This window comes from Oculina patagonica, chromosome 9 (genome assembly GCF_052425735.1).
Source record: "Oculina patagonica isolate OP01 chromosome 9, crgOcupat, whole genome shotgun sequence".
Classification (NCBI taxonomy): Eukaryota; Metazoa; Cnidaria; class Anthozoa; order Scleractinia; family Oculinidae; genus Oculina; species Oculina patagonica.
In genome coordinates, this window is record NC_135766.1 from 17,403,358 (window position 1) to 17,475,352 (window position 71,995).

General features: G+C 38.9%; 4 protein-coding genes across 5 annotated transcripts in view; 1 reads left to right on the forward strand and 3 right to left on the reverse strand.

Annotated features, from left to right (window-relative positions):
* Positions 1-9,178: 9,178 nt before the first annotated feature.
* LOC144666949 (protein eyes shut homolog) lies at positions 9,179-25,851 on the reverse strand. Its single transcript, XM_078528394.1, is given in 9 exon segments — positions 9,179-10,562; positions 10,948-11,245; positions 11,981-12,167; positions 13,499-14,350; positions 16,881-17,153; positions 18,348-18,586; positions 20,835-21,114; positions 22,393-22,733; positions 22,735-25,851. Coding segments are annotated over 9 exon segments (4,212 nt in total). The 5' UTR covers positions 24,381-25,851; the 3' UTR covers positions 9,179-10,466.
* Positions 25,852-27,037: 1,186 nt separating this feature from the next.
* Positions 27,038-32,270, forward strand: LOC144666977 (uncharacterized). 2 transcript variants are annotated; one of them, XM_078528433.1, is made up of 3 exons: positions 27,038-27,188; positions 30,724-30,956; positions 31,728-32,270. In XM_078528433.1, the coding sequence occupies exons 1-3, from the start codon at positions 27,184-27,186 to the stop codon at positions 31,913-31,915; spliced, it is 426 nt and encodes a 141-aa protein (XP_078384559.1). In that variant the 5' UTR covers positions 27,038-27,183; the 3' UTR covers positions 31,916-32,270. The 2 variants fall into 2 exon arrangements, with proteins under 2 accessions (XP_078384559.1, XP_078384560.1); XM_078528434.1 differs by having other exon boundaries at positions 27,060-27,188; positions 30,733-30,956.
* Positions 32,271-39,262: 6,992 nt separating this feature from the next.
* On the reverse strand, positions 39,263-60,432 carry LOC144666961 (adenylyl cyclase-associated protein 1-like). The gene is given in 15 exon segments (XM_078528411.1): positions 39,263-39,663; positions 41,178-41,324; positions 42,724-42,806; positions 43,751-43,874; positions 46,440-46,502; positions 46,504-46,622; positions 49,535-49,709; positions 52,532-52,637; positions 54,604-54,689; positions 56,689-56,778; positions 57,955-58,008; positions 58,794-58,871; positions 59,905-59,973; positions 60,093-60,124; positions 60,241-60,432. Coding segments are annotated over 15 exon segments (1,407 nt in total). The 5' UTR covers positions 60,338-60,432; the 3' UTR covers positions 39,263-39,579.
* A 9,933-nt stretch (positions 60,433-70,365) lies between these two features.
* The window catches only part of LOC144666972 (uncharacterized), a 3,426-nt gene continuing 1,796 nt past the window's right edge, over positions 70,366-71,995 (reverse strand). Inside the window, exon 4 of the mRNA XM_078528425.1 lies at positions 70,366-71,477. Coding sequence (XP_078384551.1) covers positions 71,096-71,477 — 382 coding nt within the window. The 3' untranslated portion in view covers positions 70,366-71,095. The remainder of the gene's footprint in view (positions 71,478-71,995) is intronic.

The window sequence follows — 71,995 nt, forward strand, 5'->3', positions numbered from 1 at the left end:
ACAAAATATCGTGATCTACTGTATCAAATGCCTTTTTGAGATCTAAAAAGACTACGGCATTAACAAGACCACGGTCTATATCCAAGGCCCAGCTATCTGTAGCTTCGATAAGTGCGGTGAGCGTGGAATGCAGAGACCAAAAAACCAGATTGATGGCACGAGAGAAAGTTGTTTTTTGTTAAATAATGAGAAAGTTGATCGTAAATTATCCGTTCAAAGACTTTGGTAACAACTGGAATTACTGATATTGGCCGATAATTCGTCGGATCAGAACGCTTTCCAGAATTTTTATACAATGGAGTAACTCTGGCAGATTTCCACTCATCGGGAAAGATACCCGTCATTAGGGATTGATTAAATATATGAGTGAGAGATTCCGCCAGTAAGTCAGGACATTCCCTTAGAAGTTTCGCTGAAATATTATCTAATCCTGTTTCCTTTGACCTAAAGCTTTGATAGTAGTGCAAAAACACGTGTAGGTGTTGTTTTTTCAAAAACAAAATTTTTATCAGTTGCGGTAAGAAATTCGTCGAAGGATTTATCAACTTCTGTTACGTCTCCACTAAGGCTTGGCCCAACTTCTGTGAAAAAGGAGTTTAGCATTTCTGCTATATCTATTTGATCTTCAGAATTTACCCCACTATACTCCATTTCATTAATAACAGTTTTATTGGATTTTCGTGAGGTCAGTTCATTGATTGTTTTCCATGTTTTCCTTTGATCCCCGGCCACAACAATTGTTGAAGGCATTTTCATAATACGCTTTTTTAGCGCTGTTAATTTCCCAATTCACTTGATTTTTAACCATTCGAAATTGGTTCCAAATAAATGGATCCTTTGTCTTAATTGCCTTTCTTTTGAGGCGGTTTCTGAAATTCATCCGCTTTTTAAAATAGTGGTTATCCATGGTGATTTAGAATCTCGTGTCCGTTTGGTCTTCATCGGTGCGTGCTTTTCACAAACATTCAGGATTAATTCTTTCCACCTCCTCCACATATCATTAGGATCATACAATTTCTTTATATCATCCCAGGGTTGGGCTAAAATATCCGCATAGAAATTTGCGCTATTAAAATGTTTAAACTGTCTATATGTTATCAAGTTAACTCCTTTAGAGAAAGTGGGAATTGAAATTTTTCGATATGCATAAACTAAACTGTGATCACTTATGGCGACATGAGACACCCCTGAACAATACACATTCTCTGCCCGATTTGTGAAAATCAGATCAATTAAAGTACTTGTAGTAGGTGTAATTCTGGTAGGTTCATTAATGAGTTGTTCCAATCCATAAATATCTGTTATGTTTAGAAGAGCTTTCACATTAGCATTGTCTTTGGATTGCATGTCACAATTTAAATCCCCCAGGAGAAAATGTTCTACGTTTTCAGAATCTAATTTGCCTAATAATGTGTTTACATGCGCGAAAAGTTCATAGGGTTAAATCACGAAAACCTTTGAAAAGAATATATATATTTTTTATATTTGTTTAAAAATAATACTTAGGTTAAAATTTTGATAGTGTAGTACCGTCCGTTGCATCCAAGCGTGAACACGTCATGAAAAAAAAAAAAAACATCTTTCATATGAAGTCCGGTAACCGGGCCGCGTGGTTAAGGGGTTATACGTGACGCGTGATTTGGGCAAAAATAAGCCCGTGACGCGTAAAAACAGCTCAAATCTAGCCGTGATCCGTGAATTTCCGGACTAGTGTGACGCGTTATCAAGTAATTCAAGCTGAACACGTTCGTGAAAATCGAAGCTAGATTGAGTACTCACAAATCAATTTACGGTATCGAAGCAAAATTGACAAACGATACAATCTTGAAGCTTAATTAATTAAGAATGCTTTTGTATTTGTGCATTAGGTCTTGTCTTACATTGTGAACTCCTGCGAGATAAAGTTTTTCTACTTGGCTATTGAAAGGTAAATTCGACCACGAATTAACTAATCAGTTAAAGCTTATTTTCTTTAATAATGAATACCCAAATACGTGATTCGTCTAGTACACGAAAAATTATAACATCGTCTATAAAATTATAACAGCGCATATTCAAATGATTATGCGTCGCTATCGACATCGCCGTCGTAATTGCGGGAGGGGCCTTGGGTTGTGTCGCACCATTGACATCACTCCCTAAACTACTGAGCATTGGTCTTGCCTTTGCCTCCCTTTCCACGAAAAAAAATCTTGAACGACCATTGTTCAATTGTATCCAATCACAAAGTGGCTGGGGAATAGCGTTTTCCCTTCGGCACCACAAATTGGTGCTACGCATTCGGACAGCTTAAAAATTTTGGATACCCGTTTTCGTTTGAGGGCTTGTTCCGGACCGTTTGGATGAATTTTCAATCAAATGATACGAGAAGATTCGTCAAGCCTTCCTCTTTTCTGTTGCGTAGTTTGAAAGCTCTGCGATGGGATCATCAGGTCGAAAATCAGCTCGGCGCTGGAATTGTTCTACTTTGGAGCTGTTGGAGTTTCCACCCTTTCCATATAATTAGATGTATAGTAAACAGCGAAAGCAAAATATCCTTCAATCGACTCATATTCGCCATTTCGAGCCGAAAAAACAACACTACACAAAAGGTAGGAAAACTTTACATTTATTCAGCACAAATTTGTTCATGTTTTGCGCCATTACACGCAATTCTACAGACCGTTCGGTAAATTCCATACATTCTCTATAAAAATGTAAATGTGCACAGTCTGCACACAAACAGTTTGTCTGGGCTCCCTGTGATTTGTCTGTTTTTGTTTTGTGTTTTTTTTTTTGGCCAGCTTCGTCCCCAGGGTCTTCTCGTCGACGAGTTTTCAAAATGGCCGTCTCGTCGCCAAGCCTAGGCTTTGGTAGATTGTGCTAGCATAACTTATGGCATAATTGGAGCTTAAAAGCATAATTTATGAAACGAGCACTGCCACGGCATAATTAGCACTTTTTAGCACTTTTTGGAGCATAAATTCATAAAATTTAGTAAATATGGTGTACTTTCTACAGAAATAAATTAAATTTAGGTAGCTTGTTCTTGCAAAGCGTGTTTTAGCTATACAATTGTGATTGTTAAGTCGTTGGAGGCATTTTACAAACGGTTCAGAGATGCGAGCAGCTAATTTGGACAGCTGACGGCCGTGACAAACTGCCATAAAACGCAAATAAATTTAAAACAACAGTTTATTTGAAAAACATCATAATTTGGTGTCGTTATTGCGCACCTCTATGTACAGAATCTACGTCATTTTGTGAGCATAATTTCGGAAATCAGAAGCATAATTTGGGAATTCTGGCATAATTATTGCATAATTTGGCAAAATTTTGAGCACTGCTGGTAGCATAATATGCCACTTTTAGAAGCACAATCTACCAAAGCCTAGCCAAGCCGCCATCTTGAAAGCGGAGTAGACCCCGGGAACGAGGTTGTTTTTAAGCTTGAAGGTTATTTTATATACTTTCGGGAATATTAATTAACTTTTTCAGTAAGGTCTCTTTCTTTCTGATACTCTGGAGAAACGAACTAAAGTCACCATTTTAAGACGACCTCAAGGTACTGGCCAATAGCTTGACAGCTCGGCAAATCAGATTGCGGCATTTGCATTAAAACACTAGTAGCGAGAACCTGGGAACAAGATGGTAGAATTTTGTTAATAGTCCGGCGGCTTAGCTCGAAATTTTAGTTGAATTGTGTACTTTTTGATACAAGCATGCATGAAACTTGGCACAATGAAAGTGGTCACCAACAGAAGTTTTTAATCGGGCGTGGCCGATTTATAGTTTACCCTTTGGTCGTCCTAGACGATAGTCTTCTGTCGGCTAAAAATGACGGGGATAGCCTGGGCCAATCGGTTTCATTTCAGTTTTGACAAGTAAATCGTTGTAGGAACACTGGGTCGACTTTTGGGCTAATCTGCAATCTGGTTCTCTTCTTTGCTTCGGCGGGAGGACAGAGAAAAAAGCTTAACGGGTAAAGTACTAATAATCACCATTGTGAAACTGTAGTTGCTTTGACAAGTTGAAGCTACGGTATTTTTGTAAATAAAAGGAGTAACGTCATTCATGTCACGCAATGTTTTTGTGGGAAACTTTGAAACTAGACGCTTTGCTGGTTTCTACAAATAGCAGTGTGATCTGGCGGTACATTTTTTTTGAGGCGGACTCCACTTTAAAACTATTTTTTATATATTTAGCAAGAAGTACGGTATGTCGATTTTCATTTCCGCACAGTTGGGCGTCAAAGTCGCCTGTCACAAAGAGTAGAATGTTTGCACAACATGGTTTGGATATATTTTAGATTTGACTAGTGACGTTAGTAAGACACTTCTCAAGACGTCAGCAAAACATTGGCAATGTACAGTATCGGTGTGAACTTGAATGGAATTTTTTACGAGATCAGTAAAGCTATCGAATGAAAAGATGACTCGAAAATGAAAACTTCGAATAATTATAATTAAATACCAATTGAATTTTAGATGAGAAAGTCCGGAAGTGACATCTGTGTTCAAAATAGGAATTTTTGTACAACTTAAAGTTCCGAAAAAAAAGACCACATGTTTTGTAAAAATCACAGACAAACATGATCAGGAAAACAAAACAGGCCAATGGGTTTTATTCACGAAAATACAACTTTCTTAAGAAAGACTTTGTAAACATGATAATGGAATCGAATTACATTTCACACGAAATTTGCATACATTTGAACTTGCAAAAAGAAGTATCTCTGCCGAGACATAATAGCGAGACCTTACATTAATAATTATTGTATTCTGATCTGATTGTTATTTTTTATGCATTATAACTATTTGAAAGTGGTACTCATCGATTAAAACAAAACGGTTTTCCATTCACTGCTTGGAGTATTTATAGACGTGAAAACCTTCGCTTAATCAAATTACATTCTGCACGAAATATTTTGTATCCATTTGTCCCGAAACTTTGAGGAAATTGAAATCTTTGTGGACAGTACTGCATAAAAGCAGTTCATAGAATTGAATAAAAAGATAAGAACCATATTGATAAAGAAAATTTTAAAACTTTATTTTGGCTCATTTTGACGAAATTCAGGATTTTCAAAGACTGCCAGTAAACGGCTGTATCTTGTCTGTCTCTAACGATTTTGCTACGGTTTCGAACGAGCTAATTTTTCAACATGATATCATGGTAGCGGGCAGAAGTCGGTTCGTTCTTAATTTTTCAATACGGTATACAAGTTACAGGTCAATATACAGACCCTCTGTACAGTAAAAAACGTTTTGGGAACAAACCATTGTGAACTTATTTTCTATGTTGATCGGTAAAAATCCTTAGTACGACATGGGGTTTAAAATTAAAACTTAAGGTAAAAGCTGTTAAAATTGATGCTAAACGTTTTCGATCTGTTCGATCATCATCAGAGTGAAAAAATCTGCATACGCTCATCGTTCTTATAGTTCAGATAACACCAGTTATGTAATACCTGTTCCCATTGGGAACAAGGTGAGGTCCAGTGATTGCACTTGTTTGTTTAGTTCAGGGTGGTAGCGTGCAATGTAGAATGCTTCTTTTGTTCTTCTTTTTAACCATGAGTGGGCAGTGGTTACAACATTCCACGTGAACTTGTGATTAGGGTGTTTTCTGATGTGCTTGGCTGGCTCTGACTGCTTATTGACATCTGAATGTTCGTTAACACGAACCTCGAGGTTGCGTGCTGTTTCGCCAATGTATGTTACTCCACAATTACACTTGCCTTTGTAGATGACGTGTGACGGGTGTGTGATTTTGTCTTTTAACTTGAAGATTGATTCCGTCTTGCGTGTTTGCCACATTATGAAGAAGTTAAATTAAACCTCCATTTGGTGTACATGTTAAGCTTCTTTAAGAATTTCCTACTTTCTACTTCATTTGTTCTGCAGAAAGGGATACGAATTCCAAGTTTAGGTCTTTCATCGAACCAGTGGACAGGAATTAGGGGTCATGAATGGTCCCTCAAAATGTCGCAGTGCTCGCAATGCTCGCAAAATTTTAGTGGGTGCTCGTTTGCTCGTGCTCGCACGTTTTTACAAGTGCTCGCATGCTCGGTTTTCAGTGGTGTAACTTTTTGAAAAGTGCTCGTTGCTCGCAAGGCTAACTTTTGTCAGTGCTCGAGCTCGCAAAGAAAAACGCTTTGCTCGCATGCTCGCAAATGCTCGCAAAGACCATTTGATACCCATGGAATTTGTGGGGTTTGTTATCAAGTTCGTTAGTACCTTCATACTGCAAGGTGTATAACCTCAGAGAATTATTATCAAGTGTGTTTTGTTTTATTAGCGGTTTATACTCTAAGGTCTTGGTATGGGAGATCAAAATTAAGGCAAATTTCTGTTATTATCTGATTGCTTGGCACAGGTTAGTACGATATTGAATTGGTTAGGAAATGTAAACAAACATTAAATTGAATAAGAGTAGAAAGGGAGGGACAGGTGGGGGTGAAAGGCTAAGGAGATGGAAAGGGAGGGAGAATTAAAATCCATGGTTGGTTATAAAATCCATGGTTGGCCACCTAAAGCGTTTGAAAAATTGGTCTTCAAGTAAAACCCCGCCTTTATTAAGTATTGCGAAAAGGCTGCACTTTGCTAAGTGTTACAAATTTATATTTTCTAGACGTCTAGTTCAATCGTTTATTTATATTGTGCGAAATATGTTTTTATAAATTGAGACCATTATGTCATTAAGTAATAATGCAATCTTGAAAACATTCCAGATTTTCATTATTAAATAGAAACACGAAAAATTCAAATTTGGGAAAACAAGCCTGTCAAAATGACGTTGCCATGGTGATTTCAAGTTACTGGCACAATAACTAATCCTACCAAATTATTGCGATATAAATTTTAGATAAACGCGCAAAGTTTGGCAGCGTTTGGTTGAATCTTGAAAAAGTTATAAGCGTCCAAAGTCAGCGCGGGCCTCAAAAGCTCCACCCCCCCCCCCCCCCCCGGCCTGAATAGGTTTAAGTGACTGTTTTTCCAGTGATTTTTACTGTACTGTACCCTGCTTTTCAAGTCAAAACAGATAGCTAATTATTAAGCGCCCGATTTTAAGCTTCTCAAGCTTCTTGTTTCAGATATAGTGCCAAGCCCGAAAAACGCCAGGGAGAAGAGGGCGGGGAACAAAAAATCTTTTTCATGCAATAACTTTCTAGTAAATTATTGGTATTGAAGGGATGGTTAAAAAATAACGATTGTAAGCCTAATTTAAAACATTCATATCTGTATTTTTGAAATAAAATCTACAATAAAAAGTGTATAAAAGACAAGAAGAAGTACTTCGTGGGGGAGGGGCCTCTTGGCTGAAAATTTCATTGCTATTTACTAGCCGAAAATAGGAAATTGGCGTTGGCACTATATCGAGAAACAATTAGTATGTGAATACTTGTAATCCTGCAAAGTTTGGTGCTTGTGTCAGAAATCGCACAATTCAGGAGCTAAGCCGCCGGACTATAATGCATGATGGGGGAATGGATGCATTAAATGAACTTAACGATTACCGCAGAGGACAGTCGAATTTCACTGTTATATTATTAGGCTTTAAGAATATACAAAAGACTATCGGTTCACTGAAACAACTCGCTCAAAAAATAGGGGGAAATAAGGAGGCTGGTTTACTTAATGTCAGAACCATGTAGACAGAAAACCACAATACTTAAAAACACTTTTATTTAATTACTTGCCTAAAGTTCTTGATGTTATTAATGCAAAATTAAGGTTAAATTGTTCGTTTTCACAATCAACTAGCGAGCTCTACACTGAGCTGGATATTGAACTATCCACCATTTTGAGAATTCGCTTTACGAAAAGGACTGGATAACACATTGTGACGCGATGTCACCTGATAGGTGTCACGTGAGAGGAAAGAGAAAAAAAAAAATGGTCGTTTGTTCCTGAAAATCATTTGAAGCCTTTTTATCGTAAGTGCGGCTGCCAGGTGGTTGAAGGACATCATTAAGTCTGAATACCCGTAAGTTTACAGCATCGCTCGAAGAACTGAGTGATGTTTCTGCCTTTGTTTTGTACAACAGCGCTGTTTAGCGCTTCGGAAAAAACGTTGCAAACAAGGTAGTTTTGAGCCTGGCCGCACAGAGAGTCTAAAACAAGAGGTTTCTTGCCGGGAACTTGGTCAACGCGAGTTTTACAGGGTCCGCTTGGGTTCTGCCGCGACAAAGTTGCCGAGAAGTGACCTGGTTTTAGACTTTAAAAAATTCTTTATATGTTCCCCAGGGCACCTTCCCTTCGCAAAATATTTTCTGTGTCTCATTAAATATTCATCAATCAATCTATCGATTCGTGCGAACGAAAACCTCGAGCTCATAAGTTTATCTTGTTTTCGCGGGATTTTGTAGATGTGTGATGATGTAAGGAGTGGAGATAGAAGTGAGAGCAAGCCGGCGGCACTCAACTGAAAGCAAAACTAGTATAATGTGACAACACGAGCAAACGTATTCAATCAACAATCAGTCTTTATTTCACTTTCACCTCGGCAAATTACAGCTAACGGTAACAGAGTAAAATAGTCTTGCCCGAAACAACAAAAACTAGATAACTGCAAACAGACTGCAGAAAAAGCTAGCTGCAAGCAAACTGGCGTGAAAGCTTACTGCATTAAAAGCGCGATCTATAAAAGGTTGAGGCTGACTCTGATCCTAAACTTAACTTGAAACGGCGTAACTCCCTAATCCCTTGGGGTTAGTGGTAAACTTTTTTTTTTTTTTTTTGCGTTAGGGCTAGGATTTTGCGTTAGGGCTAAGTCTGTAACCCTAATCTGAAACTCTAATCCCGACCCTACGGCCTTGGGGTTACCTTTTGCGTTAGGGCTGGGACTGTAACCCTAAAAATTTAGCTGACTTCATCGTCTTGAGAAACAAAAGGTTTGTAAAAGAAAAGTCAAAAGACGCCGCGCAAGCAAAAACCTTGTCTTTTTGCATGTGTTATTTTTCGAAAACGAAGGAAAGACCAGCAAAATTAAATACAGGGCAGTGTTGAGCACATGTAAACGAACTTGCGTGCGAAATTTGGAGTTGTTTGTGACAATTTTCAATTTGGCCAAAACACAAAGTGCGTTTCTTGCGCTTAAGCCTTCAAATAATATGCCAATTTCAACAAAATCGAAAAGCAATAAACTTCATGTAAGCATCACGAAATGTTAATAACGTATCTCCAACTTAATGGTTTTCAATTTGGTTTCTAGCTAAATACTATCTTCTATATATATAGCTCATAAAACCTATTTACAACGACAGTACAAATCAACAAAAAAATTAACTGTTTTTACAACATAATTATATATTAATATTTAACCTAAACGGGGCAATAATATAATGTAAAAATATGACATACACCTCTAAATCGCAATTGCAGTTGGAATTTACATTAAGATCTACATCAAGGCATACATGATATACACCTCTTACGTTACCGAAGTGGTATTGCTTATTTCGCTATTTGTTTCCCTTTTAAAGAATATTTACAGGAACCGATATGGGCTCCAGTTAAAACAACAGGGCATGTGTTAAATTCAGTGTAGTAAACCGGTCAAAATACTCAGCGCGTGCCGCCTAGAATTCCGGAATAGTTTTGATTAACGGCTAACGGATTGCATTATTCGTTTTAAACATTCAAATTTAACGTGTGTTCACGTGTTCACGGTTGGATGATCTACAATATTTAAATTAAATTTGAATGTTTGAAACGAATAACGCAATTCGTTCGCCGTTAATCAAAACTACTCCGGAATTCTAGGCGACACGCGCTAAGTTTTTTTACTGTAATTGTAATATCACACAAGCTCTTGCCACGGTTTTAAATTTTAGCAAACTAATTAATTTAATCATAATTTCGACGGCCTACGGTAAGGCTTGAACACTTTGCGGCCAATAGCATACCCGTCGCTTCCTTTCAACGATGTTGGACTATAACGTACCAGTTCTACCAACATTGTATTCAATGTCTCTCTCGCAGCTGTCACGCCACTCGTGACGCAGAGAGCGTTGCGTGACGCTCGTTGGACATCGTCGTGACGCTCGTTGCGTGACGCTCGTGACGCGGTTGGAAAGGAGCGTTTCCTTCCTTTCTTCCTTCCTCCCAGTTCCATTTGAAAGCAAGTAGCCACCTTCTCGTGGTTTCTCTTGTTTCTCGTGCATCGCGTTTCTCGTCTTGATACATGAAGTTGCACGTTGTTTCTCGCCGCGCGTCATGTCTCCTTTTTCGCGCGCCCTATTACGTTTCTCTCGCACCGCAGATCCTTTTTTCGAGAGTCGCGTCTCGTTTCTTGCGAAAGAAATTAAAAACCATTTCTAACAGCGTTTTCACAGTTTAAAATACACGTCTCTTAGAATCACGCCAGCACCAACCTAACGACAGTGACCGTTTGAACTGCGGAGAACAGGAACTTTATTGAACTTAGTTAAATATTTTTAGCCATGTTCTTCATCGAGATCTCTATGTGCTCAGAACCGGAGCCTACGCTGCATGCTGGCTGATTAGATCAGGGCAGTTAGCAATATTTCTTCCTTCTAAAGCCCCAGTGCTTGGCTGAAAGTAAAGGATGCCATTTACCTAGAAGAAATGAAAGAGACATTTATCAGTGTCATATCTAGCCTTTAGATTGCGCGTAGTTGCTTTTTAAACTCGTAACACAAACATTGCTAAGAAAAAAGGGATGGTTTCCTGTCTCTGTCTGTCTGTCTGTCCGTCAGTCAGTCAAGAAAGGGTCTGTTAGAGTGCCTTGCCCAAGAACACTATACAGTAAACCCGACCGCAAGAACTGGGTCAGAACGTAAAGCTGTTTTTTTTTAACCATAAAAAAGCTCCCGGTGTTGTGTTCTGGCCTTTGTGTGTAGTAAATTACAGTATGTGTACAGGGCATTTGAACATATACATATGGAAAATGCATTATCATTATCATTATCATTAATTACTATCATTAACCTGGAGCACATACCTCGAAATGATCAATGCAGCCCGTAAAATCTTGCACAAATGAAGCATCATTATCGAGAGCATTCGGATTTACATTCGACAACTGGCGGACTCCTCCCAGGTAGAAATTGGAATGAACATCTAAAGCCACAGCACTCCCAGGAGACGTCAAGTTCACAGGAACACCACTATTCACGATCAAATGTCCAGTTTTTGCGGTTCGACTCGCTCGTACTGTGTGCCACGTGTTAAGACTGACTGTAACGTTGCTCTTTGCCTCGCCGACACCTTTGCCAAGGTCATATCTCAACTTGACAAACCTACAGGGAAAACAACACAGATGAATACTGAGTGCAACAAAAGAGAATTAGACACAAATATTGTCGCTGACTAATATCAAACGTTTTAAACAACGTTTTTTGAAACTTTTAAAAAGATGTTTCGGCCGAGAATCTTCGGCCTTCCTCGGTTTTAAAAAAGCCAACGGCTTACAACGGTTACATTATGCGCGTGCGAGAGTGTCTCACAGAACACGCGTGACATGGCGAAAGCGCGCGATCGCTGCGCGAGACTTTAAATATCACACTCTCTGAATCCTTTATTTCTCCTCTGTGAGAATAGGGCCTTTGATCAGTTTCCTCCACTCTACCCTGTCTTCCGCAACATTGACCGCCTCTGCCCAGGTGGCAAAACCCATCTTCCGCCTAAATATCACACTAGCGATTTGTAAATGTCGGGAATGTATATAATTATGTTCATTTCCCGCCTTCTGGTCCCTTAGAGAATGCCATGCCTCAAGGAAGAGCCTCTTGTGGTAGTCCATCACCCTATCCACAATGGTTGCCTAGTCGAAATCCATGTTGTGGTTGAATTCGTTTACGTGTTGTGCCACTTTTAAGTTACTGTCACAAACATGAACTTAAAATGTGTAAAAGAGAATTTCTTTTATACATTTTCATGTGCTTATCGGTTGAAATTCTTTGGCTGCAAGTGAAATGAACGTGCAAGAGCGTCGACCATGGAAAAATTTGGACACTTTGTTAAATAAACCTTACCCATTGTGTAGAATAATGGACAAGAAGTCGCCTGTTGTGCTTTGATCATCATACGACACATAAAACAGAATCCCATTGAGTGCCAAGGGCTTGAACGTGATGGTGACCTGGGTACTAGATCTGATGTCCGTCTTTGCAAACAGCATGTATGAGAAATTCTGGAACAGTGGTGTTTGGATTGAAATATCTGCAAACAGGAGGATAAGAAATGTATGTATCGTCTCGATTAGGAAAAGACTCACTTGCATTTACTTTTTACACACATTTATAAAATACATGTATTATATATAGAGCGATTTTCAGCCGGGTTGTTCAAAGCATAATTAAGCTAAACCTGAGGATTAACGCGAATTTTGATTTCAGCTTTTCAACTTTTCAGTGAGATTTTCTGTTTGTATTTTCCGTCGTTCAGGTTTGCCGTGAGCAATAAAAATACTTTTATAAAAGAGAAATTGAATCCTCGATTAACTTTTAATCATAGGTGAGTGTTAATTGGCTTACGAAGAACAACCCGGCCCAGTGTCGTAAAACCAAAGCCAAAGTAACCACTCTTGTCATTGTCAATTACAAAGTACACAGACAAGCAATCAATCAAAACAACAAGTGAATACATGCAGTCTGCATTCTTGCTGATGCACGAAAATGTGTGTGAGCAAGGCATGATGGTTGACAAAGTGGTGCGAGGTTTTAAAGCCAATCATTTAGCGTAGTAATGCGCAAAAACAAAGCAAACGCGAATTACTTTCGAAACTCAAGTGGAAATCGCTCTATGTGTGCTATAATACATGAACGTTATAACTATTAAAAAGGCAAACGTCTGCTCAAAACTGTGTGATGTACATGTGCAGAATACTTAATGATTAGAATTTTGAAATTATTTTCACACTTCAGACAAAAAAGAATACAATGTACTGCATGTGCATAAAATGAAAGCATCTACCAAAAGCATAAGCACAAAAAAGGACAAACACAATCATTCTTCTTATGCTTCCCCCACTAGGAATCACCGCAGCATACACATTAGGCGTAAGCACAAGAAGAACAAACAATTAAATTTTTGTTTTCATGTGCTTACAATTATGCTTATTCCCCATGAAGACAGCATGAAGTGAGTGTGTTTGTTCTTCGTACGTGCTTGTGCTTTTGCTGGTGCATACATGTACATGTACATGTATGCCCAGTGAAAGCACAGTGAAGGACAGTGTTAGAAGCACTACGTCAATATACACATGTAGGCATGGCGGCTGTCTAATAAATAATGGATACGATTCATAAGTCAGAATAATTTTCAGAATAAGAGACACAGTCAGTGTATATTCCAATCATCCTATTGAGAACAAATATCAGAAAAGCTTCCATAAGAATGAACACTTATTTAATTTGCATTATTTTAACAACAGTTAGCTGTCTTCTAACATGTATTCAAGGTTGATTGAATTAATGAAAACTACCATGCCCTGATAATCATTACAAAGGGCTGTTGCCTGTTAAACTAAATACAATTCAATTTTTACCCACCTTGATTGCAAGTTTGCCCTGTTTTCCCCAATGGACAATCACACTTAATATCCTGCCCATCTGGACGACAAGTACCACTAACACAAGGGTTATCATACCCATAACATGGCACACGTCGACTGGTGCAGTACAGGCCAGCCCACTGTGGTGGACAGGAGCACAGGTATGTCGCTCCTTCTCGCTGGCAGGTTCCATTATTTGAACATGGTGGCGTGCGGGACGAACATTCATCGTAGCTCTCATTTCCGACATTTCTTCCCTTGACTACAGGCCACTCTTTGGACGAGTCTTGCACACTTGTTGAAGTCGAAAGCTGGATGAATGGCGTTCTAACATCAAATTTAATGGCTACATCATAAATAGAGCCATGAAATCCTCCACTTTTGAACTCCAGAACACTTGGGAGCTGGCGCGGATCAGGAATGCCACCGATATAAAGTGGTTCAAACAGGTTAAGTCCAACCAGGGGGGGAACTGACTTGCCTTCTTTACGCTGCTGACTATCAACATAAAGCCAGCCGTCACGCCCATTCCGTCCAGCGACCACCAAATGCCACTCTTTGCTTGGGTCCAGCGGCTCGCTGTAAATCCGAGCACTTCCACTACCAAGATTATATTGCAACAGCACCATGTTGTTCTTTAATCCAACTGCAAAAAAATCGTCTCCACTGCCTAGAAATTTATTCTGTGCACTGTAAACCAACAGGCTGTCATTCCAAGATGTGGAAGAGTTGTCGAGCTTAAACTGGAATGTTACATGGAAGCTGTTCACTGCATCTCTGGGTGCTGGGTACTCTAGGTATGATGGGAAATCTTGTACAATAGTGAACAATGGAACTGTAATGTTGATCACTGGGAATGAAGTAAAAATTGCAACAAGTCAACACTGAAACAACGATCATCTAGAAAAATTCTTCCCTTATTTTTTTCCCAAAACAAAGCCATGGCATTTGGTATTCTGACAAGGTTTAAAATGGCAACTAGTGTTTAAAGGTATAGAGAGTTAGCTAGAGCATATCACTGGATATGAAGTAAAAATTGCAAAAAGTCAACACTGGAACAATTACATAATTACATGTAAGGGGCCAGTATGTTGTCAAAGTCCAGAAAGTATTGCCAGTATAATATGTAAATAAAACACTCATTTAGCGGCCACCTTTATTAAGCCGCCGCGACAACCTTTTGGCCATCCCATTAAGTATTTGTCTATTGTTTTACCTCTATTAAGCAACCACTGAGAATTTAATACATAAAGTTTGGCCTTTTTCCAACAAACTAATGACAGATTACTCCAAATTTGAATTGATGATTGATAAAAACATTCAAACACATGCTTATTATCGTCTTGATGTGATTCCATTGTCACTAAGCTAAGTAATAAAGTAATGTTCCTATTGGGACTTATGCTAATTTTTGGCAAACCCCTTAAAAGCGACCAACTTCTATTAAGCAGCCACTTACCATTTCCCTATTAGGTAGTATGGATTGCTGCTTAATAGTGGCTCAACTGTATCATCTTGAACAACTCTTCCCATTATCAATCATCAATGAATGATTTGCCACTAATCGGATCCTGTGTTTTGCGTGGAGGATTCTGGGATCGCTAGGGGGCAAACATTGCGAGTCGCTAGAAGAAAATGTATGGCGAAAAGTTTTTTGACGCTCAAAAATACGATTTTGGAGGGAGATCAAGGCTTTTTCACCAGTATTTTATCAGAAATGGATTTGGGCAATGTTGGTACGTTGAAAGTGTTAGGTTTTGTTTGAATAACCGTAAGATATGCGATAAAATCTACTGCTTTTATGAAGGTTTACATGTATTGTAAAATAGACATCGCGTATTAAACTGGGGTCTCGAAATATTATAAAATTGGAAATAGCTCAATAAAGCCCTTTCAGTAGTTGAATAATATTTAACGTTTGCACAAGCTGTAAATTTATTAGTCACGTCTTTTCTAAACAAATAATTATTATATGGCTTCGTAATATTAAAGGTGACAGACATTCACAGACTCCTACAATCGTGACTTTTATAAATTTCCCAATCGCTTTTGGATTTGGTCGTTTATTAAATCTATTTTGTTTATTACTAGTTTATAACGGGAACTATATCCTGTCAGCTGTATTATTAAGAAGTGTTTTAAGTTGAGTAGAGCCCTATCTGCCCTATCAATGCCGCCAGCAAATGTGTAGAGGTCGAAGGTCTGCGTAGTTCCCCGGTAGTACATTTTTACACCTCTGCACTGTATTTATTTTTATATGAACTTTATGTATTGGCTATTGGAACTATTGTGATTTATCTTGGCTCATTTATATTTGCAAGATGTGCTTTAAATTCGTTCTGGAAGGACAAGATGTTGATACGTAAAGATGTTGATTAGTACAGTGTTGCGTGAATGTGTTGCTTCGTATCGCGGATGACATGTTTATTTTTGTTTAGCCAGAGGCTGCTTAGCTTTAATTTACTTCGAGAAAGATATAACCTTGTTTTAGAGCCGGCCATGCTCATAACAAATCATTTTTCTTATTCTTGGGCAGGTAGAGTCTTAATATTCCATCGCGAGGAAGAATCTTTTGCCTCTCTGGGTACCTTCGATAGTTATCACATACTGCACAATGATGACAGTGATCGCTACCGGCCGGGCATATTACTAAAATTATTTGTATAACTTAGCATAGAAATAATCCTGTACACACGTACATACAACCCAAAAGGCTTTATTAAGTAATTTCCTCCCGATATAAACCTAACTTGTAATATTTCGAGACCATTTTGAGATGTCAATTTCAAAATAAACCTTACGAAAGCAAGGAGGTTTATCGGTAAGGACTTGATCACATATTTCACGGTTATTCAAACAAAAACTTACACTTTCGAGTATGAACAATGCCCAAATCCATTCCTGATAAAATACTCGCGAAAAAGCGTTGATCTCTCTCCAAAATCGTATTTTTGAGCGTCAAAACAACTTTTCGCCATACATTTTCTTCTAGCGACTTGCAATGTTTGCCCCCTAGCGATCCCAGAATCCTCCACGCAAAACACAGGATCCGATTAGTGGCAAATCATTCATTGTATTTCACACATGCAGACACCTTATAATAATTATGATAAACTTTCAATATTCTTTCATGGGAAGAGCAATCTTATCTAGGGGAATCTGTAGAAGAGCTGTTACAACGTTTGGGAAGTGTGTGAGGCTTAATTGGAAATTCCAGAAGGGTGGGGGTCTCACGAAAAATCCCTTCTGTAGGGGAGGTATGTATAATTTATGGAACTTCACATTCTCATAACCTCTTCTACTGATTTAGTATTGGTATTGCAAGGAGAAATTTGATGTCGGTCACTGTTGGTTCTTAAAAGGTTCAGTTGAGTACCCACCTGTTTGGCATTGCACTCCTACCCTTCCCAAGGGACAAAGACAAACAAAGTCTTGAGGATTGGAATCTTTCGGTATACACTCTCCACCATTGCAATTCTCTGATTGACAAGCTGTGTGAGTTTCACAGTTCTTTCCCGAGAATCCGTCAGTGCAATTACAGCTGTAGTCATGCAAGTTGTCCTCATGCGGGATGCATACTCCGTTGTTCTTACACGGCATTCTTTGGCATGCTGGCATGTCACCTTCATTGATGTTAAACCAGTCTTTAGCATCTAAAAAAAAGAAAGTTACATGTAAGGGTAATAATAAGTCCGTAATTTTATCTTTGGTTTTATCTTTTTTTTTTTTTTCAAACCAGTTTGATTTTAATTTTTCATTGCCTCATATTCATTACTACAATCTGAAACAAAGGGAAATAAAAATCAAACTGGTTTGAAAAATTCTAAACCAAAGATAAATATCATAGACTAGTGCTTTTCTTGTAGGTCATTTTAATTATTGATTTTCAGACTTAATCTGTTTTCAGCCAAGGTGAATAGTAAAACAATTTCAATTCATTAAAAAAATCCCAATTAATAAATTCCAATTGATTAGCTGGTTAAAGTACGTACAATGTAACCACAACTTGTGTATTACACAAAAACAAAAATGACTTTGAGCCAATGTCATGCACATGATTGCACATTGTGCACATACACATACATACACATGTGCTTCATGTTTGTCCTAAGATCGCCTGATCGCAGGTTATGTTTGTCCACGTTGATTTGGCGAGACCACGCTAACTCCAACTCGGTTACTTCTGGTTTGATTTGCCCTCAATTCATTCACTATCGACGGTTTCAAGCTCCCGCTATTTCGGACTTTTTGTTCACCTGACGGTTTGAAATATTAAACGACCAACTGCGCGTTGTTACAGCAGAGACGAGTAGCTGGCACACTGGCTTTTATAACTATGCTTCGACTATGTACAACACTTGAGAGAGGTGTGGCCTTGTTGAGCAATTTATTTCTCGAGGAATCATTCAAGCGACAAGCTCTGTCATTATTTTTCTTGACTCGAGACTCGATACTCAAACCTCGAAATTTTCGACTCGAGACTCGAGACTCAAAGTTTTCGAGTTTCGAGGATCGAGTCTCGAGGATCGAGGGACTGTCAACTTACATTTGAGCAGTACTGTACACTGTAGCTATCTATAGTTTGCAAATTTGCATTAAATTTTTAAGTTTATAAAATACATGTAACTCAAGTACCAGGGGTTTCAAAATGTTTTGAGGTAGGCATCAGCAACTGGAAGAGTAGGTGGCTGTGACAAGCCACAAGCTGGTTGCTTTTACCAGGGTAAACGGCAACGTAATTATAATCAAGTAGCCATATGAAAACCATTAAGTACACACTGTACATACGTAGTTAACCAATAATTATTATTAATGAACCTTGCACATTTTTAGAATGCATACAGTACCTGCAAAGTTGAGAGTTTCTCCATTAACTTGCACATCTCTGATAGATCCAACAAAGGACGATGACGAAGCAGCATTGCCTTTAGTTTTGCTGGACATATCGAAGTTAGGAGGGACGCCTCCTACATACCAGTTGGTGTAGAGTTGTATCCCGCGGAGTCTTCCAGTGACTTCACCCTTACGTTGTGCACCATTGCCAACTTGTAGGGTGCCAAAAGCTGTTTGTGCATTGCTGACATAACTAAAATATAACAAACAGATTATGAGAATCTGCAACTGCATGTGTATTACTAGAAACATTAATTAATCTATCACACCACAAATAATTCAATGACCTGGTGTCTGTTATTATAATAAATATACCCGGTATACATGTACTTCCAAAGGTAGAGTGATGTAAAGAGAGTTTGACTAAAGTGTCTAGTGTCTCGATTACCCAGACCGCTTGATCTGGACTTCAGCACGCTTACCATTAGGCCAACACACCTCCCTACTGGTTTGAGTAGATATGTACAAATTCTGGATTACACTGTACATGCAATGTATTTTGTTGTTTTTCTTTCTTTTATAGAATGTGAAGGTGGTGGGTCTCAAAAACCAAATTGTTTAAAGATGCGTACATGTACATGCATGAAACTTAACTGGAATTTCTAGAGAGGTGGTGGGAGGAATCTCACCATAATACATGTATTATCTGGAACAACGCATAAAAATACTACAGTTTATTAAAAAAAACTAGCAATGCTATATTGCAATTCCTGAGTTTTGATTGGTTAACAGGAATGGTATATGAGCCCATATACGATAGACCAAAACATTAATATAGTAGGTGTACACATGAACGAGAACAGCCAGGGAGCTTCAATATTGCAATTCTTTGGGAGTTTTTAATAAAACAATTATTCCACTCGTGCTTGTTGGATATGAGATAGTTGTCATTAAAGATGTGAATATTGTTCATCATGATGTATAATGTAAGAACGTTTATTGGTTTGTCTCATGATAGAATCACTTTGAGTTGTTGATCGAGATGTTTCTACTGCAATACTGCTTAAGTCTTCATCAGGTGATGAGGTCGATTGTTTATGTGTTGCTATTTATGGCACGTTGGTTCGCAGAACGTGCCATAAATAGTGACGTGTAAACAATCGACCTCATCGCTTGAAAAAGACTAGTTAGCAGTATAATTACAGTTGAAACATCACGATCAACACCTCAAAACATTCTATCGTGAGATAAACAAATAACATTCATTCCTACAATGTATGAGATACCGGTAGTTACATGTATAGCCAACTTGGTGCTACATGTACACTGTTGGGTGTATGTTCCTCGTTGGCTATCCACCATCTCATATCCAACACGCGCCCGTGGAAAAATTGTTAAATATTCATTTTTTGGTCAATGTCAGATTGCAAACTACATGAAATGCACACTGACTTGTACAGTGCAGGGCTTCTGATAATTCGCGGGAAAAAAATTGAAATTTCACGGGATTTGAAGAGACAAATTCGCAGAGAAAACAGCCAATTTCGCGGGATTTTCGCGGAAATTTTCGGGGCAAATTTTTGTTGACAAGCAAACAAGAAAGAAAAAAGAAAGATTCCTGACAAAAATATTGGAAGGATGTCAAATTCAGGGCAAGAAAAAAAAACACAAAAGTTCATCCAACACAGTTCTGAAGGCAACTGTACTTGTTTCAAGCGGTAAGAAAAACGAATAAAGCTTTACCGAAATGCTTGGCCGGTTAACCTCCTTTTTCAGCTGCAATTCAGAGCCAAAAACAATAATGCAATAAACTTATTTTCTCCACATCGCTCTCTTGTGTTGCTTTGCAGTTTCCAAGGTAAGATTGTTCTAGATCAAAGGTTTAAATCCATCTGTGAAGTCAAAACATTCTTGTGTCTTCATTCGTGTACGATTAAACATGTGCCTGCATTACTACAGACAGCAGTTTTCTTTCACTTCGTGTAGTGTCAACGAAACGTCTTCTTTGCCACCAGTCCCCAGGTTTTCGCAACATCAATCTAAGAACGCCTGGTAGTTTGGTACGATGTTTACTCGTGGCATTGATGAAATTTCAAGATAAATTTGCACGTTTATGGCAAAGTAAACAGCTCCAACAGCCAAGATAAGTTTCAAATAGGTTGAACTGACATGTATTTGGTCGAATTTCTAGCGAATTTCGCGGTATTTCACATGTTTTTGTCAATTTCGCGGGATTTCGCGGATATACCTAAATTTCGCGGCTCCGCGACCGCTCGAAATTTCAGAAGCCCTGACAGTGTGTATATATTTTGTCATTTTTCCACTTTACTTTATGATACATCAATCAATCAATCAATCAACTTTATTAAAAGAGGGTAACGGCAAACAGTAAAAACTACTGACAAACAAGCGGCCCTCGGATTACAAATTACAACTACATAATATATACTCGGATTACAAATTACAGCTATCGTTATTGTAACAGGCATATAGAAACTTACGTGACTGTTGCTGTAACTATTTCACCAGTATTGACCTTTTCATTGCTTTGGATAAATACTACGCTGTCACCAGGATCAAATCTGAACTCTAGTTTGCCACCCACAACACGCAGCTGGATAAAATCTCCTCGTTCTTTATGGTCAGCAGCAAAGATAAGCAGTCCATCGCTAGCTTTTGTCTGGAAAGTTATGTCAATCCTGTTTTCTTCATTGTTAAATGAAATACTCCTGTATACTAGATAGGAATTCCTTCCAAAGGCTGGGAAGTGAAGGTTGAACTCTGCAGAAAAATCAAAATACAATGTATGAATTTAAAATAAAGCTTTTGGCAGCCAAGTGTCATTACATTATTGTAGTCACAGTTTAAAATTATTAAACTATATGTGAAAATTGGACAGCGATAGAAATACAGTCAACTACCACTATAATGAACAACTTCAGGACCATGATTCGGTGTCTGCAATAGAGAAAGTCCAAAGTAGCGGGAGTTATTTTCAGTAATATTATTCTTATTCGCCGGGGCTTAATCTCCTGTCCGTAATAACCGGGTTTGACCGTAATAGTGGGGTGTCCGCAAGGTGGGAGTTGACTGTAGCTAGAAATAAAGTATTATTAATATTTAAATGTGTTCTAAAAAAATTTAGTTTAACATTTCTTTTCCTTTTTCTAATAATTCAATATTATGATCAGAAACAACTATCAACTGAAGGAGCACAGATCTGCACTACTGTATGTTTTCATGCCTAAGTGGTGTTGCATAACTATCTATAAAACCAGGCATAACTAATTAATCGATGACATCAATGACGTCAATGAAATCAATGAGTAATCAATAGGTAATCGATAGGTAATCAGTTGATTAGTCATTGATTATTGTCGATGATCAATGAGTAATCGATGACTAATCGATAGGCCACAAAATTTTTGGTCATTGATCAGTCATCGATTGCATCGATTAGTCATTGATTGCATTGATTAATCATCGAAATAATAAAGAGCTGGGTAAAGTGAAATATTGAAATATCAGCTGTATTTGTGATTAGCCCTTCACGTCTTGATATGCCGGAAAGTTATTTGACCTTTTGTGAAGGCGTAATTTCGTCAACAAGAATGGCAGTTATAAAGAAAAATACGTCTAATACAGATGAAAAATCACAAACAAAAAAATGGTACAAGAAAGCAAGGAATGTGTCTTTTGTGTGCAGTATAATAGTTGATGAGTAATCGATGGGTCATCGATGAATAATCAATAACATTGATAGGTAATCAATTACATCAATGAGTGATCGATGTCATCGATGAGTAATCGATAGGCCACAAAATTTTTGGGCTTCGATTAGTCATCGATTACTCATTGATCATCGCCAATAATCAATGACTAATCAACTGATTACCCACTGATTACTTATTGATTACCAATTGATGCCACTGATCATAAATTAGTTATGCCTGAATAGAATTAATTATAAAGAGAAGAATAAATACTTGTATATAATTATTGTACATGTAAAGATGTATGAAAGAATTTAGAAGAGATCAGAGAATTTTCTAAACTCACCACTTGTACAAACAGGTCCAACAGTTGGATAAGGGCATTCACAGCGGAACTTGTTTCCTATGTACGACTCGTTAAAGCATGTCCCATTGTTACAAGGGTTGTGAATACACGTCTGGTTTATTAAAGGCGGAGTAGTTGGTGTAGGCGGCATCGTCGGCACTACAGATGAGGAAACGAGAACAGTACTCATTGACGGAGATATCTTGACAGTTGATGAGTAATAGACAGTAGACAATGATGGTAGAGTTGTTCTAAGGAATGAAGTTGATGCTATTAAAGAGTTCGACGTGGTGAATGAAGATAATACTGAGGCCGTGCCTGTGGAATGTACAGTGCTGTTATGTTATATTTAATAGGAGAGGAAGAAGTGATGGCATCTGGCTTGAAGGAGATGATGTGAAGTGCAATGATGAAGACAAGCTAATTAAGGCTGGTCTTGATGAAAAACTATCCGTGGATTCAGTTGTCATGGTAACCAAACTTGGACTTCCACTTGGCATCGTGGTTAAAGAGACAGCTTGTGAAAAAGTGCTGCTGACTGATGTTGGGGAAGGTAGCGCAGATGTAAGAGTCACTTGTGATGACAGAATGACAGGCAGTGTGGTGTTAAGAACTGATGAAAATGAAGACGAAATTCTTGTTGTTGAAAGTGACTGCTGTATTGAAGATGAAAGTGTGGGGGGGGTAGCCATCTTGCTAGTCAGTACAGATGAAAATAGTGACGCAGTTGAGGATGACATTGGTTGTGAAGTGCTCGTTCTTGTGCTTACTTGGTGCGATGTTTCAGGGACAGAAGATTCCAATCTTGTTGTATAAACAGAGGAGGAAGATGTCCTTTGTGTTGTAAAGCTAGAATTTCCAACCAAGGTAGTAGAAAATAACTTACTTGTTTGAAAAGGTGTTGTTGACATAACTGCAACAGACGATGAGGTGATGTTCACTGTACAGTTTCGACCGGTAAAATTAGGAGGACAACTGCAAGTATAATTGCGACGTTTGTCCCCTGTCCTTTGACATGTCCCGCCATTTTTGCATGGATTGTCTGCGCAAAGGTCACGAATAACAGTTTCACAGTTAACTCCTTCAGTTTCTGGTGGGCACAAACATGTGTAACTGTTTATGCCATCAAAACAAAATCCTCCATTTATACATGGACTAGACTTGCAATCATCAATGTTATTTTCACAAAAGGTTCCTTCGTACCCAGGTACGCAAGTGCAATTGAAGCTATCAGCTACACCTTCTGTGTAATCTACACATGTAGCTCCATTTTTGCATGGGTTTCTGCTGGCATGACAACTGTCTAGCTCTTCACAGTATCTTCCTTTGTATGCATCACAGCATAAACATGAGTAATTCCGTGTAAAAAAGGTTCTTGCATCACTTCCGCAAAGACCTACGCCACTACAGACACCCAAGTTAGGCAATGTTGGGTTTACGCAGCCTGACTGTTGACGGCTACGCACATACAGTTCAAGCCTTATACCAAATCGGCAACTAAACAAGTCAGTAGTAGTTATAAAATACTTGATTCCTGGTGGGTTTAAATACTTTGACGGCACTTGAAATTGGGTGCTTGTCCTGTTTTGAACAATTTGTCCATTTGAGCCACAGCTGTAGAAAACATCTCTTGTAACATTCAGAACGTCCATAGTGATTAAAAGTGGTTTGAATCTCACATCATCCCCCTGTATAACTGTTTGAGGAATTTGTTTAGGACCCCTTTCAAATCCCAAGGGATCACTTTCACCATAGCATTCTTCAGCAGACTGGCCATCACAAATATGACCGTTGTGCCCCCATTCTATAACCGCTATTTGAGGGGTGTTATTAAAGCATTGAAATCCAGACGGGCATTGTAAGCTACAAAGCGAATTTGATGAGAGAGTAGTCGCATTCTGAGCCGACACACTACTGAAAGCGAAAACCCAGACAACGCAAATTATGGCCAGCCGTTTAAAGTTAAACTGCAGTAATGCCGAATACATTGTCTTTCGAACGAGTTCGACGTTCTTAGGCTTTCACGAATACACGCAAACTCGCAGTGTCACAGTTCAGTAGAGATAGAGAGTACGGTTAGTTCCTTATCGTTTATGGAATTTAGCTTAAGCTTAATATCTTCTTCGAAAGCTCGCGTATCAAACTCGCGAGGGGTTTTGAACGTTGATTCAAGGTACAATTTACTCGCGTTTTAAATGAATCTCCATTCCTCCGCCAAACAACAATTGCTGAAGAGATGAATTTGCTGAGAAGACGACGAATTCAAACTTCACGAGGAAAGAGCAGCTGTCAAAATACTTCAAATGTTGTGTTCAAGCGAAGATACTTGCGTTCGGCACAAACAACACAGTTCTCCAACGTTCGGTGAATTCCATTCGAGTCCCAGCGCTTGGAAAGTGTTTTTAGCACCGTCTTGTTGTAAATTGCTGGTAAATTCCAAAGCTGTAAATAACCACAAACGGATCCAACGGTTTAAAACAAACAGCTGTGTCAAATCGAAGCTTGCTGCATGAAATCGACAGCAGATCTTAGAGATCAAATATGGCGTCCACACGTTCTCGGCAATTTACAAATCGCAGCAGTAATCTTGGTGTTTTAGGACATTAAAAACGACTCCTCAATAAGTCTTAAATATTTTATGGGCCTCTCTTTCTGCGGTGACTGGACGATGCTTTTTAAAACTCAAATATTTCACACCAAGGGAACGCTTAGCGACCGTTTGCTTCGATCTCATTTCAATAACAAAGGTTGTTAGGATCAGGTGCTCTATTGTTTTCTGTGTTATAGCGTCTTCTGATTGGTTCGTTTTCGTGATAACAATGGCTGCGCGGTCGTTGGAGCTAGAGTTGGAGCACGCATCATCGCTTTGTAAAACAAATATGTAGCTACTTTTAAATCCTCTGAAATCCCTTGGAACATTCTTTGCAAACTTTTAACAATGATTTCGAAGCAGAAGTGAGTATTTTAATAGCAGCATGCAGCCCTTACAACACTGCCCGTAGAGCTTTATTTGATTCTTGGCAAGAAACACACTAGAGTCTGGGGATGAAAACTGATAATCTCGTTTCCAGATCTTTCAGAAGAGCGTGTTGTCGCGGCCAAGCGCACGAGGTGACCCGATCGCGAAGTTCAGGTTCAGGCGATAGAATGTAATAAATGAATTCAATCGAATTGATTCAACTAATGAATTTACTTGCAACAATTGCCTATCATTTTCTAGCATCCCGTAGTCACATGCACGTGTTTTGACAGCTTTTTTGGCACAGTACAAGGCATGGCACAACCCAGTACAAGAAACTGAGCTAAAATATCCTGTACCAGCACAGGCAGACCAATCGTAGTAGTGAAATTTAGCTTATTTCAACTGAATAAAATGTACTTATTTTCACTCCATTTTTGTTTGGACTTTTCCACACATTGTTGTTTCTTCAGTTGTCCTGCTAAGGCCTGGTTAAGGCCTGGTTCACACTAGCGACATAACGACATGGACATAACGACATAAAGAAAAGTTCAGTTCTTTCCTTATGTCGTTATGCTTATGTCATTACGGTTCTAACTAGGTCGTTATGTTATGTTGTTCACACCGGTGACATAAGCCTCTTGGATGGGATGCTTGTCCATCGCAGGTTTATCGACCTCAGCATTGAATTCGCAAGTTCCCATTTTTACTTATCATAAACTGAAGCAAGAATTTTAGGCAATAAACCTTAAAAAGTGACACGTTCAAACAGTTTGCGTATAGCTCAGAGCGCAACAACTCAAATGATTTTCAACAAAGTTGAGCAAACAGAGAACGGCAAGTTTGCCCTCGACGGCACACTATATGTTTTGAAAACATGGCTAGACGCCGTAAAGCTCCATTAAAACAACTTTACCTTAAGGGATCTTAATGGAAAGACAAACCAACAGAAACTCGCGAAGCAAAAACTGAAGAATACAGTAATAAGATGATAAAAAGGCGGAACGTAGACAAGCGAAGTGTCGATAAGTGAAAGCGTAGTCAAGACTTTATTCGGAAATTTCAACGCATCCGCGGACTTTCTAAGAATATTTAAGCCCTCTTGAGAACACCATGGTAAAGTAAATTGCATTTTTGATGGTGTTCAACGTCGTAATTATTGTTATGTTTGTGTTTTCATTCTCGGCGGAAATTAAACTTATCTTAAACTTAGTCTACTAACTATGTTATCTTTGAATGCATGCTATGCACAAATATTACTCCCAGGTCCATTTAGGAGATGATATATTTTTTGTACGCATTACTGGGCGAGTCGCACATCGAAACTCATGCAATTCCAGAGTTCCAGCCATAAGGATTATCTGCCGAATTAACAAGCAAACGACTTCCCGATTTTCCAAACCATATTATTTAGCATTCTCGGAAACTCTTTATCATTTTGTATGCACTGCACAGTTATTAATCACAGATAACTTTTCAAAGGATTTCCCAGAAAGCACTGTTGATAGTGCTTATGATATTTTTGCATTTTTCTTGATTTGCTAAAGTAAACGCGTTTAATTGTTGATTCTCCGCTAGCATCAAAACTGAGACATCACAGCCGATAAAACAAGTGAAACAAAGAGTCCTGGTACGAGCTTGCAGAGATTGGCGTAGCTTGACGTGTAAGTTAGCGATTGGTTAAACAAACGCATGCGTCCAGGATCATATATAATTGGTGTCGTGTGGCTCGCACAACCAGGAGTCGTGCACGGAACGGAGGCAGTTGTTTTTTTGGTGTTTCTATTCAAGCGATTTCATCGGTCAGTCTGAGCTTTTCCAAATAAATCACAATGAGGTAAGAGTTAACATCATTAAGATATGTTCATGCCAATCTGGGCTACATGCACACATCTGAGCATACATTCATTTTCCAAATACAAAAGAATATACGTATCTTTCATTTGACTTCCTTGTGAAATCGATTCGATTTCTATTGGTCTAACAACTATCGGGATAGCATAGTTTTAAGTCTGTAATGAGTTAAGCCTGGTTTTAATGGTTTCTATGCAGCAAATGTGATACAAGCCGAGCAGTTTTGGTTCTGACTATAAACCGATAATGGAGAAAATAATTCTGTGCTCAGCTAAAGAAACGAAAGCGGAAGACAGACGGAAATGCATTTAATTAATTATTTAATATAAATTTTAAGGGTACATTTCCAGAGGAAATGCAATCATTGACTTTACCCTTATTTGCTTTATACGATCCGTGTATATGTAATTTTTTTCTTGAGCTGCTTCACGTACAAGCGATTTACTCTGAGTGCGTTTGTACATAGTAGTTTAAGCGTTTCCGGTCGGTGATCTTGGTTTGCGTCGAGGGCTTGCGTTTCAGTTCTTTCGCTACAAACTGAAAGTCTAGAGTCTTCAGTTAACTGAAATGTTGATTATTACGAAAACCTTACCCATAAAGTACTCAGTATATAGGTTGACTGAGTTCAGTATTTCTCGTTGTTGCTTTTTTGCCACATGTGACGCACTTCATTCTTGGAAAGTGAAAATCCCCCTCTTATGTCAGACATGCTTTGTTTGCACTTTCGTGTTTGATTTCACGATGATCTCTTGTTACATTAATGGAGTTGACAACTTTATCTTCAAAATTTATAATAACAAAGTACAAAGCTGCAGCTTGCCCGCTCGTTGTATTTCTTTTTTGGATGAATATTTTTTGTGTAGCGAATGATTGACCATGGAAAAAAGTTTAAGCTACGAACTCGAAACCCTAACCTTAGGGTAACCAGATTGAATATTGCTAATGCACCAGTCAATTGAATCCCGGCCCCCCGGCCCCCGGGACTTACCGGGAAATTTAACATTTACCAAGTGTTAAAACCCGGCTTATTTCCCCGCCATAGGGGCCTAGACGTCTGTTAAAAGCCCCGCATAGCGGAGGCATCCGAATCGACTTTCAGGAAAAAACCGTACAAAATCTCGATTTCGTTGCAGAGTGAAAAAGTAGCCTGCGAATACAGCCGCCTCTCACGCTCCGATCCGCTTGCTGCGTTCGAAGTCTCTCCTCTCCGAATGCAGCAAGCGGATCGGAGCGTGAGAGGCGGCTGTATTTGCAGGCTATTGAAAAATCTATTTCTCTCATTTATTGTCCATATATTGATATATAGTTATGAGGTCGGAGAGAAACCTGATGTGGTTTTTTCCACCAAAAACCTATTAAAAAATTGTTTTCGTGGTCAGAGACACAAATTTGTCAAATTTAAAACACGAAATTAGCCATTATGAACACGCCTGCCGGAAGACCCATAATATCGGGGTGTGATTGCCCTACAGAACGTATTTCAGCTTTTGTTGACCATCTACTTCAGCCGATAGCACAGCGACAAGCTTTGTGCGACAGACTTTAATAACTTCATTGTCGATTCATTGAGAAGATTACACTGCCATGCCGAAACAGCCTAAAAAAGCTTTCCTTGTCTCATTAACACTGCATGTGAAGCATACGAAGAATTTCATCAAGGAAACCCTCCCGTACCTAACAGATTTTTAAGAGAGATGCTCAGTGTGATCTTTCAAGAAAGCTCCGGTTCCAATTCAATGGAAAAGATTATCTTTAAGCACATCAAACTGCCATGGGCACGACAATCGCCGCAGTTTCTGCTGTCATCTTCACGGCCAAAATAGAAAACGAAATACTCAGACAAGTAGCAATAAGCCTATCCTTTGGAAACGATTTGTTGACGACGTCTTTTAAACTGATGTGGGACACAAGAAGAGACAAAATAGAAGAATCTCTTCTAAAGTTAAACAGCTTTCACCCTACGATATAATTCACGGCTGAAATCTCAGAAACAGAGACTACTTTCTTGGAGACGATCGTGTACAAAGGTGGCAGATTCCAAGTACAATGAGTCTATTTTTATCGTGCAAACACACTAAAAATACAAACCCAGTCGTCGCGAAATCGATAGCGAAAGGCTTTATCAAGGAAGAAGCGTGGAGACTTTTTAGAGCAGACTCCTCGGATTCCTCAGAACGACATTTTGAGAAAAGCATTTAGTCCTTTATGTTAAATCCCGGTTCCCTTCCCTGTTTCAGGTGATCGCGTGCTGTTAAATCACCGCTCCACGGCCCCGGTCTACTAACAATTTTGTTAAAACCACCGCCCACCGGGGCCAACGCGCCGTTAAAAGTGCGTTAAATCCCGGCTTTGGACGCGTTAAATCCCCGCTAAGTCCCGGGGGCCGGGGGGCCGGGGTTTCAATTGACTGATGCATAACGGTGACGGTGACGAATCATATGGAAATGATTTGGTATCTATTTCGAGCCATATTTGACACGTTCTTTAATTTCTCGGAAAACTGCCGTGATGAATTAATACATGCATTTATTATACATTGTGTACAAACATGCTTTGTATGCGTTTTCACTTTTCCTTTAGTAATGTTATTTCTTGTTGATTTATAGTTATACCTTACTGTTGATTTCTGCCATTACAAAACGCTAATGGTATTCTGATTTTAAAAATGTCCACAATTTTGCCCCAGTGAGTCGCAATTTCTTCATTAAAATTAGTTTATCGATCCCTTCAGTTTCAAGAACTGACCTGCTTTGCTCGTGACGCAGTATAACTTCTCGTTTTTCTTGGAAATTAAATGTGCCCTCATATGATGATCTTGCATTGAAGGTGGACAATTATTTAAATCGATTTCCTAGAAAAGTCTAAATCATCGAAATCAGTAAAAACAATATTTAAAATGAAATAAGTGAAAAAAGTGTAACCTGTGCGATGCAGGGTATGTCGGTTACACGTGCCGACATCTTCAGCAAGGAATTGAAGAACACAAGGGATCGGCCATTGGAAATCACCTCAAGGAGCAACACGATATGGCCCCAAATGACATTGTGCAGTTTTTTAAAATTTCAAAAAAACTGGCAGAGAAAGTTTGACAGTCTTATCTTTCATTTATTATTTAAAGAACTGAAACCAACTCAAAACAAACAATACGATTCCATCCGCACAAAATTAGTTGTATAGATCGGTTATTTATTACTTTTATTGTTTCAGTAGTTTTAAGTCTTTTTAACCTTTTTTAACTTCATTAATATTTTGTTACTATTTTTACATATTTTTTCACATTTTAGCATTCGTGACATTCTTGCCTGTTTTATTATGGTCGAAACGTCGTGGTTTTTAACGTTAAGTTTTGTTACAAAATCAATATCCAAAAAATTACTCAACGACATTTAAAAGAAGTTAAAGCAACTCGCGTGGGCTAGATTTAGATTTAGTTCTAAAAAAAGACTAAAGAAATTATAGTCCACAATAGAAAGTAAATGGAATTTATACAGCTAATAATTCAACGATATATTTTCTAGTTTTTTCAGTTCTTCGTCCGGTTCCTCGTCAGGTGGCAGACGTCCTCATGACATCACCTCCAAACAGGGACTCACCGGACTGTACAACTCTGGGGTGGCTTCTGTAGAACACGTGACCAGACCCCTAGGGGGGTCGGGAGGGTCATTAGGCATTGAGCACTCTGGTGTCGTGGTGACCACTAACAGTGGTGATCGCTGGCTCGTACACAAGGGCAAGGGATATGGAGATTCAGGTAATGTCCTCCTTAAAATTTAACGTATTTTTAAGTATCCTTTAAGGGACTATGTCACGGATTTTAACAGATTTTTGAACAGCCAAAATATATATTCGTGTCGTATGAAACTTAAAAATAATGGTCCATTTTTATTGACAATTGCTATTTTAGAGCACTAAAACAGTTTAAAAGCGCGTTTGACTGCGGATGGCTCGGATGTAAATGGATTGCAATTTTAAAACGTTAGCCAACGTTTTCAAGTTGTTTCCACGCGCCTTAAAAAAATCGATATTTATACAGCCGAAGTTTGATTTCTATCCCCAATAAAGTTATATTTAACAATTAGACTACGAGCCCAAGTTTTCTATGAGTAAATAGTCAACGAGGCGCAGCCGAGTTGACTATCGCTCATAGAAAACGAGGGCGAGTAGTCTAATTGTTTTAGTAGAAACTCTAAAGGATTGCAGTCCAAAACCTACAATATTGTGCACTTTGAAGACAAAAATCAAGAAAATGTACCGCTTAAAGAGCTACGCGAGCGCGCGACTGTTTTCTATCGGCGAATAGAAATCAGTGGGAGAACCAATCAGATTCGCGGATTTCCGTTAGAACACAGCTGAGTTTCTACTAACTTCAGTTAAATGTTCAAAGATAATGTTTTTCATGGGTAAAGCTGCCTACCACTTATTTCAAAAACCTGAGAAATCTCCGTGACATTGTCCCTTTAATTCAGTTAACTTGAAAAGACTGATGTTTTCTATATGTATTTTTCCCTGTTCATTACTTTAGGCCAGACAGTGGTGACCAATGCCAAGCACATGAGTGGAGCCTGGACATCAGGAGGCTCTCAATCCGTGCAGCCTGGGACCAAAGTGGCTGATTACGTCAAGGCTAGCGGGCAGAATTACAACCTGCTGTCTGACAACTGTCATGATGGCTCCAAGAGAATGATGGATGTCGGGAAGGGAAAGCGTTAAACTGAGATGCAAGGATGAGATTACTTCGGCCGCCAAATTGATATGCTCATATACTTGAGCCTGTCCTTTTGCTTGCTTGCTTTAAATCAATCAAACGACTAAATTAGACTAGGAATGTATATTTTTTATTCCTTGACATAAGAGAATGATTTGTAGTGCGGCGAAGAATAACATGATTGTAACTCGAACTCTATCAATAACTGAAAATTAAAATAAAATGTTGACAATAACTAAAAAAGTTGGCAATAAAATCTAAAGACTTGATTAACGAAAAACGCTTTAGATTTCCTTGCGATGCTGTATGTTAATTTAATTTGCAGTCTATTACACGATTAAAAAAAGTTGTTTGCATTGAGTAGCTTATGTTCCTTTTATGGCTTGTGTTCAGCGTGTTTGGTGTTGTCACAGGTTACCCATTCTCATCTCAGTACAGGACTCCAGTCTGTCGGCCTCAAGTCAGAAAGTGGAGAAGAGCTTGTGGAACTAGAGCCTGGAGCCTTTCCTTGTCAGATTTTATACAGTGGAACCCCGATATAACGATCCTCGATATAACGATATTCCAGATATAACGATGAAAATTTAGCGGACCGAACGTAAAATCCTCCCGATATAACGATATTATCAGTACACAGTCACATTTTATTTGCAAAACATCGAATTTACATTTCTAAAAACAGCTTTATATGATCATATACGAAAATGATACTGCGTTCTAAGCTTTCTTATCAGAATAATTCTCTTTATCCTCCTCTAATATGCAGTAAAAAGTGCTTGTTAGGTTTACCCCGATATAACGATATTTTCGATTATTTTACGGCCATATCGTTATACCGGGAGTTTAAATATAACGATTCTTCGATATAACGATATCATTTTATTGCTCCCTTGGCATATCGTTATATCAGGGTTCCACTGTACTGATTTAAGCCGCAGCTGTCTAAATGAATCTTTTCAGTTACATTCTGACACATTCGGTACCCTATATAGTTTTTAGCATCTAGTCACAACTGTTCCATAAACTTTGCCCTGTTTATTAGGGATAGTACCTAGCGAACTATACTCAACCAATAGACTCGACTGAGTTTAACTATTGCAATCCACTCATAATTGTGTATAAAGAGAAAATCCTTCTTACTACCAGTGTATATAGAAAGCCCACACACACTGATCAGTACTTAGCCTATGACTCACACCATCCTCAGTCAGTGAAGCGTGGTATTGTTAAGTGTCTATATGAGCGAGCCAAACACCTCATAACAAAACCATCAGTTATCTCTCAAGAAAAGAAACATTTATCGTCGGTACTTGTTTCTAACGGTTATCCGTCTTCGTTCATACGAAAACTTACTAAGACCACAAGACCAACAGCCAACAACGAACCCACGCAGGAATTTAAATCTACTGTATCAGAGGTTCTTCGCCGCTGCCTACAAGAACAAGGCGTTCGCACCGTCTTTAAATCTGACACAACTCTTCGGTCTTACTTAGTACGACCGAAAGACGCCCTAGAACCAGGCAAACAAGATGGTGTTGTATACAAAATTCCATGTGAATGCGGCAAAGTATATATAGGGGAAACAGGGAGAGCGATGCAAGACAGGATAAAAGAACACGACAGAGACATAAGGCTTGCTCATACACAAACCTCCGCAGTTTCGGAGCACGCAAACGAAACGGGGCATATTCCTTTATGGAATCAAGTCAAGTTTATCGATCGTGACCCTCAAGAGGCTATCCAAATAAGACTTCATTCTTATAACATCAATAGAGATAGCGGAATTGAAATTCCTGAAGCATGGATACCTACGATCAGAAAGCATAACAGCCGTTCAACTACAAAGCGGACCTATGAGGGAACACCATCTGTTAGTCGGAATAATAATGAGGATCGAAATGCACCAATCACAGCGAACCAACGTGCATAAATAGCGACGCGTAAACAATCGACCTCATCGCCTGATGAAGACTAGCAGTATTGCAGTCGAAACGTCGCGATCAACATCTCAAAGCGATTCTTTCGTGAGACAAACGAATAAACGTTCATTACCTAAAATCCTTAATTCTTACACTTCATTCTATACATTGTCATTGGTCGTTGCTAAGCACTGATATATACTGAAAGGTTATTCAAGGTTGCATCAATGATAAAACTAATCAAAATCTGAAATCGGAAAAGGCGGTTCTTAATTTAGATCTTGTTAACAATGACAGTCTCTTCAACTAAAATGTTCATTGTCTCTCTTATGAAGAAAAACAATAATTTTAGCGCCAGATCCAACACAATGGCGGCCTTCAATTCAATGAACGAGTAAAATTCGTGGCCTGCTATTCTCTTATTATTGCAGTTTTCCGGCAGTTACGGAAAGAGAAGCGACCGACCATCCCTCCTATAGCTGTTCAAATGTTCAACCTAATCAGTACTAAATTAATACAGTTCTTCGCAAAGTTGTTTAGAATTCTTCCATGAACAAGGCTTTGTTTTAACTCTACTATTTTGGCGGTAATTTTGGTTGTAAGGCCGTTTAGTTCTGGGTAATATTGAGGCACCATGGGACATTTTTGATCGCTTCGATCGTCTCCTTGCGTGAAAGTAGTTCTCGTATACGTAATCGTTCGTTCGCGATCGCCGCGGTCTGCGACCGATCGCCCGGATAGAACACGGACGGTCCGAGCGATCGTGATCGCCCCAATCCCCGCAGACGTTAGCGATCCGTCTGTGTATAAATGTAGTTCTCGTAAAATCGCTCTGATCGCAAGGACCACTTTTTGAAGTACTGACAGCGGCGATGGAAACGATCGTAGCGATTATCATATGAGAACCAGCCTTAATCGATTGATGCGATAGAAACGATCAGGGCGATCATACGAGAACCAACCTTTATCAATGTTGTTTACATTAATTGATCATGTATCACGCGCGAAACATAGCCTCCGACACTTGCACCGAGAAAACATCGAGGTCCAACCCCGGGGGTCCATGCTTACTTGAATTTGCAAGCAGCTAATCGTCCGAGTCACACTGAAGAAAATTCCCGAATTTCTCCAAATGATCGGAGTCTGAATTTTCACCATCCGCCGAGTTTCCGTCCACATCACATTTCAAAGCCGTGTGGACTTCTGAACCTTTTTTCCGTTTTCTTCGACGTTTCTTCGACTTCTTGGTACTTCCGTGATGGCATGAGGTATCATTCCCATCAGCAAACACTCCGCTTTTACTTTCCGTGTTGTGTAGCTGACATGGATGACCTCCTTCGCAAATGTTCACTTGTGGGTTATCGCCTATAACTGCTGTTCTATTATTGCTTAATAATATTTTTATAGCAGTCACATCCGTTGCGTTGATATTTACTTGCTGTCCTTTAAAACACTCAGAACAGTTTATGGAGGTCTTTATACCGCCTTCGGTCGCTTCGCTTTCAAACTGAACTTCTTGTGGTTCTGGTGGTTTCGATGAATTCATGGCCATAATTCTGAAATGTTCTCGAGTATTTTCGCAGTTATGATCGTAAATATCGAAATTTAACTTTTACGTTTTTCCGCCGTAATTTCGACGTTTTCCTCACTAGAAACCTACCAGCACAATGAGACTTTCTGTGATGTTTTGAACAGAGAACATGGCGCACTCGCTATCGGTCACGTTTCTCGAATGTAAATAAATATGTTCATTTATGGATATGACAGACTTCGCCAAAAATAGAAAGTTGACTCTTTGCCATATGCATAATTAAAACTTTTTTTTTTATTATGCGTATTATAAACAAAAGATGTCACAACATCTACTAGACAAGCTACCGAATACGCGATGATGAAATAAAAGATCCCCTACTATTATTTTAGCCTTAGTTTGTGGAAAAAATATTTCTTATATTTGATTCATTTATATTGGGGCAAATCTGTCCGCAATTAGGAAAGTGAGACTGCGTTACTTATTTATTCCAGTCAAGAAAAAAATATACAAGACTTTGTAGCCTGAATATTAATTGAAGACAAATTAAACTTTACTTGTTTCAAACCCTTGATAGGTCTGGTTTCTTGCAAACTTCACAGGAGTCTGGGAACTTCTTTTGAGCAAGTGTCGCATATTTACCAGAAACATTGGTTCAAAAATCAACATGAAAATTTTATTACCAATCTTGCTTACAATTCTTTCAGTTCTGTGAAACTGAAAACTTTTTACAATGCAAGCAAAACTCCATTCCTCTAATACAAGTTGTCTTCGACAGAATTCAAATCGAGAAACTCTTCTCCAGGTTTTGAAACACCCGTGCACGTATCTAACTCTGCTAACAGAAAATGCAGCCGTTTTGAACCTAAGCACTTTCTTTCCAAGAAATTTTCCTCGTCGGCTATTTTATAAGCCGTCTGTGTCTTATCTGCCGCCATTTTGTACCCTCCTTCATGATAAAGCAAAAACGCTTCGGTCAGGTAATATTGACATTTCATAGCAGGTGAAATTCTGTTGAAAAGTCCTTCTGTTGATAACAAATTCTCTCGTACTTCAGGCAAGTTTCTTTTAGTATGAGTCTGTCCTTTCCAGCATTTCATAAGAACATTAGCTTTCCCCAAATAACAACATCTTTGGAAAATCTCTCTCCTCTCTAATAACAGTTCTTTGTGGCTATAATTCAGGGCTTTTTCATAATAACACAAGACAATTTCATCGGGATTTCGCGCGTCCGAAACTGCCGTGTTCGAAGCACCTAAAAGTTCGTTTTCACATCCTGTGAAGTCTACGGAATATTCTAAGCAGAGTTCCATAACTTTAGCGATCTTGGCGTAAAGTCGGGATTTTTCAGTGTCTTCAGACAGGTTTCCCTCCAGTGATTTCAAACAGTGCAAAGCTGACAAATAATTCTCCTCTTTAGTGTAAAATTCTGCTAGTACAAACTGGGTCTCAGTTAGCAAAACATCGTATTTTTTACTGCCCTCATTACAAACCAGACTACCCATTTTTTGGATCGCCTCAGCGAGTTTTAGGATGCAGTCTGGTATGGAGATTCCACGAAGCCTCATTGCCTCTTCTAAGAGATTTATCACTGGTCCGAAATCATCGAGATCTTGAGCTTCAGAAAGCAAAGATGATAACATTTTTGTTAGCCACTGATCAATTTCATTGTGTATGCTTTCAGGGTCTGTGAAATCAGACAAAAACAATGGAAATCGCCATTTTGTCTTTATTTTTTCCTCCGAGTTCTTTTTGGGAGGAGATTTTTTGACGCTGCTTTTCGGTGAAACGTATTGTTTTCTCCTTCTCCTGGAAAATTCAACCTGATTTGCGTCTCCATCAGCTTGAACGAGCGAATTGTTGACAGTTGACCGAGATCTATTGAATCCATGGCTGCCATTTTCATTCAATGGTCCTTTCTGACCACAACAAATGTTCACTTTCGCATAATCACCTACTATCACGTTCTCGCATTTTTCCACTTTTACATTAAACTTCGGCGAGTCCCGCTTGTGTTGGAGCGAAATATTTAACAGTGGCTGAAGATTCTCGTCGTAGCACGTTAAATTTGTTGTTTCTGTTGATGCTTTTTGACTTTCTGATGGCAAGCTCACTTCCGGAAGTGTTGTAGAATCGACCGACTCAGCTACTTCATGTTTCGCTTTCGACGCCGTCGAGTTTATACTTGTCACAGTTGAGCTCTGTGAATTCTCACTTGTACACGAAGATGTTGCCATTAAAGCCTGTAAATCACTTGTATAAAGTTCCGCTGACTCCGAGATGACAGCCAGCATTTCTGTCAGGGATGGAAGAGAACTCTCAGCAGTGTTCATATTGGCGACTGGGCTTTGTAGCCGAAACTGTGGATCTGTGCACGATGAATCTTGAGTTTCTTCGTTCGTGTCATCCATAGATAAAATTGTCACTTCTAGGCAATGTCTTGTAGTTCTCAATTTGCCAGTAAAATATCCACCGTTGAAATCGGGAACACTGATCAACACAAGCAAAGAAACCAATTAAGTCACATCGTCATTCGTTCATCAAAGCAAAACAAAATTAGCTCGTGTAAGTGGAATGGTAAAGAGTTCGCGGATGCATGATTTAAGACAGCGGTATCCTTCGCTCGTTAAGGACTTCGTCACGTAAGCCAAGACGTAACACGAAGACTACAGACTACTCCTCTATCAAAAGTACAAAGGGTTGGTGGGAGGGGATATACAGTAAAATATTTGTCTAAGCTTTCAGTAATGTTCGTACCAATTCAAATAGAAACCTTGAAAATCTTCATTCGCTTTATTCTCTTTTCTATTCATTGGTTCATGTTCAAAATGCAATAAACCAGGGGAGGGACACCCAAATGAAAGGTCGGGAGACACTCGTCGAAACGTAACCACCTAAGGAGACATATCTGGGCGTGGCTCAAGCTTTTCTTGACCCATAACCTCGTTCCCAGATCTCTTGAGGACATCAAAAGATTCGTCCTCGAGAGATCGAGAACGACGTCTCCCCAAGATACCATTTTTCATGCCTGATCGATCTCTACCGCCAACACAGTACGAGCGACATCGTTTTTTTATTTCTTCTGGGGCAACCCAAAACGAGACCCGGACGGCAAAAAATATTTTGTGTCCTTTCCTGGGCATAAAACCCCTAAGTGAGACCAAAATCTGTAATGCCCCCCCCCCCCCCCACGGGAATACCCCTAAGCGAGAAGAAGAGCATCCCCGTCCCTTTCATAAGGGAGCCTCCTTGGCAGGGGCAACAAGTGATGGAAGTCAGTTCTACATAAGAAGTGAACAGGCAACAAAATGCGACAAAATAGGCACACCGCCGGGATCAGGTTACTGAATGGGGTAAGAGATTTTCGACAGCAACTATTTCTTTGCTTTAGCCAGCAGAACAGGCGGTAGGTTTAGGCTACTTTGCTTAGCCACTTGTAAATTTAGGTCAGGGGCCTGGGGGAGATTCAAGATAGTCATGGAGTTTATGGGAGAAAAGAAACAGTCCAGGTTTTGCCGTATGCCGTAACTCCAGTTGTCTCGATTTCTAGCCGTCTTGTGAGCCCACGTTCCTTGCAGAATGACAACCGACACACTACTCTTAAAACGGCTGAAAATCATCGAGAAACACGAAAAATGTTTCCGATTTAAATGAAGTTCAAACCTTCCGTGTCAGAGTCTTCTCCCTTCCTCTCTTTAATCCTCAAGTTTCCTGACATTTCATAATAATGAAATTAAACTTTGAAAGGACGAGCTTTTGTCCCAAAATCATTGACGTTTTTCTTTTGATAGTTCAACTTTATTATTTTTCTTTAGTGAACAATGACAAATGCCGTGCAATAGAAAAATTAGTCTTGCATCTGAAATTTTTAACCCTACAAAACATTTTTTAAAAACCCTCACTTTTCATTTGAAATGAGATTTTTATTTAAGTAGCAAAAATCACAAAACTATTGTGACAATGACAAACTTGGTATAAGAATCAATTTTAACTTTACAATTCCTATGATCAAAAATAAGTCCACGAGCAAAGATTTCAGCTCTTTACTCGAATGGGATACAGCCACCTTAAACTCATTAGTGATATGCTGGAATTTATTTTAGAATTTTGCAAAAGGAATTCCTGTGTAAATTGCAGGCTAATTTGTTACTAGATTGTGCATAATGAAAATTGTCGTTATCCTGGAAGTCTAGCAAATCCAAGTTCGATTTTAGATCATTTAACCAAGAGATTCACTGGATGTAGTGACAAATGTCTTGCCATTCCATATGCTCTTGAACTGCTCAGGAAGGCAGTACTCGGCCTAGTAAAACAGGAGGAAAAAAACAATCAGTTATTTTAAAAGTAAAGTCTGTGTCCGAGCCATGAGGCTCATACAGCCGGGGTTTTCCGGTTTCGTTATAGGAAGCTCCCCCCCTGGGCGGCCCCCCCAATATAGCGGGGGGGGGGAGAGAGAGAGAGGAAAAAAAAAAAACCCCCCCCCCCCCCCCCCCCCCCCCCCCCCCCCACAGATTATAAATTAAACATTCTGACATTTTGACACAAGTGGTGTTTACAGGCTCTCCCATCTTTTACTTTCTCCCAGTTTCCCTTCTTTTTTGCGCGCCTTCCCTCGCTTGTCGCCACTGACAGAGAGCCTTGTACAGGCTAAGCTCTATTAAGCCCCCTCCCCCCACCCCTAAGGAATGGCTTATTTCTCTTCCAGACTTTTGAGGGAGGGCGAGGGGTGTTAAACAGAAAAAGGGGCTTATTTGAACCATGCATCAGTAAGGGTGCACAATTATAAAAGGAATAAATAGGAGTTTTAAAGGACGAACAAACAAACAAAATGCAGACATGGCTTAAAAAAGCTAAGCAAAACAGAATTTGTAAGAATGTTTTGAAAACAAAGATGATATACCTGCTAAAAGTGATAAACATCCACAGGATTATGATACATAAGTTAACTGATGTACCGAGTGTTGGCCGTTTCAGAGCGGAAAAAACATACCGGTACACACACTGGAGAGGCGTGGTGGCTTAATGGTTAATGCGCTGCACTCAGGAACGAGTGCTCAAGGTTCAAGCCCTGGCTGGGGCACTACGTTGTGTTCTTAGGCGAGACACTTCACTCTCATAGTGCCTTTCTCCTGCTGGGGGTAACCCTGTGATGGACTAGCATCCCAGTACATGTGGAAATACTCTTAGCCGCTAAATGCTTCAGAAACCAGGATAAGCGCTGGCCTTATGAGGCACTTTGCTTGACAGCAGGCTAGGAGTCTACTTACTTTTTTTGGAGGGAGGGCGGGTGGGGAGTGGGATTTGCAAACTTGTTAGGAAACCATTACTGTTTTCGGCCCTCATATCAGTAGATAGTACAAGTGCATTTGTATTTTGCTGAAATGTGATTAAGAGGAAATCCGCCAGGACTTCGAGTAGTTTTTGGAAAAAATTTTTTAAAATTTCACCTGATTGCAAGCTTTTGTGTTACTGCTTCAAATATCTTATCGAAAGAAATCTTTTCTAACAACACCACACATCGAAAACACATTTTGAAGTTCCGCTGAATTCCACTGAATCGCTTAAGACGAATTTACAAAATGGCTACACGTGAGATTTTGCCCATACCTTGTAAACTTTGAAATTCATTTTCTCAGACTCTGATAAGAAATTGTTGTTGGTGTTATCACGGATTATTACTTACATCTTTACCTTTTATTAAGGGTAGGAAATAACGCAATAGGATTTAAATTATTCTGGAAATTGATTTTTGTCCAACTTTAATGAATATTACTAGACTTCCTAGTGGATTCCGTCTTAAAGTATTTCTGGACTTACCATATCCTGGCTACCAGGTTTGGGGATCGATACGTTCATCTCTGAGGACTTGGCTGCCACTATCTCTGTTGAACCAATCCCATTAGGAAAGTACACTTGACAGCCATCAGTCTTGTCAATTGAAACAGTTGGAACCTTCTCGTCAATCTAGGCAATACAAAAATTACAAATAAATTAATAAATCACTTTATTTACCGGTAACTAAGTGTCACTGCTTTTTGCACTGTTATGCTAATTGTGGACATTGTAAATAAATAAACAAATATTGCAAATCGAACATAAACTTTTAAAAAGCCCCAACTGGCAGGAGGCTAACCAGTTGGCATTTTACAAAGCGTGGAGAAGTTGAATTCGGGACGACCAAAAACATATCCATCTAGTGGCAGGGAGGTGGATTTGAATCAAGGCCCTCTGGATTACGACTCCATAATATTGTATTTTTTAATATATAGTTTTTAAATCTTTTTTTTTTTAACATGTATGTCAAACACTTTTATTATGAGCCTCTGGCTTGGGAGACTGGCCTTATGAGGCAGAGGAGACCCGTGCTTTTGACGTAAAATAAATTACCTTTACCTTTACCACTAGGCCATGCTCCCTCCTGATAATTACTCCAGTGGCCCACGTGTTATTTACCACTCTCACTGAAGAAAGTTTTTGATTACCACTTGGTATTCACAACTATAAAACGCTGTAAAATTTGATAAGCCCACCAAATAACACATGGAAAATACCCTCCAATTATAAGTCTCACTCACCAAAACAAGATCTGTCCTTTCCTAGGCTTAGTACATAAACGGACAGCCTACATGTATCTGCCGAATGCTAAATATAAACATAGGAGTACGAGGCGGGGGGGGGGGGGGTCGAGGGGGTCGAGGGGGCTGCAGCCCCCCCAGTGCCAAAAGTTTTCGGGCAAAACGCTAAGAATTCGGGCAACAAGCCAGAGAAAAAATAGAAAATAAGCAGACAAATCTCAAAATTACAATCAAAACGAATTACATCAACAGAAAAAAAATATTGGAAATATACCGAACTTTGTGGTTCAAAAGTCCAAATTTCTCATTAATCCGCAAATTCTGCACGATTCAGCTGCAATCAGCTTTTCCATAGTTTGAACGTTTGCGAGTGGTGGACCCAAAAACAAAGCTGCGATATGGTTACAAATGTAAGGAAGCTAATGCTTTTGACTCAAATGAGCTCAAAACTTTCAACAATATGTTTCAACCCGTTCATCTTCTAAATGTTTCACGCATTTTAAATAACTTTCAAGTGGGGGGAAAAACAATGTAAATTGCCTCCCAAAAATACTTTTATTTTTGCTGAACTAAAGTGAATAAATAAAAATTTCCGAAGAAAAAGGATTCAGTGCATTGACATCTTTGGGCAACGTCATGAGATTAATTTAACGCACGTTCTGTTGTCCATTTCGTATGCCTGTTTATTCGGCTTTCAACCCATGCCATTTTTTTTTTTCGGGCAACAAGGTCTCTGCCCCCCCAGGTCCAAAGGTGCCCATACGCCTATGAATATAAATTACCATTACCTGACACTGCATACTCTGGCAGTTGATAAACTCAACAGTGCCAATGGCTCCTTTTAGAACCACTGCTGTTTTCTTGCAGTTATCTGAAGGGAAAAAGTAGTAAGATTGCCTGTAATCATCCACAAAAAAAATATAATGCACATTTTTAGGCCTTGCAGAAGCTACAAAAATATATAACTTTTTTTTTTAAATGTACCCTGTTGGGATGCAGCACATTTTTGTGTGTTGTATTTTTTGCTTTTGTGAGGAGTCAAGAATGGTCCCTCAAAATGTCGCAGTGCTCGCAATGGTCTCAAAATTTTAGAGGGTGCTTGTTTGCTCGTGCTCGCACATTTTTACAAGTGCTTGCATGCTCGGTTTTTAGTGGAGGTACATGTAGGTTTTTGAAAAGTGCTTGTTGCTCGCAAGGCTAATTTTTGTCAATGCTCATGCTCGCAAAGAAAAACGCTGTGCTCGCATGCTCGCAAAGACCATTTGATACCCCTTTTGTGTATGGCTCTTATTCAAGGGCAGCATTTGATCAGGAATTAAGAGGGTTCATATTCTTTTGAGCTTTTGAAATTCCATGACTTTTCATGACCTAATTTTTACCATTTTTCTTGAAAATTTGCAAAAATTATCATGATTTTGGGTACATTTTTACCCTTTTCTTCACAAAAAAAATAACCTGCCTAATTTACATGTATTTTGTACAATCAATACTATTTGCCATGAATTTCCATGACCCACACTTAATTCTATGACTTTTCACGCCTGGAAAATGAATTTCTAAAATTCCATGACCAGTAGACCAAGTTAATATCTATTGGTAATTAAATTTGTGGAAATGAATAAGTACTGATAATTGTCACCAGCAGTTATTGCATACATTGTATAATAATTTCCAGTAGATGACAGTAATTTGTTCTTGTCCTTGCTCTATGCACAGGCTTACCATCATATGTTTGTGAGGTCACAGCATGCCCATATGAATGTGCCCATGGATATGCTATTCAATTGTAAATTGTAAATAAAATAAAGAACTTACCTACTACCATGGAATTGATTTTCCCCTTGACTTGAATTGTACTGTTCTTGCAGCTATATATGTAAACTGTTTGAGATGTTTCTGGCTCAGCAATCACAATGTTTTTGTTGTTTTCTTGAAATTCCTGTGATAATATAGATACAAATTAATGTTAACAAGTGTCACTGATACTTATAAGTCAAAGTAATAAAAACAAAAAAAAATAATATTCCTTCACTTCAAGTTCTCTTAAGTTAAGTATGGTGGAACCCAGTTAACATGACCATCACCGGGCCTCGAAAATTTGGTTGTATTATCAGAGTGGTTGTATCAATGGTTAAAAAACTCATTAATAATTCATAAAGAAATTAATGTTTAATGAGTGTCTTTAAATCTGATAAAGACACCGCTAAACTTTACGTCCAATTTTCTAGGCCAAAATAACCCCAAATCTAAATATTAGTGCAAGAATGAGTTGATCTACATCAGAAGATTTTTAAGCCGTTCAATAAAAAATTCGCAGTCGTGTTTTATCAAGTCTAAAACACTCGGCTGCACCTCGTGTTTCAAACTTGATAAAACACTGCTGCTCATTTATTAAACATTACGTAAAATCATGGTGCTACACACTTATAAAAAATGCCATGACCACTATAGCTTTAATTCTGCAATCTTTCGTCATTTTCTAGTAAACGAGTTCGGTGACCTATCATTTTTTTTTCTCTTCGTTCGAAAATAGCGATCAAATTTTTTCTATATCAAAGTCTCTTCGAGATATCAACGTTTTTGCATGAAGTATGAGTCGAAGGTTTATCCTGTGCACTGTTCTTCGAACTTATCATTACAGTTTCTTTGTAGTTTAATTTAACAATTTCCTATCTTCGCGGAGGAAATGCAGCCATATAATTTTGTCAAAAATGGCTTGTTCGCGCCGGGTATTTATACACATATTCCTTAACATTACACAAATAAACAGTGCAAATTTCAGCGAGATCTGACAATTCTATACTTTAAAACTGCAAGGACCTTTCGAGGCAGTCGATTACGGCAGCGAAATTAGCAAATGAAACAGCAAAATATGCGTTCGACGCTTTGTTTTTGCGACGCTATATTTGAATTGTTATAGGTAGACCGCCGTTCAATGTGTTCAAGGCCGTATCGTTACGATTGCTCCATGAAAAAGCACGAAAAAAAAATACGGATATTTCCGACTACTGTCGGAGAAAACATTGCGTAAACAAATCGTTACACTCAAGCTGCGTTTTGTCTAGGCTCGGCGAGGGTCGGATATCAAGACCCAGGATTAAACAAAAGCCACATATACAGTGAATGCTTTCGAATTATATTTGAAGATGAAATACGAAAGAATTTTGCTGTCTTTGACTGAAATTCCACTCGAACTACGTAGATACTATCGCATGTTGTAAAGCCGATTCATGCAACATTGCTCTCAACGCGATGTAAGTGCTAGTGATTATTTATTCGTGTTTTAGTTACGCAATCCATTGTTTGTGCGACGCTTTTTATAGATCACCTTTCAGACACACGTGCGTTAAGATAACTTAAGAAAGCTGACATGTCACTTTTAAAATTGTTATATAACGTTTGTAAATGTGACAAGTCACGTTTTTTCCACGAAATCGCAAGTGATCACCCACAGCGGAAAGTAATCCCTTGAGAAATTAAAACAGTCCCTTGAGAAATTAAAAAAGTCCCTTGAGAGTTTACAAATATGTGGATCCAAATTTTGTCTACTAACCCTTATTCTACCATTTTTGCTTGTAAACAAGCAACAACGTCGAAAAAATGAATACAGGTCAATTTATATGGCAGAATAATACATTATCACCGAAAACGTGTACTTTGCCAGTACTCGCAAAGGAAGTATAAGGAATTATATGGTAAATACAAGGTCTTCCTGCTCCTAAACAAATACGGTGACCCCCATTTTTTATTTCAAAATTTAACTTCCTTTAAGGTAAAAAACCAACTGGCAAAGTTTGGTTGGAAATCTATGAGCAGTTCTATTTCAAGGGGATTACCTTAAGGTATTTCTGGAGTTGACCATTTTAGAGTTTGCCGATTTTCCATTGGCTTATACAAAACTGACAACAGTAATGAACTGTGACTGAACAAGGTAACTGAACAAAACCGAGCAATGAGAAAAGACTTCTTTCAGTTCCCTGTTATCAGACGGAAGGTTCTCCAGTTTAATGTTGTGAAGAACAGTTTTCTGTACAAGATTTGATTTACAAGGTAGTTCTAACTTTTAAAACAAATACAGGACTTTCAAATATGTTTGAAGTAGGTATCTGCCCTAATGTGGTACTCATTGGAGAGCAATACAAGAAGCTGTAAGCATCTCCACTTTATAGGGAGCTACATGAATTTTAGCTGGAGATTTACAACAGAATTTCCACCAGAGTTCCAGCCAGGTCATATTGAGAGCTCAGCAGGAGTATTTTGCTTTGTGATCTTTGGGGTTATTTCTTGTTGTGCTTAACTTGATCTCTGTTCACGTCTCATTTACTCCTGTAGTTAGTTGCCAGTTCTATTTGGTCGGTCTATCAGGAAATAACCGGTCGAAGGCCCATGACGTAAGGCGATACAGGACTGACGTTATTGCCTAAAAAGGGTTCAGCTGGCAGTAGTTTCTACATTTTAAGTCAAAATGAAATTTTTACTAACTTCACAATAACAACATACTCACCACAACCCACTTCTTTCCCTGCAGTTCAAACACTGGTGGCTTCTTGACAGGAGCGGCAGCCGCCCCTCGGGGCACCTCCAGCAGCAGGTTTTGCAGCAGGTTTTGGTTTATCAGGAACTGGACCGGTTTTTCTTAGATCTTTATTTTTGTGAGTCTTTTCATCATCCCGAACCTTTCGTAACCCTATGTAAAAAGGAGAGCTTTAAGCTTACTATCCATAACAAAAAGACATAATTTATTAATATTTTCAAGTGCAATGAAAGCATATAATTTATACACGTAGGTACAGGCATAAACATACAGGTGCGATAAGCATAAACACAAGGTGTAGTGCAAATGAAATGCACTCCATTTACAACCCATGCCAAAGATACTCCAAGGTAATGTAATAATAACGTAATAACACCTAAAATAAGTCACCTGAACACAAGTAATGACACACAACTATGATCATACGCCAGTAAATGTTGCACAATTTTGAAATCCACACTGAAGATCTTTGGGGTAACCTACACAACACCAAGCCTTGAAAACACAGACCCAATGCCTTGTAAGCTGGCAATCAAGCCCTCAGGAGGCTTGATAAAGAAATGCTTGTGCTAACTATAAATTAATTCTGGATTATGTTGGTCACACAATCACACAAGCATAAAAAAAAGTTGATTTTCCTTTTCTAGTGCTGCCGGCCTTCATTGCAATTCTACTTGCAATGCACTGGTTTTATTTATTTATTTTTATTTTTTTATTATTTGCTTGTGTCATACATGTTAACTAGGATAAATAGCAGTCCAACACAAAGTTAAGTGCCATCTGCTATAGCCTCCCACGCAGTCGTTCTTAGGGGCGATCGTGTTTCACTCCTCCCCACGAACGCCTGCTTAACCGAGGCCAACATTCCTTTCCCATTGTCTTACTCACCAGACAACCTACCAATCACCATTGAGGTATTGTCTGTCGATGAACAATTAAAATGATCGTGGAGATGCGGCATGCGGGCTTGAAGTACAGTATTTCACTTTAGTTATGCATTTTACGATGGCTAAAACACCGGAAAAATTATCGATTGGAATAATTCAAGTGCTTTTTGTGCAACGCTTTGATTAAGCCATCTGCTGGAAGGGTTAGAAGTTTTGGGAAAAGTGCAGTTGATCTTCCTCGCCTGGTCCAATCGACAATCTGTGAGAACATCAACAAAATATCAACACAGTGGATCCGCACTACTTCAAAGAAGAGATCTCTAGTATTTCCGAGCCAATAAATCGAAGGGTAAAACAACAATGAACCGACCAAGTTGAGGAACGCGTAGAGCTTAGATATAGTGACCACCATAATATAACTCACCGCGCGGCCGGTGACTGAATTAATTTTTTCATTCGGTGATGCTTGCCCTTGGACGATTCTCAAGGTTGAATATTGTGTCAAACGGCTAGCTTTGTATTTTTTCCCGTCGATAGTTTGATGGTCCTTCGATTTTAGGGTTGCGAAAAATATTTTTCCTTCGAGGAAACTCATTTAAAATGATAAATGAACCACGCACCAAATATATTTTCTCGAATGGCAAAATCCCAACGGAGCCAACGAATCGGAGAAACTGTCGAACAGCAAAGGACAAGTTTGATATAAAGCAAGCAATTAACCATAGCCAGCAAATTTTGAAATTGCTTTCATCTGAATGAATTTTAAGCAAAATATCCTAAACTTGGAAGCATACGGTGCTAAACAGCTCTCTCGTTCCGCGAAGAGCGTCTTGCAGTCAAGGTCAAGGTCAACCCTCCGGATTTTGGTAGGTAAAATCTGATTGGCTGAGCGGCGGAAAGGAATGTTGGCCTCGGTTAAGCAGGCGTTCGTGGGGTCAGGACTGGGCACGATCACCCCTAAGAACGACTGCGTGGGGGGCTACATCTGCTAGTACTATCTGCAATTAATCTTAACTTGTTTCAGGGTATTGACTCTATCCATTAACTCAGAGACTCAAAGGACAGTGCAGAATGCGATGGAGCCGATAATTGAAAGTATGATGTTTTATGTTCGTGTTTATTTGCTTTATTTTACTTTCGGAAAGCCTCAGAAAAGCCTGTTCGCAGACTACTTTTATTCCTTCCAGGGTATTCGTTACACTAATCTTTGCAACCGTAACACGACACTTCGTTTGAAACAAGATACTTTTGTTTTCCTTGAAAATGCTGTAACATGATACTTTTGTATTTTTGTTTTTTTGTTTGTTTTACGGTGGCATCGATGGCATTTGTTTAATTTAATTAAGTTACGGTTTAAACTGCACGAAAGACGATTCTCAAAAAGTAAAGAACAAAACTAATCAAAAGACATCTTTTTCGAAAGGTTTTTTAAAATGCAATACAGCTAGGATATTTGTTTCCTGGTTATCAGCAGTTTACACCGAAAATCCCGGTGCAAGTTTTTTCATACCTAATTACGAAAGCGCTGTAAAAGTCTCAAAATCTAATTTAATTAATTTGCGGTTTTCACTTGGTGTCACGGAGTCTGCAGGAATCCTACCGCAAACACGCAATACAAGCGATGTTCATGAGAGTTCCAAAAATAACGTAAATAAACTCTGCGCATGCGTTTGGCGCAAATTACGTTGCCCTAGAAAGAGTAGTACCACAAGGAGAGCAAAGGGTTTACTGAAACAAATATATACCTTTGAGATCTTTATATAAAAGTAACGTATATATGCTTCAGGTTTTACCTGGAGGTACGGTCAGGTGCTCCCCACCCCCTACCCCCTTCACAGAAAAAATTAATTAATTGATATTAATTAATTAATTGGTGATTAAAAGTTTACACCATAGCGCCTTAGCGCGTTAGAGGTTTAGCAGACGACAACCCACCAAACCATCACAATAGTGCATTCTGCGCTAAAAACTACATTAAATTTTGTAAATAAAAGCAAAATTAATGTAGTGTCTATTTTGGCTGCAAAAAGTTATTTTTGACTGTTAATTCTAACTGTACTTTTAGTAAGTAGTTAGTGTTTATGATTTTACAAGTAGTATGTGAAACTCTCAGTAGTCAGTGGATAAAAATTAAAATAATGCACTTTATAATGTACAGACTAGAGAGAACAGTTGTACCTGAAGAAATGTTTACGCCTGCCTTGTTGATTTGACTAAATAAGGCATTAGCAGCCCCTTGCTGGGCATCTCCTCCACCTGCTGGTGCTGGTGCTTGCACTGGGGGAGGGGGTGGTGGTGCTGGCTTAGGGGGTGGGGGTGCTGCACCTGCAGCTCCTGCCTTGGCCACAGTTCCCTATTGAAGAATCAAACAATTGATCAATCATTCAATCAATCAATCAATCAATCACATACAGTACCGTAAAATTCTAAGCCTGGGCTTATGCAACTTTATAAGGGTTTTCAAGGTTGTCAGTGGGTTTTTGAGTAGCAGGTTCCATCCAAAAAGTAGGCATCTACGAAACACTCAGAACTTGATAACACACACTCAGAACTGACCTACTAATATTTGGAGTAGCCGACACAGAGTTCGGAATAGCTGGTGAAATGCGCCGGTTGCCGGCTTATTTTGACAACCCTGGGTTTTGGGTGGGCTTCTAAGCAGAGGGGCTTATAACCGGGAGGGCTTATAAGCGGAATAAAAAAAATGTTTTGAAACCAGCTAAGGCAATGTGGAACAAAATATGTTTTTAAGTTAAAACGCATAATTAAGCAACATTTAGCCCAATTCTGTTTTGTCATCCGGCAGAGGGGGGCTTTTATCCAGGGTAGGGGGCGGGTGGGTGGATGGACTTATAACTGGGGGGGGGGGGCTTACAACCAGAATTTCATGGTATCCATAATATATACATATTGTAGGTGTAGTGACTAGACTTTTCTTTTGATAGCTTTGCGATCATTTTGATCATGACTTTTTAGGTGAAAATGAAGGCAATATTGAACCAAAATATGTCAAAAGCTCAAACATTCAAGACGCTATCAAGAGAACTTTATGTAATCTACACGCTGGGTACAGATCAGTGCTCTACAGCTCTACAATGTTTGAAGTAACACCTTGAACTTTGAAAAAGAAAGATACCAGTAAGGCAAAAGAAAACCAAAATTGAAGGATTTTAAATATCCTTCAATTTTGGTTTCCTTTGCCTTACTGGTATCTATTTTTTTCAAAATTCAAGGTGTGACTAGCTTTTGCAAAAGTATTCTATTATGGTGTCTACCAGAAATTATGCCTAATGCCTTTCTGAGGTTCTAAAAATTAAAATTTTCTCAGTGGAGCATCTGCCCAGATCCCCTTACTTTGTTATGTTAAGTTGATTCCATTAACAATTCAGTTGCAAACAAAGCTGACACTCAGTGACAGTAAATGTATTACTATCACTTTATGGAAATGGCCAAAACTAATGTACTCATACAGGACCCACCACTCTGCAAAGAGACTGAGGGGCTGACAGGCAGTCTCTTCATGTACCCCCCCCCTTCCCCACCTTAAAAGAAGGTGTCTTGTTTGTATAGTCCCCACTCTCATAGGCGTACGAGCAATTTTTTGCCAGGGGGGGCGGTGAACCATTAGCCCAAAAAATTATCGTAAGTTGCCCAAATTTCTACGAAAAAGTCGAGAAGAAACGAGGGTCCTGCGATGCACTAATATAAGCTACCATAGGCCTACATATGAAGAGAAAATATTCTCGTGCAGTTCTTGCATATGAATTTATCATATGAGCTCATAAATCACCTTAAAAGAAATAGCTATCTGCCATTTCGACGGCCGAAGATTTCAATGATACGATCTTTTCATTGTTGACTACAGATTTGGCATATGCCCTTTCAATGTTAATAAGTGCGATGTTACTGACACGTTGCCCCATGGTGCTGTTGAGGTAAGTTTTCAATCTGCGCAATGCACAGAATGATCTTTCTGCAGAACACGATGTAGCAAGTATCATGCACTGCGAGGATATGTACCACATAAGAAAACTATGAAGACATATCAAATAGAACATTCTCGTGCATTGTCTCCAGCATTTCTGAAACAGTCATGTAGCCTAATCCGCGCAAACGACGAAAACTTGCGTACATTTTCTGCTCGGCTTTCAGAATCTTGTCGTCAATTTTGTAAAATTTAGCAACGCGGGAGAAGCTTTCTTTATCAGGGTCGTGTTTTACCGTGACATAAATTTCCCAAATTGAGTGACCATCATTGTGTCCATTTTAAAGAAAATATGAATTTATTTGTTATAAAACGTTTAGAAAAGGAAGTTCATAATAACTGCTGGCTTCCACGTACAAGCAACGCTTCTTTGGTGCATTCATCAAACTGTCCATTCACCGGTTCTTTAAATTTAACATCTCACTAGATTCCACGTTCTTTCTGGATGTATCAATTTTCACTGACGTCTCTACTTGAAATGGTGGCCGCCGAAAATTTGCGTCCTACAGTTACGAAGATATCAGCGCCTCTCGAAATAAGGAATCTTGGGTAAATCTTGTTAGTGAATCTGGTCTCACATTGTCAAGAAAATAATAACCACGCCAACTTCAGGTTAAAATAGAAAATATCTATCTTTTCGAGAAAAAAAAAAGAAAACTACTTTAAAAACTGACTTTGCCCAAGTTTCTCTTGCTGCCCAAAAAATCTGAGTTGCCCAAAATTTGGGGGGGCTGCAGCCCCCCCAGCCCCCCTGGCCCGTACGCCTATGCCCACTCTATCGGGAGTAGAAACTAAGAAAAAGATTCAAACATCCTTGTGCCATTTCTCCAGCAATGCAAGGTTCATGCACACCTAACATGAAAGTCTTAACTCAAATTTTGACGCCAACCATAACCCCCCTACCCCTACACAAGGTGGGTCCTCGTTGAGTACACTTGTTATGACCACTTTCCTAATAAACTGTACTTGATTTTTGTCTGCTTATTTACATGTATTTATTTAATTTTTTTTTTTTTGGGGGGGGGGGGAATATCAAAAATAATTATTTAGGATTACGAAGGGGGGAGCAGGGTAAACATTTCTGTTGAAGACGGGGCATTTTATTATTTTTACAGAAACTGCACATCAGATCTCACCACCCCCCCCCCCCCATCCCATAAAATATGAACACCAGGTCTCTTATGGCTTACAGTTTTACTCCACACTAGGCCAGTTGTGTGATGTGACTTGACATATGCCTGAAGGTCGGTAAGAGCATTTTTGAGACACTTCACCCACTCCGCATGTGTCGGATCCCTAGCAGATCAACAAATAATTATTAACCAAACAACACTCATAAAAAACACTGTCACACAAGTTGCATGAATCTATAAACATAGGTATGGTAATGATTCGATTTAGTGCCCTCCGACCAATAAGCGCCCCCTTTCAAATAAGCGCCCCCTTCGAATGTGTTTTTGTCAATAAGTGCCCCTATTCCAATAAGCGCCCCCATTCCAATAAGCACCCCCATTAAAATAAGCGCCCCATTCTTATAAGCACCCCTATTCTTATAAGCCCCCTATTGTGGATAACTGCCCCTACTGAAGTCATCGATATCGAACAGATATTAAAATTCATGAACAATCACCGTACCGTACATGTATGTATTTGCCGCAAAAATGAACAATTCTTTTAAAAGTAACTGAACTTTTAACAATTTGTGACTGTTACAGTTTCTGTTATTATTATTATAATAAGGTATTGTCATATTTATTTAAGTTTTGTTTTGAACATTTGGTTGTTTCTCAAAAAATCAAATAAGCACCCCGTCCCGAATAAGCGCCCTCCCTTGAGGGGCCAAAAGTAAATAAGCGCCCTGGGCGCTAAATCGAATCATTACGGTATTCCCCCTACCACAGAAGGCTGCAACTGCTAGATAAGATTACCACTATTAATTAATATATTAATATTTTTTACAGCTCATCTTCGATGTAAAACCCTGTGAAACCCACAAATGATGCAAAACAAAGAATGCCCGGCCCAAGACAACAAAAAACCTTACAATAAAACAGAGTAGAAAAACAATAGCTCCATACCCAAAAAAAATCAGGTTTTTACACCGAGGTAAACCCCATCTTTACAGTGTATACAGCTTAATATTGCAGTTAATGAGCCTTTTAGGCACAACTACTGTATTTACTCAAATAAACGCCGCCCCTGATTAAGCGCCGCATTTGGGACAAAAAAGTAAATAAGAGCTGCCCCGAGTTAGCGCCGCAGTCCTGATGCAATGCTTATTCAGGGATTCCTTTTAACTAAAAAAAGCACTACAAATCAGCTCTGAAACAGCTTGGAAATTCCTCTTCATAAAAAGCAATGTTTCGCAGTTCAAAGTTGTGATGTTTTACCGCTCGCCCATCCTTTTTTTTTGTATTCAAAATGCTTACATTACGTAGTTCTAATGCTGTGAACTTTGCCGGGACAGCAAGTGCAACTATTCTCTTCCGTTAGGGACAAATACTGACAATCAACATACCCTTAATACGGTAATGGTCAAATGGTACCAAATCTGCTGGGTGGTAAATAAAGGCAATGTTCAGCATCCAGAGCAAAATAACTTCAACAAGTCAAGCTTACAGCAAGCAGCCCAAAAGTGTTACCATGTTTTATCTATTCACATTCTTTTGTACAGATTTAATCCAATCCAATCAAAAGTCAACTGCATGCTATCCTCAGCTTTAGATTGGATAATGACTACACAATAGAATGTGAATAAATTACAAGTGATCACACTCTTGGGCTCCTTGCTGTACAGGGCTTGAGACTAACTTTTAACTCACTGGTTTACTGGCTAGTCACATGTCAGATTTTACTAGCCAAAAGCAATTTCTCACTAGGCAGGTAAATTGATTTGTATCAAGAACAGTTGACTTTTCCGAGTTTTTCACTAGCCAAAATGCTAAACCTGGTAGCCAAAGCCTAAATTTTAGTAGCCTTTGGCTAGTTGGCTACCGTTAGTCTCGAGCCCTGCAGTGTAGATTTTCATGTTTGGAGGTTCTAGAGTACCCAGGGGGGGGACTCCGGGATCAAAGTGACGGGGATGATCGAATGGAGGCAAAACTCAGGACCCAAAAAAATCCTTTGCACATCCCCGTCACTTGGATTCCGGAGTACCCCCCCCCCCCCCCCACCCCTGGGCTAGAGTATAGCTTGCCATCTGGCACGGTGGATTTTTTTTTTATCACGTTTAACAGTCTGTTGCAAAGTACCCACTACTTACTTGTCTTTGAAGTCCTTCAAGACTCGGTTCATGTAGAACTGAGCGGCATCTAACATCTCCTTTACATATGGGGCAGGAGTAGGACTCTGTCAAGTATAACATTAAAACACCAATTTATATACATATCAGTTTAATCTTGGTTTTGGTTTCACATTTTTCAGACCAGTTTGACTTTAACTTTGACAAAATAACAACTTCATGTCATCTCTAGAACACTATGGCTGTACTAACTATAATAGTTTGAGAATGTAAGGTTAAAATTAGGTCAAAAGTAACAACAAAAAATCCTCAACATAACAGTAAATTCAAGGTATACACTGTTCAAAGTGGCAGTGTTATTTTTGCAGTAAATAACTGAAAAAATACAACCACAAATTATCCAAGGGGAGTAACATTTTGTTCAAGATAGTGGAAAAAACAAGATACTGCTGTCATTGTTGAGCATGTCAGCCAGCTTGTGAAGTATGCAAAAAGTAAATGTTGGCTTCAGACCTGGTATGCCACTGAATAAATCACACAACAGTACACTTTTTTAAAGGAGCTCAATGTCATGGTATTTCAAGTTATTTTTCTGATCAGTTACAAACTGAAGGAAACCTCAAAATAACAGTTTGTTTTCTTATGTGGAAAAATACCAAAGGAGTAATAAAACCCAAAAAGGTAAACTAGGATTGTTTAGACTAAAACATATAAAGACGGATTACAAACAGTTGCGACAAACTTGAAAATATTTGCCAATTTATTCAAGTTGCATTGTCCGTGACATAGCTCAGGACTTTAAATAGTATTATAATCATTTCACCAGGCATTGTGGCGTATTTTGCGGGCTAAAATGGATAATTCAACGGGCTAAAATATATTTTAGCCCAAAGCCATGGTCCAATCAGAAACAAGAAAATAACGAAGCCAGCCAATCAGAACTGAAAACCATTCAACAGTTTGCGCCGTTTGCAGTTTGCTGGCTGGCATAAGCTGGCACCTTGAGTCGAGACGCTTTCATCTGCAATTGCAAACTGTTTTTAAGCTTTATAACGACAAAATTGTTAATGGACTGAGCGGAGAAGCAAATTCTCAGTCTTCTCAGCTAAATGAAGAGAAATTACCGAGTAGGCGGTGAAGTAAATGTACCTTATTATAGGAATATAACGAAGCATTTTAACAACGCGAACAAATGCATGTTAACATGCATTTAATTAAAGCGAATTCTCGTGTCGTGTGTGCTTGCATGCAGTTAATTAACGCGAATTTGATACGTAGTAATTTTTATAACAACCTGCGCTATTTAAAAGACAAAACAACAACGTCCAACAACAGAACTTGAGGTTTAATTCTGATAAACTATACACAACAAAGATATTTAAACAGACCATATGGTGAATAATATTCAGTGAAAGGGTCCAGGGATGGAATACATCCCATCCTTGTGCTTTTCACTGCCTCTGTTATTCCTGTAGCTTTGCAAAGAAGTAGATGTCGTAAAAACATAACTTTTACGGAAATAAAGGTGTCTTAAAATAACAATGCTGGAAAATAGTGTGATTTTAATTAACAATGACGTAAATTAAGGTACTGAAAATAACGCACATTTTTGAAATTCGCGTTAAAAACATGTATCGTTAATTTCCTATAATAAGTTAAGTTTGTCTTCGTTGAGCGAAACTCGCTCAGTCGAATTTCAGGCATATTCCAAACTGCCAGTTCAGTTAACAGCACAATTAATTTAAACACTTCTAAATGACGACTATTTCTTTGCTGTCAATAGAATTTTGTAATTTCCTTTTCAAGCAAAGATTGTTTTGAGTAATTTTGCAGTTTTCTGCCGAGTTTGTAAACTTTTAACCTGGTTTACAATCAGAAATAAACGCCGACTCGCAAGTCGCGGCAGTGTTCAAGGTACTGTTTTTGATTCCTTAACTAAATGCCCTCTGAAATGATTATAATTAGATAGTAATAAAGTTGATGTTCTTGGGCGTAAATATGTTTTTGGCCCTTCTCAGAGCTAAAATGAGCCTGAGTCGGGCTAAAAACATATAAACTCACGTGCGTGAACATCAACTCTATTGTTATATTACAAGATGTACTTACCACTGATACCCAGCCAAGAGCAGGAATGGCTTCACTAACTGCTGACAGGTTGTTAAACAACTTACTACCTCGATTCTTCTCACGAAAACTCTGTAATAAATGAAAGCAAAATGATGTCCATGTAGAATTGACAATTAATTAAGCATTATACACTTCTACACTACATACATGTAACACGCAACTGATCAAACATACCAGTAACATGTATTAAAACAACACCTTTGAAATGAAAATACAAAAAAAATTTCTTAATTCACTGTTATAAATTATATATAAAAACTTGACTCATTTTTTGCACTGGATGTTCTTGTTAATTCCTGGGTATTTGTGTTACCAGGGCAGGAGAAGTTAGCTCTATCTTACTTTTGAATCAAAAGTGAGACAAAAAATGATTACTGTAACGACTCGTGTATAAACCGCATTTGTAGAATAGTGATAAGCCGCACCCCCAACTTTGGAGCTTGATTTTGCGAAAAAAAATAAAAACTTTAAAACTTGAAATCCCAATACCTTTTCAAAAGGATGCTCTTTTGATGATATATTGTCTTTATTGCTAAATTCCAATGTGGAAAACGATGAAATTTAACTGGAAATAGTATAAGCATAACAGAACAAAACATTTGCTTAGTAACCACACAGTCACTCGAAGAGAGAAGTCTGGGGTCGAGTCACATTCGATCAGTGATCGGTCAGGTAAACAACATGGAAAAGTTCACTGAAAGTTTGTTTTCTAACCATATCAGCTGTGTGTTGATAAAAACTTGTTGCTCAATGGGAGTTTAGCAAATAGGCAGCTTTGTGGACAAACAGAGATTCCATATGTCAGCTCATGTTTAGCTGCTCAAGCGAGCTGCAAATATTAAATCCTTTGAAAGAGCAAATGAAGAACAAATCTTGACTGAGGAATTAACAGCTGCTTTTGGGTCCAGGCCTTTTACCAAAAGCAATGATTGACAACAGCAGGTTTCAATATGTTAAATATTTATTTACTCAATGTTTTAAGTGCATTTTCTGATCCCTTACTAGGCAATTTACGCACCTCAAAAGCAATGGTCTCGTAGATAAGCCCCATGCTCGATTTTGAGCCCAAACTTTTAGGAAAAAAGTGTGGCTTATACACGAGTTTTTACGGTATTATCTTTGACACAGATGTTAAAGGTAAACAACTCCTTTGATTTCGCCTTTGAAAGGGATTTGTCATGGGTCAAAGTTACATAAAATACATGTAACACCATACAGTAGATTGAAAAACCACACTGACAGTACCTGCACTTCATTAATAGCATTAGAGAGTGGTTTTAACAGCTTCACCAATTCTTCCTGTCAGTTGAAATAAGAACATAAAATTTTCACTTAAATGGCATTAGATAATCAGAGTTATTAGCAATGGCAGAAAATCTACATGGAAATGTGTTGTTCAATAAAATATCCATATCCCTGCCATAGAAGGTTTTATAAATTGACATGTCCCATCCCCCCAGAAGTTCCAGTTGAACTTCATACTTTCCTTAAAAAAGTTTGGCTTTTACCCCCACCGCCCCACACTTGGAATTTCGAATGACCTTCCTTGCGGAGGGTACCTGAGATATTTCCTGAAAATGAGACAAGATAAATGGATATTTTGACATTTTTGTTTCAGATCTCTTGATAACAAGTGAGAGTATGTTAACTATAACCACATCAATGAAACCTTTTAATTTTTGGGGCAAAATACTTTAATTTTGTTCCCCTGGTATACAGTCTCAAGGATACAGACCGGATCTGCTTGTCTTCTGGAGTTGTCAAACCTCCCAAATCCAAAAAAAGGTGCTGAAAGTATGTATTTGCATGTGTACTTATTTTGGCAGATTTTTTTGTTCTACTGTTTTTTGGGGCTAGACAGACGTAAATGCACCTTCATGCAAAATTGGCAATCTCTAAGATTTGATTTTTTCAAAATACTTGAACTTCTGTAAAGTCCACAAAGGCTTTAAAATAAGTCTTAGCTAGATGATCAGTTCTGTTATTTTGATTTTCATGATCTGAATTCTTAAATTTGATCAATTGATAAAGGGCTGCATTAGGTCTTAAAACAAATAAACCATTGTGAAAGAAGGTAGACTTACATTACTTGGCTTCTGACTCTTAGAAGCAAGCACAATGAGTTCTCTTTGGGCATCAAAGGCTTTTTTAACCATCTTTGCCTTTTGAAGAAAGAATCAATCACATATGTGTTAATACAGTACTTGAAGGTTTACACCACTCAACTAATAGGTGCACTACCCTGGCCTTACCAAGTTATATACTTGTGTATGTACATGCAGTGTACATGTACATTGTTTTGGAACATGAACTTGTGAACTTGTTTTCATTGTGAATTGTGAAGCGTTGATGTGATGCTGATTTGACTTTTCAAATCCAAACACTTCACAAACTTTTCCTTGCCCAGTGTCTACTTTATCCGCCACTGATTTTTCCACGCAAGTGTGTAATTCTCCATCCTCGGAGACCCACGTTAAATCATCTGATGGACGGGCTAAACAATCACGACAAGTCAATATGGAAAACTACTTTGTGTAAGAAGACGTCAGTAGCTCCCCTTGTCATCCTCGCCGATTGGTCAGTTCAAATGCTTCTGGAACTGGTTTGGTAAAAGAAAGTGCCCAGGGGCTCTCCCGAGCTTGTTGTAAACTTTCGTCCAAAAATCCGGTCGCCCCGATGAGCTACCCAGCACCCTGACTAACTGCCCCTGGGTCTCCGAGGATGGTAATTCTCTTGCAGGCTACAACCGTGGCAGTGAACTGGGTTTTTCTGAGCCTAATTCTTTGGCTAAAGATTTTGATGTCACAGAAATTGTTTCTTGGCTTGAGTTAGCAGCAGATGTTACTTTTCAGTGGAGAGAAGCCACAGCCAGAAATATGTCTGCATTCACAGGCTACCCTAAAAGCAACTATTTAGAAAAATTATCTCAACTGTAATTTTTTTTGGTTTTTTGTTTTTTTGTTTTGAGGGGGGGGGGGGGTGGCATAAAAGGAAATTGTCCTGCTTGCATACATGTACCACTTTCTCTTTGCATAGTTACCCTGATAATAAAACTATTAGAAATATATATTAAAGAGCTACACATTTTGTTTGGCTTGTTAACCCTGCTACGGCTATATTGAACACTTATGCATCAAGAACTAGATCTGTTGTAAGCATTTACGAACTGAAATAGGAAATACATCTTTGTCATACCTGGGTGTCCACATCGCCACCAATTTTACTAGAAAGCTTATAAAATTCTGCCACATTTCCATTCAGGACCTATGAATCGAGAACAAAAGCATTGATTAGTAAATTGAAAGTGGCATTAATTTTCTAAAGCTGAAGGTGACATATATAATGATCGTAGTCCGATGAAAATAAAATAACACTTCTCATACCTCGTCATAGCCTTCAACCAGAACTCCGACATCTGCAAAATTAAAGTAAATCGCAGTTAGTCTAGACAACTAAACGCTTCCAGAAAGTGAGTACCAATCGAGAAATTTCCGTGTAAGGTCACGCTCTGAGTGTAAGAAAATTTCAGACCTTCTTGTTGTCCGCCGCCAGCTTTGTCGGCTGCAGACTCCAAACGAGCCGTGACCGCTTCTAGACGAGCTACGAGTGCACTTAAATCCCCAGACATCTTAGAAAGTCACCAACACCACCAAAACACAACACGAAAACCTTGAAAGTCTGCTGCAAAGAAGCTGCAGGATTAGAGGGAGGGGTGAAAAATTATCGCTCACTTTTCCTTATATGGTATTCGTCATTACTAGTTTCCAGGCCTTGCCTGCTAGCAAAGCGGATTATACTTCGAATAACGCAAACAAAGTGTCTCCAGGAAAACGAAGCGTCGGGCGTCAAAGTCTGTTTTCTTTTTCACTGGCACCAGAGCCGTATTCAGTCTAATAGGCAGAATGTCACGATCTAGTGCAAATCAAACCAACAGACTCGTAAACAGACTGAAAGCTAGATTGTCAGAGTCGCAAGCAGAAAGGAAGAACTGCGATGGGTTTGTTTTTCCGCTTCTGCTTGCGACTCCGACCACAGGCGGCCCAAGCAATGCTTCGTTAATAATTTGCAACCAGACTGATTTGCAACGGTCGTTGTCGGTTTGACCACAGGCGGTCCAAGTTCACTGCGTGATTTAATTATTTATAAAGTGTAAGCGAAAGTGACTCTTGACTTGGAGCACAGGCTTCCCAAGCTCAAAAGTCGTCTTTTTGATTGTTTTTTTGGAGCCCTTCGGGCGGCTGACTCTACACACGTGGTGTATGCGACAGCTTGTGTATATAGAGAAATGTATGGGAAAATCACGGATTCCCTAAAATGGGGTAAATAACTATCTATTTTGAAATAAAGTTTACCTACCTCTAATTTGTCGCTTACTTGTGTCTTGTGCCGAATTTGAAGCCATTACGACTAACTTCGCTAAATGGCGTCGGAATGGCTTCAAATTCGGCACAAGAGCGACACATTAGAGGTAGGTAAACTTTATTTCAAAATAGATAGTTATTTACCCGATTTTAGAGAATCCGTGATTTTCCCATACATTCCTCTATATACACAAGCTGTCGCATACACCACGTATGTAGAGTCAGCCGCCCGAAGGGCTCCAAAAAAACAATCAAAAAGACGACTTTTGAGCTTGGGAAGCCTGTGCTTGGAGCGGTGTTGTGTTACAAAGTTGCGAATTACAGTGGAACCCCGATATAACGATATGTCAAGGGGGCAGTAAAATTATATCGTTATATCGAGGAATCGTTATATCGTTATAGTCCGTCCCATACATTTTACTTTTGCCGGGACATAACATATTCATTGTTATATCGGGAATATCGTTATATCGAAGATCGTTATATCGGGGTTCCACTGTATAAGGGTTTGTATGGGAACTTAGCGATTTTGATTCAAAAGGTATAAAATTAAATATTTTACAAATAAAATCGACTTACCTTGTTTCCATGTTGTGTTCTTCGTTGTCTGCCTGCGTCTCACTTGCCGCTGACACCCCCTACTAGCGGCAGGTGAGGAATTAATCGTCCCAAACCCCACCGAATCTCACAATAACACACAATCAACAATAGGTAAGTGATCTTTACTTATCTGGCTTACAGTTTATTGTAATTTAGGAACGAAAGATCAAAAATTCATCGATTTATGGAGCATATTTTTCGATCGCTTGAGTCGAACCGACAACGACCGTTGCAAATTATTAATGGAGCCATCGCTTGGGTTGCCTGTGCTCCGACAATCTAGTTTTCACTGGATATCGTATAAGTGACGGAGTCATAAGCGGAATTAGCCTGTTCCAGGCTCTCGGTTTGTGGGGAAGAGCGAAAAAAGCGGGCGAGCACGGAAAAGACGAGCGGGGAAGGGCCCTCGCTCGCCTTCTTCCCCGCTCGTCTTTTCCGCGCTCGCCCGCTTTTTCCGCTCTTCCCGACAAACCGAGAGCCTGGAACAGGCTAAAGTGGAATCGAATAGGAAGAAAATTCTGATTCTTTCAACTGTTATACTAGCGAGCTTATGACTCCGCTTATTCACTAGGTCGTTAACCTACGTTGCGGCCGGACGTGTCCCAAAATCCTCGATCGTGAGCGCTCTTACGACGTGCGATGCTAGCTACGACCCTGTACAGGGAGGCTCCGCTAGAAAGGGGTACCTTTTCCAGGCTTCTGATATAAAAAAGGGTAGGGATTTCACAATTTTAGATATATGAAAGGGTAGGAAATTCTGTCTTTAAGATATTTAAAAAAGGCCTTTGAATTAAATATTTCGAACAGACGCAACTTATGACTGTATCTACGTACGGTATGTCGTGTCGTGTAGGTATATGAAAGGGTACCTTTGTATTTTTTTAAAGGTATACGAAGGTGGTGCCTTTTCTGTCAAAATGGTATATAAAAGGGTTAGGGGTTGGATATCGGGCCGGATAACTCCCCGTATAAAACTTTTTTTGAATACCCCCTCCCCCCCCCCCCCACCCCGGGCTCGGTCGCTAATGGAAATTAGCCTTTACAGTTCCTCACAGACAGCTGATCAATAGGCGGTTACTTTTAATATACTCATATACTAATATACTCATATATTGTACTTTAATTTTAAGTCCTTCATTTTATACATGAGCCTCTTGGCTCGGACATTGGGGGAGACCTCGTCCCACGTATGGACATTAAAATTGTATTGTATTGTATTGAATTTTATTATTAAAACAATGTCTATGACGTGTTTTTCACAGGCCTTTTCTCCACTGGATTGCGTTCTGGTCCATCACATGTCCCTCGTATCCCCCACCTATCTACATAACAACCGATTTTTTACGAGAATCCTTAAGAGAATCCTCATCACTCCAACATGTCGTAGACCTAAATCACGTGCTTTCAAGGGAAGATGACATTGTTCAACATTATGCTTTTTCAATCACTGCCTTACATAACTATTCATTTTTAAATAATTTAACATTCTTTTTTTCAATGTATTATTCACGTTCCAATGTTTTGGTTTTGTATCAAAGTAGCTGGGGCTTAAACTCGTAGTTGCTGGGGTACATCCTAGGGCTTTCCACAAGTTGCTCGAGATTTCCCAAAAAGTTGCCCGTAATTTCTCAAAAAGTTGCTCAAAAGTTGCTCCAAGAATCCCAAAAAGTTGCTTCTGATAACAAAAGTTGCTCGAAAGTTGCTCCAAAAAATCCAAAACGCTGCATCTAATCAGGAGCATTTCTCTAAATATATGCTGCATCTAATCAAGAGCATTTCTCTAAATATATGCTAATTTTCCTTCAAGGGTTAGATTTCTAAGCAATTTTACAGCAATTTTACAGCAAAAGAAGTATCTAAATAACATACTAAGGGGAAATGTGTTAAATAACAAGGTTTTCTTTAACTGAGAACAATCGTGAAGATATCGATGACGTCATGTCTCCGGACGAGTTTTGTAATGTTTTAGGCAGAATGAGCCAAAAGTTTAAACGTCTTCAGATGTTCCTTTAAAATCTTCGGCAAACTTCGTAAATCTTCGGAAACGTTCGTATGGCCTTTGAACAACACTCGGATAATCTTCGGAGAACTTCGGTCTGAAAATTGCTCAAAATGCAACAAGTTGCTCGAGAGGAAAAAAGTTGCTCGAAGGGGAAAAAGTTGCTTGAAATATGAAAAGTTGCCAAAAAGTTGCCGAGCAACTTGTGGAAAGCCTTAGTACATCCCCAGCCCCCGGCCGTAAGTGACAGCCCTGAATATCAATGGCATGTAGAAACAAAGTCTTCCACCATCTCATGCATTAACGCAACACATTGTTGGCGGCTAAAATTTGATCCGACTGGTCCACTGCATTCATATACTTATTATATGTGGCAATGACTTGGGGTTGCTGTACAACTTTCATTCTCCACACACAGCAGAGGGTACCACAGGAGCACGGTAGCCACAGGAGCAGCTAGTACCACAGGCACCCCAAGGGCATTATGATCTCTTCCTCACTACAAGGCAAACATCACAGCATGCTTTTGAACCTTCCTTAAAATGTACAAAGTAAATACTATTTACTTTTTCTCAGCTCAATTAGCTTTTCAGTAATACAGTCAACTCTTGCCTTGCGGACACCCCACTATTATGGACAATCGCTATTACGGGCAAAATCCAGAACCCTGGTGAAAGCTATAGAGGTTTGATTGGAAATGACTCCCGTTATTACGGACGCTCGCTATTACGGAATTACGGAAACTTTCGTAGTACCAACATAACAGTTTTGATTGTTTTGACTCTCGATAAAGCGGACACAATGAGCTTCTCATATAACATTAGCACATAAAATTGTAGACTGTTGTTCGTTATAAATGACGGCGTAACTGCGGTTGAAATAAATGCAAGTTTATTGATTTACGGTTTTTTTTTTAACACTATGATTTGATTAAAAAGTTACATCTGAAAAGGTTAATTTGTTCGCTTGTTTGGTACTTGTCTGTAAAAATCAGGCCACGGTTATCAAATCGGACGGGGTCCGATTTGTACCACGTGATGCGTTTTGTTCAATGAGCGCACGCAAAAATTAATAGGACCATGAACAGGTGTATGTAGGGGAGTTAGTGGTCAGGGCGATTGCCTGATACATATAACCTACAAGCCTTCCGGATGTCCTAGTTTAACTTCTCCAGTCATTGAGACGTACGGCTACCATAATGATTCGATTTAGCGCCCGGGGCGCTTATTTAGTTTTGGCACCTCAAGGCCAAGGGACGGCGCTAATTTGAAACAGGGCGCTTATTCGGGACAGGGCGCTTATTTAATTTTTTAAGAAACAACCAAATCAGTCAAAACAAAAATTTAATAAATATTAAAATAACTAACAATAACAGAAACTGTAACAGTAACAAATTTATTGTTGAAAGTTCAGTTACTTTTAAAAGAATTGTCCATTTTAGCACTAAATATATACCTGAACGGTACGGTGTACGTTCATGCGTTTATCTATTCGACGTCGATGACTTCAGTAGGGGCAGTTATCCACAATAGGGGCGCTTATAAGAATGGGGGCGCTTATTGACAAAAACACATTCAAAGGGCGCGCTTATTCGGAAGGGGGCGCTTATTGGAAGGAGGGCGCTAAATCGAATTATTACGGTATGTCAAATAAAGAGCTCGGATTAGCGCAAAACGGTCTGTATTTAAGGCATTGTTTTTATAACTCCAGAATCGAAGATAATAACCTCGGATGTTCGCCAGTTCTGTTACCGATATGAACGGACTTGTGCCGAATGCAGAGGTTACTTTACGCCTCATTTTACCTTCATTAAAGCCCCGCGCAGGCCGATTTCTGCGAAAATTTTGGTTGGGTTTGCGGCGCGTTTCCCGAATCCCTTACCCTTTTTCAGACCAAAACATGTGACTTTCGCTACCCTTTTTTATACCTGACCTATTTTAGCCAAACCTAAAAGCGGAGTTCCCTAATAAGTCTTTAAAAGACCACCTGGTTTTTAACGCCCCATAATATCAGTTTATTATGAATTCACGCGATAGATGATGACATTTAAAGTTTTGATAACAATCATAAAAAAATGTTTATTTCGAGAATTCTACAAAAATTTCTAACCACAGTGCACAAACCATACACAATTTCAGACCAAGATTGCTCGAAAATACCCATTTGCGCCGCACATTCATAATATAGAACAACCTTCCCTCCCGCGGGTACTAAAAGCACTAGCGCATTCCAGGCTAGGACCTACAGTTGCAATTCCAACACGTTCACACGACGTTAAAACTGAATTGGAAGAATCGCAGTTCATTGCTATTTCGGTTTTCGAGTTCGAGCGATAGAAGATTTCACAGCTACAATAGATAACTAACATAACTTTAGTAACATGTATGCAATGCCCAAATTATTGTGTTCAACACACGGCTTCGCTTTTTACTTACTATCCGATTAACGGTTTTGATTTGACCTTCTCAAAAGAATGGACGAAATTATGTAAAGTATTCCTTAAGTAAACCATTGACGCTCTTCTTATGATAGGATCAGATTTTATAACGGAGTGTCTAACTGACCTTCAATCTCCAGCTGGGATTTTTCCAACATTATCCAATTTAAGGCCATTGCCAAAGTTCTTATATTCTTGGATTCGGCTGACAAAAGGTTCTAAAATAATAGATTAACGGACTATCGCCTTAAGATCATGACACAATGCTAAAAGCCGCACTTAATCTGTAAAGGGCGAACTGAGCTTATCAAAAAGTGAAGTTTCTAGCAAAACGTATACACTGACGTTATTTCCGTGTGTCATATGTAAGGAAAAACACTTACATTTAAGATAACACTTTTTCAGATCAATAATGTACAAACTTTTAAGCGGACAAAAAATATAGACTTGTTTCGTTGGTGGTACTTTCACATGACTTCACGAGCAATTTTGTTTGGTATATATAAGTATTATATCTCGGGTTATACATATTTGGTTACATAATCCGAGGGATCATTGCCGCTGAAACATGTTTTCTTTAGGGATATACACAGTATTACCGTATAAGTATATCTTAAGCCTCAAGACAATTTTTCTAAACTTACAGAGGATCTTGATCAATGCCGGAAATTAATTATAGCGCCCGCCCGCAATGGTGTAGCTAAGCAGTTCTAGGCGAGTCGAAGCGGAAAAAAGTGAACGTGATTACGAATAATTGGGGCAGATAAATTCAGTTTGCAAATTGATTTTAATTGCAGCCTGCTCTTGACTTGTGGGTAGAAGTACAATTTATTAATGCATCGTCGCATTTGTATCAGTCACGTTTCAAACAAAGTGGACCCAAAATACCAGTTTATAATCGTTTATCGAATCATTGAAGATACCGCCGCGCTCGTCTGTGATTGGCGGACGAACACATGGCACTTCATGTGCTTCCATACTGAAAAAGCCCATGAGACCATTTGCTTTGTGGTTTCTCGCCACTTGAAGATGTTGGAAGAACAGTCAAACTGTGATAATACTCGGTTCTTTCAACATTCACGTGTTTAATTGAACGCATAAATCATGCGTGCGTGGAAATCAACATTTTGACAGAAACGTGAATATTTCAAGTACCGCGGCTTACTACATGAGTTGAATGCTAAATTACTGACATTTTTGGGGACGGATATTTGATCGTAGCATAGAAAAATTCAAATGTAAACAAACGATACGGGTAGTACCCGAGACACAGTGATCCCTTTGCTTATATCCCAGGCGGCATGATAATTACATTGGTGTCTCACCATATACTAGGCTGTGATTGGTTCAAATACTGCAAGTGACACCAAAGGCAGTTTTTGTTGGTTTCCTCAAAGACAAAAAGACTATAAAACTCTGCTAGAGTGAAATTCTCATTATTGGACAGTCCAGGGAGTTCGCCGTTGTGCGACACGGTCCCCACACCCTTACAGAATATACTTTCTTTTTAAAAGCCGAGTTTAATATATAGTTTTTAGAATGATAGTTGCATCTACTGGTTGTTTAACTCGGACTGCCTTATCATGTTCCACCGGCCCAGGAGTCGAGAAATAATCACGTGATGATCAACTGGGACCATGGCGACCTTTATTTGCTGTCCTAGACTTCTTAGTTTTGCTATGATGTGAAAGAAAGTGCTTTATTTAGTTGAAAACTATTCTATTTCGGTTTAAATGTTAAAAGAACAATCATTGCCGGGCTGCCACAGAAGTGTGGAATGTTAGTTGTATCCTGTTTGGTCTGAGTTGGGGACAAGTCTTCCGTTTTAGCCGATTTGGTGGTCGAAGTGAACTTAAAATGGTCTGGCATAATAAGTCAGTTAAGTTCTTTCCCATCTTTATCCCTTTATCTTTCTTAGTCTTCTTATTCCTTTATGTGGAATCATTTTCTTTTACGTCATTTTCTTGCAGAGTTTCGGGCGACAACCACATCGAAAGACCGGCAGCTAAGTTAAGTCCCATAACGAAGTCGATGTATGTTGGTTGGTTTTGTCTCCTCTCCCCAAGCCCTTCGCCTTTCTTTCCACTCGCCGTTATTCGCCTACTCGGTCGTGTAGCCAAGAACAGAATAATCGACCATCTTGTCTTATACTTTGTCGGCGGGATTTTTTTTTTACTTCTCCCCTTTTATTGTAGTACGTGCGGCAAGCATATCGAAAGGATCGAAAGACAACTCAAGGCTATCACAGTGCTGAATACAATCAAAGCTGAGCTTTAAAGCAAAGCCACAGCCACAAAATAGAGCCACAAAACAACGCGACTATGCATTCACATAACTAAGGCATTTTTGATCGAGTAGTTTATCCTTTCAACACACCAAGGGGAAAGTTGGCAAGAGGGAGATTAGAACTGTTGAGGGTAGGCCGATCACTTGACGGTATTTCTCATTTATTCTTTGCAAAGGGGTCAGTGAATATTTCAGATTCTACGCGCGAGCAGAAATTTGCTAAGAAAGAAAGACGCCACTCTCAATTGAAGGTAGTAGGTGTTCTCAGTTCAGGCTTACTCTTGATAAAAAGAAATACGCAACGGAAAATGAGGGAATTAAATATTGACTGAATTTCTGATAAAAGATACAGTGACAATGGAGTTTAATTAGAGTGAAGCAAATCCACGACACGGTCAATTCAACCGTGCGAAACGGTTTATACTAATTAAATAAAAGAATCAATGTTAACCTCTAAGACCTCGGCTTCAATGTTAATAGAATTAGTTTACACCGCATACTGAGAACAGAATTCCTAAAGTATTATTAGTAAACTATGGTTTCCTTAGCAACATAAAAGTTTTCTCAACAATGTTGACCTCATGGCAGGGATCTGCTATAAATTGTCATTATGGTTATCAGTTTCATCTTTTTTTTATTTTAATTGTCACGTCTTATGTTGTCTAATTAGCAAAAGAAGACAATTTTTTTTCAAATTAATTAAACTTTGCCCTCTCAACTGCGTCAATGCAAAGCATTGTTAAAATAGTTCCGGACCAACTCAATGCTCTTAGACGAGACGAAACTGTTAAATCTGACTTGAACTGCTTTTAGAGTAATAAGCTAAAATTCTATCCATTTATGTCCTCTTCTTGGCGATGACATTCAACCAATAAACACGCGACAAAACTCGACAGTTATCATTTTTACAATGAACTTTTGACATGCGTCGTGAACATCTGTGTTGCACATGAACAAGTGCACGATTTCTGTAGTAGATCTAAGTCTGGCGAAAATCAAGACAAGGCGTTCTGTTTTGTAAAAGAGATGACAATTACAGCATGGCATTGCTGGATAACATCTCCTTGAATTTACTAGAAAGGTGTGCGTGCCAGTTAAGGGGAGCTCGTGATGTGAATCGCCAAAATTTTCCAATGATTCAGGCACAGACCGGGCCCCCAGGGCATCTTACATAACGTTTTTTTTTTTTTTTTTTTTTTCATATTTTACTCCTCACGTACGCTTGAACAAGGAGCTTCTGGAACCGGCGCGTTGCTACAATCTTCTAGAGTGAGACTATTTTGTCTGTTGAAAAATACCAAGGAACTTGCGGTACATATACTAAGGCAAACTTGTTTTTTTTTCTTTAGAAAATAAATTTGTTCAATACAACTTCATATGTTTATGTGGTTACTATGACAAGTTTTTAGCAAAGGGGTGGTTTGCGGGGAACAATCAATTTGTCTGAGGTGTAAGCAGGTTTCACTGGCAATTAATCTCCCTTTCCTGCTCAAGTTGAAACCGTTAATTGTGGCGGTCATTAAACACTTATAAAATGCATAGTTTCACGTTCGCTTAGAGAAGAATGATGATGGAACCTTCGAAATAAAGGCAGAAGATATAAGATATATTTTTCTCAGTCGAATAGAACACAAGTTCCCTTCATATCGTGACAACGATGAAAGGAAACCGGTCGAAATGTAAAACTAACATGCAAGGTAGCTGAAATGTTAACTCAATCCTCTAACTTTTCTTTGTGAAACCCATTAGGCACCAGCAATGTCTAAAGGAACGTTAGAGTTATCACTGATCTTATCACAAATAGCTTATCTAAATTACATCCAATAAATTCCATTGAAGAAAGCCATTTTGAATTGTTAGCGCGCCGGGCTTGTTTGTGGCTGGGTCAAAAATCTGTCTTGTTTCGCCGGAGTCAAAACGTTTACGGCTCTGATTTCCGTAAAGAAAAAAATGAAGCATTTGTTAAGGCAAAGAAGATATAGATTTTATCAAGTGATGTACAATTTTTATTGTATTTACTTCTTTGTTTTGCTGCGAATACAATAAAGGTTTGATTAAATCAGTGTGCCCCGTTGGAGGGCGCTTGATTTTCAAGTATATAATAAGCTCCTAAGGTTGATCCACTTATATCCTGAGTTCGGTAGCATTTACAAGCATTTTGAAATAGTTTCTACTTGCTGTACATTACTTCAGAGGGATTGTCTAGGAAATTAGGATACATTTTGACCTCTTCCCTATTTCTAATTTACAGTTTTTTTTTGTCGTGGCTCTTTGTACAATTAATGATAACGTTTGCTGCTACACAACTGTACATGTTTTGAATGTATTCTATAATGATAAAACCGTCACTAAACGGTCGCAAAAAATTGAATTTCTTATTTTGCTCGGTAATAAATTAGAAAAATTGATTAAAAATATCTTTTGTGATTTTCCGCTTTAGCTTCTTAGCTACTACAAATATATTTCTTCAGTTTACTGCCTTTTGTCGCCTAATTATACCAATTTAAATTTGTACACTAATCGCCACCGATAAGCGTTAAAATAATTAGCGAAAGTTTACCCGGTAAATTTACCAGGCTTCTGATCGCTTTACCGCCTAGACCTTTCAAGTATTAGTTTTTATAGTATTACAGTCCCTCCGTTGAGGTAGCTTTGGCATTTCAAAGCCCCAAGACAGCTCTGCAAAGCCCGGCTCGACCGAGCTTAGTGCTGTGGCTGACCAATGATCTCCACATGCGTTGGAAAGAAGTGTTGTCCGGTTAACGAGCCGCCATTTAACGGAGGCGTTTGAGGTGCCACGGCTTGGTAGGTAAACGAAGGAGCGATTGTGGTGGGTGGGAGAGTAGGAGAAGGAACATAAGACGGTTGAGTGGAATAATAAAGTTGGTCGTATACAGCGCCAAAAACGATTGTTGGCACCCCATTGTACTCGATCAGTTGTATGGGCTGAATTGTAGGCTGCATGGATGGTATTTGACCATTTGGCGACTGAGGCACGGGTGAGACAAGGGGAACGGTTTGAATCTGCTGAGCTGGGATTTGTGCCGAGAAACCATTGGTGAAATTAGTAGCGAATTGCTGAGATCTGTAGATGAGAACAAACATTTGGCTTGTTAGCTGTTATGTAATACCAAAACAGGTGTTTTGCAAGCCTAGACTTAATTTGCGCTTGAGTTCCACCCACTAAGTTTAACTCGCAAATTGCCTGAGCAATTACAGCCTAACAGGAATGAGAAACACCAGCAAGTTGAAAAGACTGAGTAAAATTTGCCTGATTAGGATCAATTTTTTTCACTTAGGAAAGTAAACATTTTCAATAAAAGACACACAACTTAATTCAGTTGACTTCATTGAAGTTTGGCTCTTTTGTTAAGTAAGATTAACGAATGTGAAGCTAAAGAAAAAGATTTTACGCCGAGTCACCCGAAAAAACAAACAAACACACAGACAAAAAAAACATTTCGATAGTTTCATTTTCGCAAGGAGCTTTGGAAATTATCAGATGGACTAAGATAACTGGTATACATGTATGTGTGTAAGTACACAACTGATGAAACACTTAGCGCTTAATAATCAAGCTTTTGTAAAGTTTGTCCTTATTGT

Bases quoted from the DNA above. Each gene is read 5' to 3' on its own strand.
- LOC144666977 (XM_078528433.1), top strand. The intron at 30,957-31,727 runs GTAATGTCCTCC...TCATTACTTTAG, and splicing joins CAAGGGATATGGAGATTCAG to GCCAGACAGTGGTGACCAAT.